Source organism: Balaenoptera musculus, chromosome 21 (assembly GCF_009873245.2).
Source record: "Balaenoptera musculus isolate JJ_BM4_2016_0621 chromosome 21, mBalMus1.pri.v3, whole genome shotgun sequence".
Taxonomy (NCBI): Eukaryota; Metazoa; Chordata; class Mammalia; order Artiodactyla; family Balaenopteridae; genus Balaenoptera; species Balaenoptera musculus.
The window spans coordinates 6,339,886-6,400,833 of record NC_045805.1 but is presented as its reverse complement, the minus strand read 5'-3'; the positions used below and the strand labels follow the sequence as shown (position 1 = coordinate 6,400,833).

At 44.5% G+C, this 60,948-nt stretch overlaps 3 protein-coding genes across 3 annotated transcripts; all 3 read left to right on the top strand.

The window, feature by feature from the left end:
- The first annotated feature begins 5,059 nt into the window (after positions 1-5,059).
- Positions 5,060-8,051, top strand: DEFB104B (defensin beta 104B). Its single transcript, XM_036838713.1, has 2 exons — positions 5,060-5,117; positions 7,544-8,051. The coding sequence occupies exons 1-2, from the start codon at positions 5,060-5,062 to the stop codon at positions 7,693-7,695; spliced, it is 210 nt and encodes a 69-aa protein (XP_036694608.1). The 3' UTR covers positions 7,696-8,051.
- Positions 8,052-11,097: 3,046 nt separating this feature from the next.
- On the top strand, positions 11,098-35,280 carry SPAG11B (sperm associated antigen 11B). The gene is given in 5 exon segments (XM_036838708.1): positions 11,098-11,152; positions 12,214-12,363; positions 17,600-17,832; positions 25,670-25,718; positions 35,125-35,280. Coding segments are annotated over 4 exon segments (444 nt in total). The 3' UTR covers positions 25,676-25,718; positions 35,125-35,280.
- Positions 35,281-47,995: 12,715 nt separating this feature from the next.
- DEFB103B (defensin beta 103B) lies at positions 47,996-49,055 on the top strand. The gene is made up of 2 exons (XM_036838712.1): positions 47,996-48,150; positions 48,814-49,055. Exons 1-2 carry the CDS (start codon positions 48,093-48,095, stop codon positions 48,957-48,959), a joined length of 204 nt encoding a protein of 67 aa, XP_036694607.1. The 5' UTR covers positions 47,996-48,092; the 3' UTR covers positions 48,960-49,055.
- Positions 49,056-60,948: the final 11,893 nt, after the last annotated feature.

The window sequence follows — 60,948 nt, the reverse complement described above, 5'->3', positions numbered from 1 at the left end:
TGTGGGTGAACCACGGTTGTTTAACCATTCACCCAACAAAGAACATCTGGGTTGTTTCCAATTTGGTGCTATTACAAATAAAGCTGTTATAAACATTGATGTTTATAGGTTTGGGGGCAAACATAAGTTTTCATTACTCTGAGATAAATGTCCTGGGGTACAGTTGCTGCATCCTTTAGTAGTTGGAAGTGTCGTTTTTTTAAAAGGAGGCCAAACTGTTTTTCAGAATGGTGGCACCATTCCACATTCCCACCAACAAGGTAAGAGTGATCTAGCTTATCCACATTCTAGCCAGCATTGGCTAAAAGTAGTTGCCACTACTTTTTTATTTTTGCCACTCTGGTAAGAGTGTATTGATAGTTCATTGTGATTTTAATTTGCAACTCTCTAAATGTTAATGATATTTAACATCTTTCTGTGTACTTATTTGCCATCTCTATATCTCCTTCAGTAAAATCTCTCTCATATGCTTATTTTCTAATTGGATTATTTTTGGTTGTTTTTGCTGTTGAGTTTCGAGAGTCCTTGATATATTCTTGATATTAGCTATTCGTTGAATATATGGTTTTCAAATACTTTTTCCCAATCCACAGCTTGTCTTTTCAACCTCTTTTTTTTAAAATTTTTTTTTAAGTGGACCATTTTTAAAGTCTTTATTGAATTTGTTACAATATTGATTCTTTTTTTTTTTTTAATGTTTTGGTTTTTTGGCTGTGAAGCATGTGGGATCTTAGCTCCCGGACCAGGGATCGAACCTGCACCCCTACATTGGAAGGCAAAGTCTTAACCACCGGACCGCCAGGGAAGTCCTTGTCTTTTCAGCCTCTTAGCAGGATCTTTTACACAGCAAATTTTTAAAATTTTGTGAGGTCTAACATATTTTCTATTTAAGGACCTTGTTTTTTGATCAAGTCTAAGAGCTTTTTGAGTAGCCCTACACGCTAAAGATTTTCTCCTGTATTCTTTCCTAAAAGTTTTATAATTTAACATTTACTTTTAAATACATTAACCACTTTGAGTTAATTTTTCTAAAAGTTGTGAGATGGTCAAGGTCTTTTTTTTTTAAACCTATGGATGTTCAATTGCTCCAGCATATTTGTTCAAAAGATTGTCTTTTTTCCATTAAATTATTTTTGCATTTTCCTAAAACATCAGTTTGTAACGTTTTACTCAATTGATTTGAAAATTTATATCCACACAAACTCCTGCACAAAATATCAATAGCAGCTTTATTCATAATCACTTCAAACTGGAAGTAACCAAGATATCCGTCAATAAGTGAGCTGATAACAAATTGTGGTTCACCCATATAATGAAATAGTATTCAGGGATAAAAAGAAATGAGCTATCAAGCCTCAAAAAGACATGTATGGATCTTAAATACATACTGTTCCAGAAAAAAGACAGTCTGAAAATGTCACATACTGTATGTTTCCAATTATATGGCATTCTGGAAAGGAAAAAACTATAGCGATAGTAAAGAGATCACAGGTTGCCAGGGGTTGCCTAGGGGAAGAAGAGGGTGTGCGTTAGGGCAGTGAAACTATTCTGTATAATACTAGGCACTTGTTAAAACCGTTAGAACTTTGCAGCATGAAGATTGAACTAAGGTGCACTATGCAAATGAAAAGAGATAAGTTAGGAAAGTCAGGGCTGCCCCAGGATAGAATGCAGAATGTGACAAAACAAGTCTAACCATATCATAAATGCATAAAACAACTTCACTGAAGGCATTTGTATGGGGGGAGGGAGATACTGACCTAAGTCCCTTTGAAAAGGAGGGCCATCTCTGAGTCTGAAGGCCAAAGGAACCGTGCCAAAGGACCACAGTCCAGTTGATAACGTTGTTTCTCTTGTAATACAAGGTTAGGGTTCAGATACTGCTGTACAGGTACAAGGACATTGAACAATTAAGTGGATGGGAGAGGCTGGGGGCCAGGATTCTTACTGCTGGAGTGGAAGTTTACAGATAAGCAAGGAAGTTAGAATGATCCATGTGGGGATGGATGAGAGTCGGAGACATCAATATGAACTCATATTTAGCTTACTGTAGATACAGACGATTACATAAATATTTATAAGGGTGTGTGTGTACCCATATATATGTATATGTATATATGGGTTTTTATACATGTATTTCCTTGCCCCGTCAGCTGAGATGGCCTAGAAGCAATGATACTCCAGCAGCTAGATCCTGCTTTTTGATATCACTCCCCAATAAAAGGAGCCAAGGATCTTTGGAGAGATGGCTAATTCTAGGGCTGGAGCAGGAGGTATGCGAGATAAACCCAGAGCAGCTTGTAGCACCAGAACATACAGGAGTAGTCAAAGCAAAACAAACAAACAAAAAGATGGCAGGGGAATGTCCAAGGAACACAAAAACCAACTGAAAGAGCTCCCAGTGACCAAACCTGAATTAATTTGAGCAAAGATAAATAAATTAAGTAGTATTGGATCATAATCCAAAGCATAAAATGAAGATCTATGACCATGACTCCATACTAACATAAAAGATGGAATAAAGAACGAAAGAAATGGGGGAGAAGAGACAGCTCTCCCCTGCAGGATAATTCCAAATAATTTAGGCAGATGTTTGGCCCTCAAAGAAATGGGCATAATTCCCCACTCCTTAAGTGTGGACAGTGCATGGGGACGTCCTTCCAAAGAGTACAGTGCAGGGAGTTTCCCTCTCTCTGCTTCCATTATGCATTTTGCACGTTGCCAAATCTTTTTTAGCAAACTAAACATAGTTATTCTAAATTCACAGTCTTAGAATTTGAAATTTTCTGCCATATCTGAGTCTAGTTCTTCAGAATGTTTTTTTTCTTGCCTTTAGCATACTTTGTAATTTTTTACTGAAAGCCAGACATGATGCACGGGGTAATAGGAACTGAAGTGAATCGGTCTCTAGTGTGAGGTTTTGTGTTGATCTGACTGGGAGTTGGGCTGTGTTTACTGTTGACTGTAGCTGTAGGTGTCAGAAGCCTCAGTTTCCTTTGATGTCCTTGTTTTTGTCTCCCCTGGTATCTTTGGGTTTGCTGGAAACAATTCCTTTTTAGGTAGTTTGTATCTGCAGCTCTTTCAGCTGTAACCTGCTGTTCCTATCCTGGAGCCCTGTTGATGGGGGGCTAAAGTGGGCGGAAGGGAAGCAGTTTATAATCTTACAATTAAACCTCAGTCCTTTCCTGCCCTGCGTCTCTGCAATACCACCTTCACAAGGTTTTCTTAGCCTCTCCCACCACCACTCAGGTGAGACAGGAAGGTTGGGTGGGGCTCATGTAGGGGAATCGCCCTTCTCCCGGATGGGACGTGGCTCTAGTAAAGCTCTTCTCCCTGGAGAGTAAGTTCTTGTTACAGAGAATTCTCTGGACACGTGTCACATAATTATTCTTCCTTTCTCCTTGCCAGAGCCAACAGGGGTTCGTTTCTGGTCTCTCACCGTGATAACTTGGTGGGTTTCCTGGAGTTAAAGCCCAGGAAGCAGGGGGTGGGTCTTGGTCTGGGGCGTTCAGTGCCTTCCACCTCTTGTGCTTGCCCACCCTCGGAGTCTATTTGAATTTAGGCTCGTCAGACCTTGAACTTAAGCTGTCTTTTCCCTGAGGCGCATCATCAAAGTTCACTACGCCTAAGCTGGGACAGGCGGGCAGAGCCCGTGCATTATGCCCCTTGGTGCTCAGGTTGGTCCCCTGTGAGGAGGCAACTCCCTGAGGAGGGCACTGTCTTCCAGGGCTGCTTCCAGTCAGAGAATAAGCACAGGGCGGACCCAAAGCTGGGCCGTGTCTGCTGATGCAGGGATCTTCCGAAGGCGGCCGCGCTCTGGGGGTCCCAGCTGCCGAGCTGCACTGCAATCTAAGGCTGTTCCTACTCAGCGCCACCTCACCTTCTCAGGGGTGTCAGGCCCACAACAAGGGCGAAGACGTTCCCTGCCCTGTCCTGCTCCTTCCCCACTTTCGCCTCCACAGGTGCGTCCTGCAACAAATGTCTTTCTCTCCTAACTCCTTTCGATACTTGCTCCTTGGAGATACCTGTTGTCCACACCCCATAGGTTTTTCTGTCCCGGAAATGTGCTGAGATCTCCTCCACCTCCCACGCCGTTGTTCTCTTTCACATTGTGTGCTTATTTATTTCAGAGCGGTCCTGGGAATGATAGACTTTAACCCCATTGGCCTAGGCCGTAATTTCAACAAGAAGCTCCAGGCTGAAATTTACCTGGAGCAATTTAATGCCAGCTGAACTGAAACAGAACCGCAAGTCCTTTCATCTGAATCAAAGAATACCTTAGAGATCCTCTTTCCAATTCTTGTTTCAGACGGGGAAACAAATGAAGTTGCAAACAACTCCTCATAAAGGGTCCTTTCCATACAAGAACCCACCCTCCCCATCCTGAGCACTGGCTCCGTGCCACTAGGGATGTCCCTAACACCTACCTTCTCGCTGCGTCTCATGAGCGCTCCCCTATACATGCTGCTTTTCGAAAGCCTCGGCGATCCAAAGCAGCACCCTGCCCGTAGAAAGAGATGCTCCTCTCCTGCCCCATGGTAATTCTGGCAGACTTGCTTCTGTGTCTCTCCAGCAACCCCTTGCCGACTGAAAAAAAATGCACAACGTGAGAGTTGTGAGTTAAGTTTTATTTGGGGCAAAATGAGGACTATAGCCCGGGAGACAGCATCTCAGATAGCGCTGAGAAACTGCTCCGAAGAGGTAGGAGGGAAGGTCAGTATAGATGTGATTCTGGTGAAGTGACATGCAATCAAGCACATATTTTTTGCAGAAGGTTTCTGCTAGTCACGAGGAGCAGTCATCACCGTGAAGGATTTTAATGCTTTTCTAGATATGACGAGATGCAAGAATCTTGGGCTCATAACATCGGTTCCTGAAAATATCTAACTATCTGAAGACCCGTTCTGCCAGTTTTTTCCAGAGCACAGAGGGCCTCATTCCTACTCTCCACCCAGAACTCCTTTTAGGGGGCGTTGCAGGTCAGCAGCTGCAGTGGCTCATGATTTAATCCTTGTAGAGGTAGATGGCAAGTGCCGATGTGTAGGTGACACCCTGCACCATGAGGGTCCTTGTCCTTCTCTTAACCACTTTTCTTCTGCTCTACCAAGGTCCTCCAGGTAAAAAGAGACTCTTAGCTAGAAATACGTGCAGTTGCAGAGGACAGGATGTGAAGAAAAACCTTGACTAAGAATAAACATCCCACGGGGAGCTTCATCCTTGTTCAATCACAGCCTTTAATCTCTGCCCTGATTGAGACCATGAGGAAAATGCAGTGAAGGGCAGTCCTCGTATACACCTCCTGGCAGTGAGACGTCATAACTCAAAAACGCAGGGACCTTAGGTGTCACGGGGCGGGGGGGGGCGGGGGGGGGATTCACTCACCGTACTTACCGCATTGCAGGACAGCTGCAATTATTCACTGTTGACTGTGTGGAAAGAGATGTCTTCTCCCCTTCCCGTTGATGACCCCCTTCTGCTTCCTGAAAAGCTTTGATCTACACAGAAGGGGATCCCACTCACCCTCCTAAATTTTACAACACCTTTTCATATCATGTCAGAGGATTAGGATTAAGAGGAATCCAGCTGTGCTGGGATTACACCAATTGTTTGACTCATAGCAACTCCCTAATCTTGCTCAAGCCGCTCACTGAATTCCCATGGCTCTGAAGGGTTCCCGGCCTGCCCACCTTTTCTCCTTCTGGGCTGTGTCCCTGCAGTAATCCACATGGGTTATTTCTTTATCCCAAGGGTCCATGTTTAGCTTAACTCTTCCTTCCTTGCTCTTTCTTCCTGGGCCACTTCCCATGGACGCCTCTCTGAAATTCTGCTATCAGCGTATTCCAGGTCTGTCAAAGTATGATAGTAATTTATTTATCAAAAACCAGCTTCCCTTCGACCTGTGATCACAAGACAAAGAACCTGTTGAGATAGGAACCTGGGTCCGGGGTCCCTCCAGGACCACGGGGATGCTCAGGCCGACCTGGTCGCCACTGCCCGCCCTTGGCTGCTGAGGGCTGGGTCGGGTTGGCTGCTACGGTCTAAGCCTGAGAAAGGCCCGCAGGAGGGGCGCGATGTGGGGAGAGCGGGGCAAGGGGAGCGCGAACTGCCGGGACTGCCCGACCGCATCTCTGCTGCTCCTCCTTTTGGTGACTCTGGCTCTTACCTACCTGCAGCCCCTTGCAATGCCCACGAAGCGGGAGGGTGGGTGATTGGTTATGTTAGGGAGACCCAGTATCATTCGGTCTACCGTAGAATGCGTTTATCTGGTCCAAATGCAAGAGGCACCTGTCTGTAGAGCCACCTCAAGCGAAGTTCTCTACAGGGAGGATCCTTCAATCCACCAACCACCTTTCCGCTCCAGGGCTCCACACCTGTGCTTCCAGGGCTCTCCTGGCACCGCTGTGAAATGCTACCAGTTTGGCGTGTGAGGGCTGGTTTAACCAGCTGCTTTCAGCCTCAGAGAGCACACATGGAGACTGAGTAAGGAGACCCACATCTCCCGCTTCTGTTCTAGGCCGAGGGCCAAAGGATCAGGATTCGATCTCGTTTCCCGCATCCGGATCTCCCCTACTCGTTCCAGTCTGGTCTCTCCAGGCAGGTGCCCAGCAGGTCCTCGTTGAGCACAAGTTGTGCATGTGTACGGGGTGTGTGAGCGTGGGACATGGACATCTTCCACTCAGGGAACTTGGACTTCAACTGAGAAGACCAAAGTACTAAAAAAGAAAAAAGAAGGAACTACAGTTTGGGATACATGTTACGAAGGAATAAAAATAATTGCATCAGAAAGACAATAGTTCTGGGGCACTTAACCCCATGAAGAGGATGGGGCAGATCTCCCCGACATTGACATTTAGGTTGAGAGCTAAAGATTCAGAGAGGTCGCTCATGGGAAGAGGAGAAAAGTATTCCAGGCAGAGGGCACAGCGCAAGGGAGGGCACACAGACAGCCAAGAGCTGGTGTGCAGGAGTCACAGGGACGCCAGGGGGGCTCTGGCGGGAGAGCAGGAGCCGCTGGGGAACAGCACAAGTCTGGAGAGGAGACCCAGGCTCAGATCGCCATCGCTTTGTAGACCACGCTAATGGGCTTGGTTGGATTTAATCACAAAGTAATAGCAAATTTTTGCAGGGATTTTAAAAAGAAGTGTGACATGAACCAATGAACATGAAACCAAAAAGTCCACCATCTATCATCCACACTCCCTTTAATTGGCTGAATGAAGGTGGCCACGTAAAATATTTTCTTGCTAAAAATTTTCAACATTGTTATAATTCTGATTAAAATGATGGTATTAAAGGCCTCTGGGTTAAAACACACACACACGCAAAAGTCATGCTGGAAGCAAATCAGACGGTGAAGCCAATCAGCTAGGAAAGCGGAGGAGGTGGGGTTGTCAGGGCAGCTGTCGTCCTGTGTCAGTCCCACCGCTACTCCTCCCCGCATTCTCCAGTCAGTTTCCGTCATTCCCCCCAAACACCTGCTGCCAAAGCCTCGCCTCTCGGTCCTCGGTTACAATTAATCACACTGACTTACTCTGCTATTTAGTGAGAAGTGACCTCCATGCAGACAGGATATGCGGCTACGGGACTTCTCGCTGCCGGAGGAATTGTAAAAGACCAGAATTCAGAACTGGAAAATGCCCCAACACCTCTCCGTGCTGTTTGAAAAAGTGGACCGTCAACTCATTGATCCAGTGAAAGACAGAAATCCAGTGGAGCCTGGTCCCTGGAATTGCCGACAGCTAGGCCTCTGAGTCTTCTTCTCCAGGCCTTCCAGCTGGAACATCCCCGGTGGAACCACTGAGTGAGGACTTGCTGAGAGCTTTCACCCCGTGCAGAGCCAGTACAGGAGATGCAGAGAACACAAGGCCTCCACCTGATGAGGGGGGACAGCAATGCAGGTTACGTGAGAGTCTCAATACTGGAAAAGATGAACCAAACAACATATCCAATCAGCCACAAGCCTAAGTGAACATCATTTTATTTTTTGCCTGAATTATATTGATTGATCTTGATAATATTGGGTTTCTTTTCTGATCAGAAGTTCTGCTCAACAGTTTTACATGTCTTTTATTAATTAAAATGGAATAAATCAATATTAGGTGCAGTTTGTTTGGCATACACTGTAATTCGAACCATAGACCTCCAGGGAGACAAAGCAAAGAGATGCTCTGTGAGAAGGGTTGACCCCAGTGGATGGCTATGGAGGGCCCCATCCAGCAGGTGGCAGCAGAGAGTGGCTCTGGCACTGGGCAGGGTTTGGATAGGTGCCCTCAGACTTCTTAACGTGAAAACCAGCAAAGTAAGGGGAGTAATAAAGCATTTGACCTGACTTTCCTGCCCAAACTGTATTTCAGACAGTAGTCCAGCTAATAAAGGAAGGAAGGGTGATAGAATGAGGAAAGCACTATTTTGCAAACACCTTTATACATTTTGTATTACCTGAAGTTGAGAGAGCGAGACAGAGGTGGGGAGAGAAAGAGAGAGAAGGTTGGAAGATTAACGGAACAAACATCTGGGTGAGCAGATCTGCCATCCAAGTTCTTAATGGAAAAAGGAAACATGCAGGGGGTGAGATTTTCAGCCCTGGAACATCCTCTTTCTTGCCTCCTGAGTGGCACCGCATTAAATCCTGGAAAATGTGAATGTGGGGTAAGCAGGGATTATTGCAGATTATCTTCTTAGGCAAAGCAGCCTCTACCATTTTACTTTAGCTCACCTACTTGGTTCAGATGAATCAAGATCTCACATACTAAGCGGCTTCAAAAAACAAACAAAGAAAAATACTAGTTATTAGTTGCATGGACAAAAAACAAGAGTTAGAACTAGTGATTAGAATGTTCTGAAATGGGTTCTTCTCCCCCTCAGGATGGATGTGGCTTTTAGCAGGTAAATTGCTCTATGGTTTTTTTAGAACACAGAATTCTGGAAGAGGACTCAGAACTTTGTTCTGTTAGGACCAATGTGACACCAACTGCTTTTATAACGACTTTGCCAACATTTGTCTATCAAAAAGCAGGACGAGCTTTTCACTTCTTCCTCCTGCTCAAGAATTGCTCTTTTCAGAAGCATTGGAGAAGGATTACTTTATCTTAAGACCTAGACAGAGGAAGTGAGACGTGACTGTTTGGGGCTCGATTTCTTCATCTAATTTGATCAGATGATTTGAATGAATTAGAGCCTTCCTTTAGCTGAGCGGTGGTTATCAAAATACTGTTCTTTTTTCTTTTTTAGCATCTTTATTGGAGTATAATTGCTTTACAATGTTGTGTTAGTTTCTCCTGTATAACAAAGTGAATCAGCTATACATATACCTATATCCCCATATCTCCTCCCTCTAGCATCTCCCTCCCACCCTCCCTATCCCACCCCTCTAGGTGGTCACAAAGCACCGAGCTGATCTCCCTGTGCTACGCAGCTGCTTCCCACTAGCTATCTGTTTTACATTTGGTAATGTTCAAAATACTTTTCTAGGTTGATCCGTGACTCATCACTATTAACCTCTGAATATTAGAATGGACTTTCTTTACTTTTTTTTTTAATAGGGAAAACAAACATCTGTAGAAATAAGTTGCTTATATACTGCAAAATTTGCATTATCTTTATAAAAGATCCTAATTCTACACTTAAGTACATATAAGTACAACTATAAGACATAGCTGCTGGACTGGAAAATAAAGAGAGCATGGGGTGAAGGAATAAGAAATCTCCATTTAGAGTTGAGGTAACCACAGCTTTTCACTTCCTTTCTTGACCATCTACTTTCTTCAGACGTCCAGTTGTCAGAATCTGGTGACCTCGGTGACTAATGACCCTTATCTTGGGCCAGTTGTCTCCCACCCCTGCCAGAGTCCCCAATGTCCTCCTGAACTGGAAGATTTCCTAATGCCTAAAAATAAAAGGATGTGTTTGATCTTAATGCTACCTCTGCCTAGAACCTCTGCGCGCCCAAGACCCGAAGCGGTGATTGCTCGGTCGAGATGCTGGGGCAAGTCCGTGAGCATCGGTTCAGAGCTGCAATCCTCCTCTGCTTCCTTGTTGCTTCCGCGGATGCCAAGTGTCCGTGGTACCTGCTGCCCCCTTCTCCAACCACTTCTACCTTCCTCTGGGGAGAACAGATGCATTTTCATTTACACAAGTAATCAAAGACATTTTTCTCTGGACCAAAATGTGCATGCACATAAGACACATGGGATAAACACTGCCCTTTCCAGAGTCACTGACGTTATATTGGACGTTAGATGGTTATAACGTCTGGTTGAGTCCAGGACACCCTGCCTGGGTTGCGCAAGCCTGTGATAAAGCAGCAAAATGAAATCTCGTGCCTGCTAAGAAGACGATGAAGACGCGCCTTTGGCTTAATTATCGCTAGAAGAGAAAACCCAGACTCAGTTACAGAACTTGTTTTCAAAACAGTGTTGAATTGGACCCAATGGCATCAATAGTCAGGCATCTGGGGGAAAGAGGAGAATAGAAAGGGGAGAAAACTGAAAAAGAGCCAGAAAAAATTACAAAGGGTGGAGGGTAAAAAGAGATGAGGGAGAGCTTCGGGAGGAAGAACAGGAAGGGCTATTTGGAGTGGCTTTGGAACTACCTCTGCAAGCTCAGGCAATGACAGCCTTGAAAGTCAGGTCATACCTGAAACGCTTTGTGTTTTTCTGCATGATTTTTTATGCTAAAATAAATATGTTCAGAAGAGAGGGTAGGAGCACAGTGGCAGCTTTATTTATGTCACCATTTTAACGAATAGCCGTGCTTTAACCGTCAGCACTTGAAATTGGCGATTTTGTGTTAATGACATTTCTCTCCCCTCTTCCTTCTCCTCCTCTCTTCGCCTTACCTGTCTTATTCACCAAATCCGCCCAAGGCACTCAGGCATATTATTTACTTCCTGAGAAAAATGGCTCAATGTTTGTTTGTTCCACTAGCAGTGGGAAAGTAATGCATCTACCCGTGTCCTGTGAAAGCAGGAAGTTATTCAGGACGCATCCCATCCTGGGCCACAGGCCCACTCGCCCAGCCCAGCTATAAAGGAAGCCCTGCTGCGGCCCGCCCGCCTGCGGCCACCCTGGGCATCCCAGCTGCCGTCCCCTCGGCGACATGAGGCAGTTCCTCTCTCCAACCACCCTTCTCCTCGTGGTTCTTCTCTTCCCAGGTAAATTGGAAGTGTGACCTGGGCCTGGGGGCCAGGGTCTCTCCACAGTGGTCATTTCCAGGATAGGAGTCCAGGCTGGGCCTTGAGAAACTCAGCCGTGGGAACCCATCTCCTGGTGGGTTTTTCAGTAGGAGCCTCTGCCTGGGTTTGTGAATGACACTCTTTGTTTTTCTTTTGGCCGATCCCCGACCAGGGATCAAACCCATACCCCCTGCATCGGAAGCACAGAGTCTTAACCCCTGGCTGGCCAGGGAAGTCCCGTGAGTGACACTCTGAATGTGCTGCTGGCATAGCTTCGCAGGAGGGAGGGTCCCAACGCTGACTCCACTTGCTTATCCTTTTAACGTCCCCTTCCCCTTACAGAGAAGGACAGTGTGTGTCAGGGAGGACCTTGACATTTAGGGGGTCTCAACGACCACCTTGGTGACAGCCTAGGGGTGGTCAGCTTGGCTTCCACGGGGCACTCAGGCTCCACCACTTACCATTTCAGATCGTTCATCTCTCTCTGACTCTGTCTCTCTGTCTCTGTCTCTGTCTCTCTCTCACACACACACACACACACACACACACACACACACGTCACATTTGCCCCTCTTTCAGCCTACTCCGTCCATCCTCCGCTCTCTGTTTTTGCACTTTAATGACGTATGGTTATTACACGGGGCATGGCACCTGCTTACTGTGTACAGTGTGATGCGTGTGGAGATATGCAAACACCTGTGCTTCCATCCCCCCAGCCGAGGGGACGGATGCCCCAACTCCTCCCAGAGTTTCCGTGGCCCTTTCTTCGTGCTGTTGCTTTCCTGTGGTAACAACACCTAACGTGAGATCTGCCCACCTAGCAAATTTCGAAGCACACAAGGCCGTGTTGTTACCTAAGCTGGACAGCAGGTCTGGGCCGTGCCCGTCCTGCGCGACCGGAACTGTAAACTTGGGCGACAATCCCCCTGCCCCTCCCGCCTCCACTGTCACTCGAGCCGCGGAATGTAAGCCCCTCGTCCTCCTGGCTCTGTGAATGGCGAGCTCTGAGCGTCCTCTGCTGTGTGTTTACTCTGAGACAGGATTGTCCAGGGTCACGAATGCTAACCAGCAGGACACCGAGGGTCCCAGGGGACCAGAGGAAGGCTCCCCGGGACGTGGCACCGAAGGGTCTCACCCGTCACGCCACCAAGTAGAACGCCACCTCTTACCTCGCACGCCCCCCTTCCCGGGTAAGTGATGGGTACGTCGAGGGCAGAGCCTTTACAGGAAGGCTAGATGCGGGGTGACCGGGCCGGGGTGGCAGCTGAGCTGTGCTGGGGACGCAGAGACACTACGTGGACGGCTTGGGCTGCTCTGCCCGTCGGAAAGGACGTGGGAGTCTCACAGACCCCCAGGGCGGGACCCCTGGAGGTCTTGTGAAACGTGGGAGCGTCGAGCAGACAAGAGGCCGCTGCTCGGACTTCACCCAAAGCTGGTGGCCGGAGGGGATGGTGTCGGTCAGCCGTGCCCCCGTGCGTGGGTGCAGAGGTGGGCAGTTCTATAGAAGGGGGTGACCGAACCCCGAGAGGCGAGTCTGAGATCCTCCCCCTGTCAAGGCCCTTAAACAGAGAAGGGGAAACTGAGATGAGTTTGGGAAGAAGCTTCTGGAAAGGGCCACTGGTGACTTGAGAGGCTCATGCTTTTCCTCAGGGAAAGGGCCTGGGCCCTGTTCCCACCCCGAGACACCGGAGATGGGCTTCAGGAGAGGCCCTTGGAGACCTGAGTCTCTCCTGACACAGGAAGCCACGCTGGCCTGACGCCTCTTCGGCGGCCAAAGTCTAACGGGTGGCAGCTTGCTCTGCTGCGCTTCCCTGGTGCAGGTGCGAAGGAGGGGTGGACGCCGCCTGGGAATGGGCCCGCCTTCCTATGTATTCGGTGGGCAGAACACGTATTTGTTTTCCGTGGTCCAGATTTGGGCCTCACACAGGGGTCAGCTTTGGTCCTCTGGAAGAGGGTGTCTGTTGAGGACCTGAGGGGTCAGTGAGAACGTGCCTTAGATGCCACCAGACACTGAGGGCCTGCGAAAGAGTCAGCCGCGAGCTGGAGTAAGGCTGCCTCCTCCGACCGGCTGGCTGCCAGGGCACAAGGTCAGCGCGTCACAGGACAAATCAGTGAGAAACTCGGATCTGCCTCCTCCTCGTCCACCTCGTGGCTGCAAGCCTCAGAGACCTCAGTAACTCAGCTGGCGGAAGAGAGTAGGATCTCTAAAGAAAAGAGCTCATCGCTGACCACACCTTGTGCCCTGCCTGCAGCAGGGTGAACTTCAGGGAAGCTGCGTGGGCTTCCTGGGCCTCTGTCGCTGTGTCTTTACAACCTCAGGGTCAACCAGCACTAGGAATGCAACTTCTGTCTAAGGAGGAGTGATTGGATTGTTTGCATGCATGTCTGTCTGTCCACGTGGGTGTTTGTGAGGGGAGGTCTGTTGGCAGGGATGTTTCTTGGAGCAGAAGGGAGAAGGCTGGTGCTAGAGAAGGATGCTGTTGGCAAAAGCACCAAGAACAGAGAAGGGAGCACGTGAGCCACTAGGAGAAGCGCGACACAGCTGGCTTGGGGACTGATGAGGAATGCTCTCAAGACGGTCCATTGACTGTGATCCACCTGTTGGAGATTCTGGACCACGTGACTTCTGTGTCCCCTATATGCTCTGCCTGTGTCTCCAAAGTCACATGAAGACTAGTGGGAAATGTAAACCTCACCAGAGAATAAGAGATCAACTGCCACATTCACTGTGCAAAGCCCAACACCCAGAACAGGACTTAGCACATTATAAGTTCTCAGTAATGATCTCTTTTTTATTTTAACATCTTTATTGGAGTATAATTGCTTTACAATGGTGTGTTAGTTTCTCCTTTATAACAAAGTGAATCAGTTGTACATATACATATGTCCCCATATCCCCTCCCTCTTGAGCCTCCCTCCCACCCTCCCTATCCCACCCCTCTAGGTGGACACACAGCACCCAGCTGATCTCCCTGTGCTATGCGGCTGCTTCCCACTAGCTATCTATTTTACAAGTAATGATTTCTTGAGTGAATACTCGGGTAAATGGGCTTTGCTTCATGACAAAAATGCTTAGTGGACAAAATGTTGTTATGAACTTGTCTTTATTGTACACGAGATTCATAACATTAGATCATTTTGTCTTATAAGTTACTGTGGCAATCCACAAGACGTTATCATGAGTAATAATAATAATAGTAACAATAATATTTATATACTGCTCACTTTGTGCTGGTCTGTTCCAACTGCTTGCCATAAGTTCATTTAATCTTCACAAGAGCCTTAGGAGATAAGTACTATTATTATCCCCACGTTGCAAATGAGTAAACTGAGAAGAACAAGGCCCATGGCCTTTCCCCACGTGATGTCAGAGCTGTTAGCAGCGGGGCCAGCCAAATGGTCTCCAAAGACTGTGCCATCCGTCCTCTTGTTGCTCTTACTGACTGGCACAAGATTCCAGGGCTAGAGGCTTCTAGGGCCAAAGTATGTCCCAAACAATTTAATTAATGTAATAATGATTTAAGTATAATAAGCATCTACTGTGTGCCAGGTACTTTGCTAGAACTCATACAAACTTAGAGGATAGGTTTATCACCTCCTTTTGATGGTCAAGGAAATCTCAACTCCTTGAAGAGTGGCTTTCTCAAAAGCACACACCATCTAAGTAGCAGAAAAGTTGTGTGAATTCAGAACTATCTTCCTCTAGAACCTACGATACTATCCTCTCTTGTTTCAATTCAGGGTACTAGTTTTATTAATTTTTTTTTTTTTTTTTTAAGAATTTTCTTTTTCTTTTTATTTATTTATTTATTTATTTATTTATTTATTTATGGCTGTGTTGGGTCTTCGTTTCTGTGCCAGGGCTTTCTCCAGTTGTGGCGAGCGGGGGCCACTCTTCATCGCGGTGCGCGGGCCTCTCACTATCGCGGCCTCTCTTGTCGCGGAGCACAGGCTCCAGATGCGCAGGCTCAGTAATTGTGGCTCACGGGCCCAGTCGCTCCGCGGCATGTGGGATCTTCCCAGACCAGGACTCGAACCCGTGTCCCATGCATTGGCAGGCAGACTCTCAACCACTGCGCCACCAGGGAAGCCCTATTAATTTTTTAGAATTCATTTTGGTGACCAGAGATGCAGGTTGAAGAGGGGCTGGAGGGCGAATGCTGGTCTGGACTGTGTGTAGGTGCAGTAAGAATGAGCTCCTCTGATTGGTGAGAGGTCTGTGTCCCCTTCTGTTTCCCACTGGAGGGGCCTAGAGAGGACAGCCAGAAGGTACAAACACCTACCTCACAAATAACCTGAAAACAAGTGACATAGGTCAACATGAGACTAGGATACTTGGAGGGATACAATAACTCCCTTCAGACAGGATTATTCTGAGTAGATCAGAAGACTAAAGAGAGCCATGGAGTGAACATTATAGACAAGGAGTTTTATTTTTATTTTATTTTTTTAACATTTTTATTGGAGTATAGTTGCTTTACAATGGTGTGTTAGTTTCTCCTGTATAACAAAGTGAATCAGCTATACATATACATATATCCCCATATCCCCTCCCTCTAGCTCTCCCTCCCACTCTCCCTATCCCACCCCTCTAGGTGGTCACAAAGCACTGAGCTGATCTCCCTGTGCTATGCGGCTGCTTCCCACTAGCTATCTATTTTACATTTGGTAGTGTATATATGTCCATATATACACTACCGCTCTCTCACTTAGACAAGGAGTTTTAAATCCCCAAAAGAAAGGGGTTCCTAATGATGACTGTTCTGCAGCTGTGGCACAGGATGACCTAGAAAAACGTGACATTTCTCAGCAGCGCTGAGACGATTCTAGAGTCCTCTGCCATTGATGCCATAATGAAAATAACCTTTGGATTTTGTTGGGGCTTAACTAGATGAATGATAGGTCTGAGGAGGTAAATCTCTCTCTTGGAAGAAGCAGAGCTATATACCTGGAGTTGATTTTATAGTTTTAAACTCACTACTATGAACCATATGGGGTATTTAAAATAATCAAAGGTAGAGGAGTAGACAATAGAATGGTGTTTCCAGAGGAAGGGGGTAGAGAAATAGATGGAGCTGTTGTTCAATAGGGTAAAGTTTCAGTTATGCTGAGTGAATAGATCCTGGAGGTGTGCTGTACATCACAGAGCCTATAGTTAATGCTGCAGGTCGTGCATTTAAAAAGTTAAGAGGGGTAGGTCTTATGTTCTTACCACAAGAGAAACAAAAACTAAACAAAACAAAAACAAAGGGACACAAGGACACTTTTGGAGGCGAGGAATATGTTTATGACCTTGATTATGGTGATGGTATCAGGGTGTTTTTTTTGGCCGTGCTGAGTGGCTTGCAGGATCTTAGTTCCCCAACTAGGGATTGAACCCGGGGCCCCGGAAATGAAAGCGCCAAGTCCTAACCACTGGACTGCCAGGGAATTCTCTATGTGCAGGTTTTTATGGATAAAAATTATTGATCTGAAAATGAAGTGATAAGAAAATAATTTAATTGATTGACCAATTGATTCATTGATCTAACGAAATAATTGTAAGGCATACGATGAAAGAAATTAGGACAGGAAGAGGGTAACATCTCTTCACAGTTAATCAGTCTGAAGGTCAAATCTCAAATCGGTGGCAGCGCCTGTGATAATCGGAGCACCCTGATCTCCATCAGAAGCCTTCCCCAGCCAGACACCTATTGCTAATTCTCTGATATTGTGCCTCTGCTTTCATTGTGTTCATCAGTTTTTTCTTTTTTTAACACTTGCCCCTCACCCTTTTCCATCACTGTCATCATAATATATTACTTAAGAGAAAAATTAATGTTTAACAATTTTAGTGCTTGAACTATAATAGAGTGAGACATCAATTTCATATTAACTCAAGTAACTTGACTCATGTTTAAGGTAGCAGGTCCAGGCATTCATAAGGTAGCGAGGGGGAGAAAATACATCTTTCAGTTCTTTAAAATTCTACCCTCTGCCACCCCTGCTCGCCTGGCCTGGCCTAGATGTCTCATCTCCCTTACAGGGACGGCTCTGCCCACTTTCCTCAGGGACCGTTGCACTTAGTACATGTCTGATGGGGCCATGTCACTTCACAGTTTACCTCAGAGGGTCCTTATTTGTCCCCCTACACAACGTTCTAAATTATTTAAAGTACAACATTTGTACTGTAATGCATCCCTCACCATTTCTCTACCCAACTGCCTCTGAATTTGCAGGGAGAGTGAAGGTGACTTTTAAGCCGGAATCAAGAATCTGAGTTCGATGCTATCAGAATGGTTGCATGGCAATACGATAGACCATGTACAAAAGAAATCCGTTTCCTATCCCCTGCCGTCCTCCACCATATCCCTTTGGGCTAAGATAACCAGTGTTTGATTCTTGAGATTATCTTAAGAGGCTAACGTTGGCTATTTCTTTATACAGACGTTGAACCAGATTTCAAAGTTGTCAACTGCAAGAGAGGCGATGGCAGATGTCAAAAATATTGTAATTATATGGAACTACAACTAGGCTATTGCTCTAAAAAGAAAGATGCGTGCTGTTTACCTCAAAACTGAGGTTGTTGTCATAAAAGCCAAAGCTTTGTCCACTCCCTGTTCTCCTGGGCCATCAATCCAGATGCGGGTGTTTTGGAGAAGGAGCTGAGCAGAGAGGAGGTGAGGCTTGGTCATCTGCGCCTGACAGTCTAAACATCCTACTGCAGCAAAAGAAAAGTCAAAAACTGCTATACGTGATCTTTTGGTGTGATCTTAGAGAAAGTGACTTAGCTTGAGATGTACAATACCTTCCAAATCACACAATGTTTACTGGTAGATATGGATGTAATAAACATTTATAGGAAAGCATTCAAGTCATTTGTTCTTTTATTTTAAAAATATTTTTTGAGTACCTACTTTTGTTCTAGACACTGAGAAATGTAATGAATTGAAACTGTGGATATATGAGGAGAAGAACATCTCAATACATAAAAACAACAAAATGCTGCATATTTTTAAATGTGAGTATATCCAAAATGTGGGAAGGACGAATATGAGAGAATTAAGAAAGGATTCCTGGGGATATTTAAGCAGGATTTTAGAGGATGATTAGGAGTTTCTTAAGTGAAAGAGAGAAGCAGAGATTTTTCAGGCAAAGAGTACAGTTTGTAGGAAGTCATGGAAACTTGAAAGAATGATTTGCTAAGAAAACGGGGAGAAGCTCAGCATAACCGCAAAGGAGAGGGACTAATTACAAGGACCAAAAGAGGAGGGTGCAGGAAAATGGTGTGAAGTTGTCAGAAAACAAATATTACGCTAAAGACCTCGGAGGGCTAAACAAGAGAAGGTTACCAGGTGCGCCAGGGGAGTGAACGTAATCATACTTGAGTGTTAGGATGTTCATTCTAACAAAAGAATTGGGGATGGACTGACAATGTGTGAGACCAGAGGCAGGAAGGTAAGAGGTGACTGGGACAGTGAAGGCTAAGGATGTGGTCAGTGGCTGAGATGGTGACAGAGGCTCTGAAGAGGGAACAATTAAGGGGCTTCTGCAGAGGCTGAGGTTACAGGTCTGGTGACGGAGGAGAAGGAAAGGCACGGGGTGGGGGAGAGTCCTGGGGACCAGGCGATGCCCGGAACGTGGGGAGGAGGGGGAGCACGGTGGGGGGCTAGACCGGTCTGGGGAACATCGGATTAGAAGCCGGCGGCGTTCACCATGTCCAGCTGGGACCTGGATGGACTTGCACAAGTTCCGGGAGAGAGGAGGAGACAAGAAATAAAAGAGTCAAAGTCAGCCATAAAAAAGAACGAAATAATGCCATTTGCAGCAACATGGATGGACCTAGAGATTGTCAGACAGAGAAAGACAAATATCGTGATATCGCTTATATGTGCCATCTAAAATAATGGTACAAATGAACCTATTTACAAAACAGAAATAAAGTCACAGATGTAGAAGACAAACTTATGGTTACCAAGGGGAAAAGGGGTCAGGGGAGGGATAAATTGGGAGATTGGGATTGACACATACACACTGCTCTATATAAAATAGATAACAAATAAGGACCTACTGTATAGCACAAGGAACTCTACTTAATACTCTGTAATAACCTATATGGGGAAAGAATCTAAAAAAGAGTGGATATATGTATATGGATAACTGATTCACTTTGCTGTAGAGCAGAAACTAACACAACATTGTAAATCAACTATACTCCAATAAAAATTGGTTAAAAAATGAAAAAAAAGAGTCAAAGTCATTCACTTGTAGGCAGAAACTGCCTTCTTATAACCCATCACCCAGGGACAGATTTCAGAGGGACGCACTGAAGAATGCTGACGTTTCCATGAGGCACAGGAAAATGAGGAGTCCCCAAGGGAGATGAAGAGAGACCTATGACAGGAAGGAGAAAGCGGTCCAGGAAAGAGCGCATTGCTGAGACAGCATGCAGAGATGCTGGGACAGCAGGCAGAGGAGCTGGGACAGCAGGCAGAGGTGCTGGGACAGCAGGCAGAGGTGCTGGGACAGCAGGCAGAGATGCTGGGAGAAAGTGAAGGATGCCACTGTCTCCATGGTTCCTCAGCCGCACCTAGCTGAGGGACCAGGCATCAGACACCTGGGTCTTGGCTGGAGTTCCGTTAGCAATAGAGCCTTGGGTATTAAGCCTTAGGATGTCAGTGTCTCCCTCTAAGTGGCGAGAACAAAAATGTATTCAAGGCAGCTTTTTGTTTTTGTTTTTTGGATTTTTTTTTCTTGTGTGTGTGTGTAAGAGTTAAAATAATGATTAAGTATGAGAGCTAAGGTACGTGTGTGTGTGGCAAAGTCTGTAAAGGAAGCATAAAGTTGAGATGACTGAGAAGGAGATGGAGAAAACAAGAGCCCTCCCTGCAAAAAACACATCTACATATGTCACCATTCTCTTTAAATCTCTCTAATGATTTCCCTGTTCTCATTCACTCACTCACTCATTCATTCAACAAATATCTAGGAAGCATCCACAATGCCCCAGGTAGTGTTCTAGATACAGGAGATCCAGTAACAAACAAAATCTCCCACCTCTGGTCGCTCATCTATATCCTAATTGGAGAGACCGATAAGCAAGGTGTATAAATAAAACATCTATTAGAAAGTGATAAATGATACGGAAAAAGAAAAAGCAGGGGAGGGGATACAAAGTGTCAGGCAGAGGGTGGCATTTGGATGCAGGAGATAGAGAAGTCCTCTCCAAGAAGGTAGATTCTGAGACCTGAAGGTGAGGAGTGAGCCCTTGGTATCTGGTGGGCAGTGGGCACTCCAAGGAGGGGAAACAAACGCCAGCGCCCCTAGAAGGGCCGAGCCTGGTGCATTTGAGGAACAGCCAGTGGAGGCTAGCAAAGAGAACTCAGAGGTCAGAGTAAGATTCAGGCTTTCACTCTGAGGAAGATAGGAAGCCACTTGGAGTTTTTGTTTCTCTGTTTTCCTGTATTTACAAGAAGCCCTTTATTAATACTGTCAGGAGTAAAGTGTCAACACCAGACCAGACCTTCCTGGGGAAATGCCCTGAGATGAAACCACAGCACAGGCCGGAGCCTCTGACCCTTTAGGCCAAGTGAAAACCTCACTAGATAAAGGCCTTTTGTGTCACATGACCCCGATGACCAGTGGGAGCCTGTGATACTGCTGGTGACTTAGAGGTACATTTATTGTGATAATTTGAAATGTGAGCACCGGTCAGCAAGTCCCCCACCCATCTCTTTACGCTTAGTCCCTGGCTGGAATTCCACGTGAGTATTTCTAATCATCTCCTGACAAGGACAACTGAACTTCAACAGCCAACAGCCCCACCCTCAGCTGTGTCTGCTCCCGGGGTTCCTGGGTGTCGTTAACGTCCCAGGGTCCACCCAATCGCACAAGTGCCCCTCTCAGTTCAGACCTTGCTCTCCCTTGGAGGGAAATGCAGTCCCCCTAAAACTGAGTTCCCTTACTGAGTTTATGACTAACCTCTCTATTCAAAACTTTGCTTCCTTTCTTGTCCGCCCCTGTTCCCCTCAGAATTGAGGAGTATCAAAGAAAAAGGGGGATTGAAACCGAGTAAGACCCTGCAGGGCCTCCCTGGGTACAAAAGCCCCTCCGTCTCCCCCATTTCTTGTTTGTAGAAAAAAAGGACCCTCCTAGACCTTCCCCGAGTTCCAAAGAGATCAGAACAACAGAGTCACAGGACCCCTAGGTCCTCCTGAAGAGAGAGAGAACAATCTGATGCACGTCTTTGTGCTGTTCTGCAGACACTAAGAGCTCCCCCGGCCAGGTGGTGGACGGTGGTTACATGCTGACCTCCAGCATGTAGACCCCAGACTGGTCAGAACCAGAAGGTCGATGATTGAGATTCTGGAAACATGGCCTGGTTCTTCACCACCAACCGGTTAGAAGAAGGTCCAGGAGCACGTTTCCTATGACCCTCTCCCCTAACACTGTCTTTAAAAACCCTTGCCTGAAAGCCGACGGTGTGAGAGCAGGAGATGACCCACTCCCCGGAGAAAGCCCATATCCTCCACCTAACACGCTCTGACGCTCCTCTCCTCCTGACTCTCAGAGTCCCAGGCGAGACGGCCTTTCCTTCCTCAAGGGCCACACGAGCCTCTCCAGGTCTTCCTTTGCACGAACTGACCTTTTGCTTCCACGCTGCCTCGACACCTTCTTTTGATCTACTCACCTTCAGAGAGAGAGTAAATGTCCTCGAATCCGGAAGAGTCCCGCGCCGGGTCCCCCACCCCCAAGAGCGGGCAGGCCCTGTCTTTGCTCTCCTGGTCCAGGAAGGTAAAGGCAGGATGGTCAAACACCTAACTCTACGCTACGAGGCGCCCTTCCTGAGCAGGGAGCACATCTGTACCTTCGTTGCCAAACTGCAGAGCTCAGCACGTCTTAACGCATTGTCTTTGTTCAGTAAGTATTTGTGAGTGAATGAAGGAACAAAGGTGGAAGAAGCCTGGGGGGGCGGGTGGAGACTTGAGGAGGGGCCTCCATGCCATTTCCTCTCCTTCCTCCCCCCTCCTCTGCTGCATTGTTTAACCTCCCTACCCGCCAAGAGCCCTTGGGGAAGTGCCTGCAGGCTAGTGAAGACTTGCCCCTCTCTCTGCCCATAGGCTGGGCTGGGGGTGGTCCTAACCTAGTCCCGACTGAGGGAATTTTTATCCACCGAGAGAAGGTTAGTTGCCATAGTAACATCTCCCCCCACTTCCAAACCTCAGTGCCGACCAGCGCCTTTGTGTTTCTGATGCAACCCTGAGCAGGACCGAAGTGGGAGCACTTTGTGTGACATGAAGGAAAGATCCGGAGGGCTGTCGTAACCACCCCAAGGATGTTAGGAGTGAAAACACAGATGGAGTCACACTTTGTAATAAGGGGCAACTTCCCCCATTTATCCTGTAGCTACTAATCCTATGGTCTACCCCCCAAATTTTACTCAGATCTTGAAGGACAGGGAAGATCCCCATCACTATCTGCTTTTCAAAGGTAACCCACCAACAAAAATAAATCTAAGTAAGCAGGCCCTGGGTCCTCCTGTTGGTCTGTAGAGCATTGTAAGTTATGAGGCAATGGGAAGATGGCCTCCATATGCAAATGGAGATATATACTCCAATAAAGCAATATCTTAGCAAACTATGTTAGATCTATTGGGCTGGCCAAAAGGAACATTTTGGCCAACCCAATACTTAAAGGGATATTCCATATCCCTTAGGTATAATAAACATAAAAGCAAATAAAAACCATAAAAATGCATAAAATAAAATTTTCTTTCTTAGAAGTTGCAGGATACAATTTTTATATATTTGATGTAAAATTAATTGTGAAAAATATGTCCAAAATCAAAAAAAGAAAAAAAAAAAGATTTTAGTTTCCAGTGTTAAGATTATTGGTGATTTTAAATTATTTTATCTTTAAAAATACTGTTATTGTATTACTCTTAATTTTAAATATACATTTAAAAAGACAAAATTGATGTGCCTAAGGATAAATATGTATGTACCTATAAACAAAGACTACTTTGATCCTAGGCAGAGATAATCTATAGTAGACTTAAATGGCCTCCAGAAAGTCATAAATTTAACGTAAAAAAGAACTTCCTGGGCATTAAGATTATACAATATTAAAGCATGTTATCCAGAGGGGTTTTTGGAACCTGCTTGGGGATTCATAAGAAACTGGTAAAAGCTGATCTTTTCTACCGCTCTGGGTCATTTTTGCAGCTCTGCCTGGGGACAAGGGAGCTAGCATCCTGGCTCCTCAGGGTCAGTTCTGAGCGAGCAGCTCTATTAGTCACACGGTGGTGGTCTTTTTCCGGAAGCCCGCTGAGTGCAGGGCCCCGAGGCCTGACCAGGCGTTATGGACACCGGCTGTACCCCTGGTGGGAAGAGATCCTTTAGGCACCAGGATGCAGAGCCGGTTGGAACACACCTGACTGCCTTGCTGTCTGCTCCCCTCGCCCACCATCCATACACAGTGTGCTGCTCGCCCACTGTACCCCAAGAAGCCTTGCCGGGGCGTTGATCCCTCAGACTCATCCATGCCCCAGAGCTGACCTGTCATCAGGAAGTCTGCTTCTTCCGCAGTGCCAAGGTCTGCAGGCAAGGAGATAGGGAGGACGGGCTCAGTCAATCTCATCCCCACTGGGCTTCCGGTGATTAATAACGACCACACCGAATCTTTCCTTCCGGTCCACACATGCAGTGGTCACCACAGCTACCTGCAGGCTTGGCCTGCTCTGAGCTGGCCTGCTCTTATCTCTTGGGTCATAGGACATGACCTTACTGGACCCAGGGAGTCTCTTAGCAATAAGAACAAAAATTAAAATTAGTATGTCCAAATGAAGGGAAACTGAGTGCATTAACACAGCCTCTTTCTTGATGGACCAGAAAAGTTTCCTGGAGTCAGACAAGCAACAGCAGTATTACCAATGAGGACAGCAGGGATGGGAAAGACCCTAGCTGCAGGGAAACAATGTCAAGCCCCACTATGGGGCAGAGGGTGCTTCCCTAGGGGGTCTGATTAAATGGCTCTGTTAGGTCTACATGCACCAGCGGGCACTGCGGTGAAGCACATGGCCAGTCCTTTTACACTTTCGGGAGAACAGGAAAGCCCCAGAGAATCTGTTCTTCTCTCGTTTCCATCTGCTTCCTCTGGGCTCCTTCTCTGATTTGTCTCCACCCTGTTTCTCCTTTCTCTGAGCTCTGAGAGCTCCCCTAGAGAAAGCTGGTCACTACTTCCTGCCTGTCTATCCAAGGTTCCTGCAACGGGTCAGTTATCATGTCTGTTTCATTGCTGGAAAAATTAAGGCAGAGTTAAATGATGCAACCTAGATCAGATGGAGATCAGGGACCTGCCTAGGACCCTAACCCAGCTCACTTTGAGCCAGAAGACTCAACGTGTGGGTGTGGGCTTTTCTGCTGTTCCTAAGACAACACACATTTCTTTCTCAGGATGTTCCCCGACAGCACTGGCTAGGACAAGCTTCTCAACAAACACTGGAGATCGGTGCTTTCCCTGCAGGAGGGCATATGGCTCTGTGAGCTGCGGATGACTGCGTATGTGAGTGAGTGAGTAGAAGTGACACTTACTGGGAATGCCAGGTACTTGGGTTCTAGTCTCAACTCTAATAATAATTGTGTTGATGCTTTGGGTAACTCCTGATGAGCACAGTGGGCAAAAGTGCCCTAAACCCAATGAGTTGTGTTTGTATGAATGAGTAGTTCATCCTAGGAAACCAATAGCATGACCACAGCTGGTGAAGACAATTAAACAGAGGTGTGTCTGGGATACCTACTTCCATAAGTTATGAGAGTACCTCAGTAGACAAAGGAAATATGGTTGCAGGAGCTTGGCGTGCTCTCCTGTGATGAATTATGGTAAACCTGGAAGAGAAAAAAGACCTGCGAGACAAATGAGAAAAGAATTTGGTGTAGGACTTTAAGAAAATGAAAAATAATTGCCCCAACCTTCTTCCTGGCTTACCCAAGGATCCGGTGAATGATTGTTAGCTGTACAGCGGGGTGTAATATGGAGGATTATAGGAAGTAACTAAAGAACTGAGTTAAGATAGTGAAAAGAAAGCCCCAAAGGAGTTTCCAGGGTTAGGAGGAAAGGAGGCTGGTATTGCTGACTAGTCATTTTGATCTTTAATAGAAGCTACAGGAATAAACACAAAAGAAAGACACACCAGAAGGATTCTAGGATGAGAGGAAGTCAGTGGGAAGATCATTTCAAGCGGCTATTGTGGTAAGAATCCTCAGCCAAAAATAAGAACAACTGCCCCAGCCAGAGTCAGGTGGTGGGGACCCAGTTTATTATTTCACCTGGTCTAAACCCAAGGGCTGTGTTGATGTAATTCATGCAGCTGGGAACCAAGGACTTGATGGAAGCCTCTGATGAATAGAGAAATTAGTCTTATTATAGATAATCAAGACACTGCCCTATGGCTTTTAGGGGAGTGTGAGATAATTCCATTGCGGTAGTGAAGGCTGAAAATTCTGTTTATTTCTACAGGGATAAAAAGGGGATCATGAAACACTATATGTGCTGAAATAGACATATGGTAAGTAGGAAATGCTTCAGGAAAAGTGAAGAGCCAGTTTGGACAGAGGAACTGTAAATATGAACCTAAGTATGACTTTGAGAGGGAAAAGACAAATTTAGCCAACCACTAAATGCTTTTCACTAGTAGCTGTTACTTCAGGAACCAACAGAATGGCAAAGCCACAGAGTTTTAACATTGAAGGACACAGTCATGCTTTCTGCCCTTTGTTCAAGGACACATGAAAATGGATTGGAACATGGCAAATCTGAAGGCAGAAAATAGCATCTGGTATTCCTTTTCTCAAAAAAAAAAAAAAAAAGAGATGCAATGTAGTATAGAAACAAATATAAATTTTATAATATTTTCAAGAATAGCATTTGGATGAAATATTTTCTGATTCCTTGAATATTTCAGAATGATTTTCTTTTTTTACCCATGAGAGATAATCAGTCATGGAACCAAATCCTTGCAACACAATTTTCCTCTTAAAATCTCAAAGGCGCCCTTCCTCAGGCAGCATCTAGTGTAGTGGAAGAAATAGGTAAGGTAGGTCTGCTTTTGTTCTCTTATGGGATTCCTGATTTTGGTAGGCTCTTATTTCTTTTTGTTTTTGCCTTAAACATTTCATTAAGGCACATTTAACTGCAATTCTCATTTAATTGGTTTCATCTGAAGATTGGGAAGGCCTATAAACTGGCTTATTTCAGTAATTTTCCACTTCACAAACTCTTTTTATTTTATTTTATTTTTTTTTTTATTTTTTAAATTTATTTAATTTATTTATTTTATTTTTTATTTTTGGCTGTGTTGGGTCTTCGTTGCTGTACGCGGGCTTTCTCTAGTTGCGGCAAGCGGGGGGCTACTCTTCGTTGTGGTGCATGGGCTTCTTATTGCTAGTGGCTTCTCTTGTTGCGGAGCACGAGCTCTAGGCATGTGGGCTTCAGTAGTTTTGGTGCACGGGCTTCAGTAGTTGTGGCGCGCAGGCTCTAGAGTGCTGGCTCAGTAGTTGTGGCTCACTGGCTTAGTTGCTCCGCGGCATGTGGGATCCTCCCGGACCAGGGCTTGAACCCGTGTCCCCTGCATTGGCAGGCGGATTCTTAACCACTGCGCCACCAGGGAAGCCCCACAAACTCTTTTTAAATAGTATTTTAACATTATTTCTTTTTTAAAAAGATGTAATTTTATTGTGATAAAAACACAGCGTGATATCTATCATAACAAATGTTAGGTGTACAATGCATGTACAGGCACAGCATTGCACAGCACATCTTTAGAGCTTACTCATCTTACGAAACTGAAACTTCACACCTGTTGATTAATAATTCCCCACTTCCCCTCCCTCCAGCCCCCGGTAACCGCCATTCACATTATATCTCCTCTGAAAATTTTCTGTTTTCTTCTCAGGAATACCGTAGCCTTTAGGTTGACTTGTCTTCCTCTGACTTTTGTGTCTCACCATCTGTAGTAGTTTTCGTGTCTGTGTCTTTTTCCTACTGTGTCTGGAATGCCACCTCAAGTGTGATCTTCACATCATTAGTTCAGCTTCCAAAGTATGGACTTTTCCTTAGTACCACAAACTTTACTCTTCCATTTCATTTTCTAAAAATCTTGCCTACTATTTTATCCCACCTTGTTTTGTCCTTGTAGACAGTTGCCTATAAATGGTAGATACTGTTTTTTTTATATAAATTTATTTATTTTTATTTATTTATTTTTGGCTGTGTTGGGTCTTCACTGCGGTGCACGGGCTTCTCGTTGCGGTGGCTTCTCTTGTTGCGGAGCACAGGCTCTAGGCACACGGGCTTCAGTAGTTGCAGCATACGGGCTCAGTAGTTGTGGCTCGCGGGCTCTAGAGCGCAGGCTCAGTAGTTGTGGCACGTGGGCTCAGTAGTTGTGGCGCACGGGCCTATATGCTCCGCGGCATGTGGTATCTTCCCGGGCCAGGGCTCGAACCCGTGTCCCCTGCATTGGCAGGCAGATTCTTAACTACTGTGCCACTAGGGAAGTCCTATATGCTGTTTTTTGTTTGTTTGTTTTTTAAAAACTTGAGACAGAATTGTCTTCTTATTCCTGCAGTGGATCTTTTTCACAGGATGGGTCTTTTGCTGAGTCTTCCCAATACTATTCCCTTACCTTTATTTTGTAGTGTTTCTTTACATATGCTCTGTATTGATTTGAATTTTATCTCTGGTGAACATGAAGGTATTCAACAGTTAGGTATTATATGATAAGCACCGTTCTAGGTGCCAAAGGTATAATAAAGAACCAAACGCACAAAACTCCTGCCTGCATGGAGCTTACATTTTAGGGGGATAAACAAATGAGTGGGAAAGGGTAAATGGCTTCACTCGCCATTAATCTGAGAGCAGTAGAACGCTATCTCAGAATCACCTGAGTGGCAGGTGGGTGGAATTCCCAGCCCAGTTCTCACTGTATCCAATCGCACATTTAATGAAATGGTTAGACTGAAATTGGAAGTAAAAACTCTATAAAACATTGGGCAGCAACGATACAGCCTTGGGATCCTTCCAGCAGACCCTAATGGAAAAGGGGAAAGGCATTCTCCCTCCTTGTGCCACAGAACACAGCACCTTGGGTACCTGGAGGCTCCAGTGCCTTGGCGTCCATGCCAGTCAGAAGAATAACGGCCTCTTCTTTCTGGAGGCTGCAGTGGAGAGCCAGTCCACCAGTCTGCCTCCAGCGGATGGCTGTGTTTTGCCAAATACGCCTTATTGCAAACATCGTTCTTGGAATTTTACTTGTCTTATTTATAGTCCCCAAATAACTCCTTGAGGAAACTCTTATTGTTTCCCTCACTCAGATACAGAAACCAAGGTGATAGGCAATGGCCAAATTAATGCTTGGTTTCTTAATGAATGAGAATTCTTACAGGTTCCAAGGTAATAGAAAGAGGACAGGATTAAGCTTGTTAAAAATGGGACAGTGCGGAGGGCTGTCCTTCTGTAGCGTCTTATAGTGATTATGCGTCACATCTTTGATGTACAGAATATTTATATCAACCAACTAATGATATAGCTTCTCCTGTCAAGGAATTCCCGGATGCTTGGCTACTGTTATTAATGGTCTGTGAGTTACGTGACAACTTAAGGTAACAAAGGTACAACAATGCATAATTAACACACGAGGAAGGTCATTTATCTTCCCTAGGAATGGTATGCCTGATTCTCCAAACTATTTATGAAATTCTTCCCTAGTGGTTGCATTCCAAGTATGTGACTTGGGAATAGATTCAAGTGCAGAGGAAAAGGTGGGTGATAAATCCTGATACTATTAATTTATTTCTCCCCCAAATGAGCCAATTTTCCAACATAGCTCATAAAATTTCCAAACCCTTCAGGCCTTGGCTGACACGACACCTGCTGGGACACGGCCCAGCGCCCCCCAAGTGACCTGGGGCCCCTGCTGCACTGCCCGAGGACACCTGGGGCGAACGTCACCCCCGCCGGCAGCCACGCTCCTCTGCTTGCCTGATGCGCCCTTGGAAGCCCAGGGCCTGAGGCCTGTCCACCATTTGTCTTGAGCTTGTAGCTCAAGTCCAGTGCATTTCAGAGGCAGAAGAAGAAGGAGAAAAGACGAAAAGAAAGACAGGAAGTTAAGAGAAAGCTCAGCAGATGGCGTCTGGCAAGGCGGCCCCCAAAATGTGGGGGGCTGTCAAGGGACTCCTACAGCCGCCCCCTGTTTCCCTCCCTGACAAACAGGGCCTAGAAGCCGCTGAACGTTCAGAGTCCCCAGCAGCGTGTGCTCTCTCCCTGAAGAGAGGCAGGGCGTACAACCCTTCACCAGAGGAAGCAGTGAACCTCTCACAGGGAAGAAGGGAGGCATGCAGCCTTTCACCTCACACAGTTCTGTCTGTCTGTCTGTCTGTCTGAAAAGGGGAGCTGTCTTTCCTCCTCAGAGCCCTTTCTCCCTGTCTGAGAAGCAAGGCCGGCCATTCGGGGTTTCTCCTCATAAAGGGCCCTCTCCTCTTCTGAGGCAGAGCGCCGCCAACCTGGCCTTTCTCCTCAGGGCGCGGTCTCGCTCTGAGGTGGAGAGCCAGCCAGCGCACTTCCCCTCGGAGAGACCTGCCCCTCCTTCTGAAACTCTCAGCTGCCATCCCCGCTGAGCTTCTCCTCGAGGAGCGCCCTCTCTGACTGAGGGGAGCCCGGCCCCCCCGCCTCTCTCCTCGGGGAGCTCTCTTCCCTGTCCATTGGGCGCCTCTCCTCCTAGAGGGCTGTCGAAGGAAAATGGCCCATCCTCTGGCGTTTCTTTTTTTTTTTTTTTTTTTAATTAATTAATTAATTTATTTATTTTTGGCTGCTTTGGGTCTTCGTTGCTGCGTGCCAGCTTTCTCTAGTTGCGGCGAGCGGGGGCTACTCTTCGTTGTGGTGCGCGTGCTTCTCATCGCGGTGGCTTCTCTTGTTGCGGAGCACAGGCTGTAGGTGCACGGGCTTCAGTAGTTGTGGCATGTGGTAGTTGTAGTTGTAGTGTAGTGTAGTTGTAGCACACAGGCTCAGTAGTTGTGGCTCGCAGACTCTAGAGCACAGGCTCAGTAGTTGTGGCACACGGGTTTAGTGGCTCCGCGGCATGTGGGATCTTCCCGGACCAGGGCTTGAACCCGTGTCCCCTGCATTGGCAGGCGGATTCTTAACCACCGCGCCACCAGGGAAGCCCTGGTGTTTCTTTTTATTGTGACCCCTGTCTGTCTGAGAACAAGAGCAGGCCACCAGGCCTTGTCTTCAAAGAGAGCTGCTGACCTCTCTGAGGTCAAGGCCCAGGATCCCACGTTTCTCCTCAGGGAATGCTCTCTCTGTCTGAAACGGGGTGTCGCCCACCTGGCGTCTCTCCTCGTACAGCACTATCTTTCTGGGTACAAACGCGGGCCCCCGAGTGAGGTTTGCCCTCTAGAATACGTCTCCCTCTCTGACGTGAAGTGCATCATATGACATGTCTCCTCCGAGAGCGCTGTCTGTCTCTGAGGAGGAGGGCTAGCCTTCCTTCTCACAGATTGTTAGTGGGTTAGTGGGATCATGTGGTGAAATGACCAGCGTTCACTGCAGATCCTCTCTGTCTGCCACTCCTTCGGAGCCTTACTTAGTGGGGGGATGTGGTGATGGCCAGCGTCATGTTACTGCAGGGAAAAGACAGTGAAGCTGCTGGACAGGATGCAACGGAACCACGATTCTCTACCTGAGGCCATGGTTCTCAGCTCTGGATGCACAATAGCTACGCTCAGGTCCCTTTACAGAATTAGCTAAGGATCCACCCGACTCAATCAGTCAGATCCTTACAGGTGGTGCCTTGGGCGCCATATGTAATTCTTAAATGCTGCCAAGATGGCACTGAGAACCACAGGGCTAAAGGAGACAGTTTCTGAAGGGTGAAGACACTCATCTGGCTTCGAGACACAAGCTTGGGCTGGTAGCTGCCCCGTCTCTGCTTCCTCAGCTCCCTCCCTGGAACAACACAGTGACAACAATAAAGTGAAATGTGCAGCTTTTCCAGTTTTTCATGGTGCTCGCCTGGAACTGCACCACACCTAGCATCAAACATCACAGCTGAACATCCTGTTCCGTGAATCACCACGGCTCCGCCAACAGCTGGTCGGGCAAAGGTGAAGCCAGAGAGCCCCAGGCTGGTTCACTGAGAGACTTCACACCCCTGGTGCCTGGCTCGTCCTTCCCCTTTCCTCCCCGTGATTCTGGCATCTGCTCATGTGGAGGGAAGACACCATGAGTCTTGGGAAAGGAATTTGCTGGAGAGGCAGCTCTTCATGAAAAGAAAGATGAAGAAGCACCATGATGACAGAAAGCTTTGTTCCAGGATCTCCCACTCCAGCAATTTTCCTCTCCGGGTGCCAGCGCCCACCCTGACCACCCCATGGAGGGCAAGGGTCTCGTGGGTACCCGGTCCTCCCTTCCCTTCACTGCCCGCTTCCTGGTGGCATAGTGATTCACGCCTCTACAGGCCCCCAACCCCTGCTCTGGGAGCAGCTTTTCAGCGCTCCATCCAACCAACTGCCGAAGCACCATTTGAGAAAAGGGTATAAGCTCTGCTTTTTGACTAGAAACTTTCTGTCGACGTCTTCATTTAAGACTAAAAAAAAATCATCATCAAAATTTGAATACTGTGTGTCACTGTCCTTGAAAAAAGTCCAAGTTAAACACTCTTCTAAGAATTGCGTCATTAACGATGTTCTTGATATGGAAACTTAATTTTTTCACTTATATAAAAGCACAAAATATAATAAATGATTATGTCTAAATAAGTTTCAAAGAGCTCATTCAATAAACATAAAGTTAAAATGCCATGTGATAAAAATACATTGTTCATAATTTAACATTTTTTTATTAATGCATTTAAAAATGGTGCATTTTACATTTGATGACATCCGTGGAAGCAAGAAGAGTGACAGCAGAGATTTGTGTCTAATGGAAAATGCCAGCTTAGGAACTGTCTCCCAAGAAATACTCCCTCTACCTCTACCAGATAATTAGTCCCCTGCTAATAGGGGGACGTTGACTAAATGTTAGTAGTTCGGGTCCGAACGTGAACCCACACCAATTTGCTCAAATGTTCTTTCCTGCCTGCCAGGAAGTTTGAAATCCTCTTCCTGTAGACTTCCCAAGACTCCAGAAACCCTAATTACTGGCTTGAGTCTCCAGTCTCCTCAAGAAGATGTCAGGGAAACAATATAGGGCTTTAATCTGGATGCAAAATAACTATTCTGCTGGAGGTGAAAATTCTTGGAGAAAGAAAGGAGCCCAGCGTGCCCAATCTCACTTCTCCCCAGAATCACCACAGTCTGAGCCGCTGGGCATGTGTCACTACCACCCTAGCTAAAGTTGAAATGTGTGTTCAAGGTTAGAGAGAAAGAAAGGAAAAAAGGAAGAAGGTTCTCACACACAGAAAAAAAGAAGATAAAGGTGTGAGGTGTTGAATGTGTTGATTAACTAGACGGGGGAGAAGTCCTTTCAAAGGGTGCACATGCTTTGAATCATCACAATGTACACATCATGACCTTACAATTTCATTTGTCAATTATAACTCAAATTTAAAAATCAAGAAGTCAAAAATAAAATAAAAAGGACATGGTCTAATTAATTTAAAAGAGAAAGAAAACAAGAAGGGAAGAAAGGAAGAAAGAGGGAAGGGAGGGAAGTTTTTGAGAACCAGGAATCCAGACAGGAACAATGAGACAAGTTTTAAGGAAGCGTAGTTTGACTCAATAAGGAGAAAAGTAAAACAATAGGCATAGCAGCTGAAAATAAAGTGGGATCCTTTTGGGAACAGTGAGTTCACCAACATTAGAAGTGTTCAAAAAGAGGCAGGATTCAACCACCACGTGAGGCATTTTATGACATGACCTTGAAGATCCCTTTAAATCTTGAGATTTTGTTGCTGATAATAACAAAGCAAGGAAACAGTCACTTTTAAAAAGTGAGTAAACTCCCCTAGAAGCATGGCTTTGACCATTTCAGCTTGGTTATAGTTCCTCATATGGAGAGAAGGCACACTCACCGCCCTATGCCTACCTCATGGGGATTTGAGAATGGTTAGTCCTAGATAAGATTTGAAGCCCTCCCCCCTTGAGCTCTTCTCCCCACAGAAAATGAGGGTTGATTCTTATCTCTGTTACCTCATTCCCCATGAACCTTCAAAGGACGAGTCATTACCAGAAATCTGGATTTTTCTGCAGAATCTCTAATCCTTTCATTACCGGGCTTGGTGGCAAGGTTTATTAGCAGAAGCAGGACTGTGTGTTTGGTCATGTTCCCCCAGAATAGTCTGGAGGCACCTGCATGGCCAGAGGATGGAGGTTCCCAGTCAGGAGATCCCCTTGGCTGGCTGGGGAAGGTGGTCCCAAGAGCTGGAAGCACTGCAGCCTGCCAGGAAGAGAGTTCTGATGTGGAGAGACCCAGAGACCGTGACATTCCCCTCAAGAGCAGAAGTAGAGAGAGAGACACACACACACACACACACACACACACACACACACACTCACACAGTGATAGACAGGAGGAGGTAGGAGACAGACAATGACAGACACAAGAACACAGAGACAGAAGAATAAGGCAGAGAGAAAGCAAGAGCCAGACAGAGAGAAGAGGTGAATGTGATGCATAAAACAGGGTAAAAGATTGGAAGAAGACACAGGTGTTGGGGGGCGGTAACAGAAGAAGACAGATCGCTCAAGGGAGACTGAAATGAAGAAAAAATATTTGGGTACACGTTATGTTTTCCTTTTTTGAGTAAACAGGTGCAGTTTTGCAGAGGGTCTCCAGGCGGATATCTGGAGCTTCTACGTGTCCCCAGGGAAGAGGCAGATATGAAAAGAGTCCGTGAAGTGAGACTTAAATAGAAACTTCGGGCAGCTGAGCAGGGCAGCCTGTGACACCGAGCACCATTGTCTCGAGCAAAATCTAGTTCCGAAGAGGCTACAGAGAACCCATGGGACGAGGCAAATCTGACCCTTTGGAAAGCAGTGGGTCCCACCCTAGCCATCCCAGAGGTCTTTTGCTCAGTGTGCCATGACGTTCACAACAATATATGACAGTCTGGTGACTCAAAATACCAACCCCCAGGAGAATAAAGTCCAGGCCATTATCAGTAATTTTCCTAAAATGTGTACTGTGCTTGAAAACATCTAGATATTTTGTTGATTTTTTCCCCCCCGTTTTTGTCAGTTTTGTAGAGTTCCTTAGCTGGGTGTGGAGTTCTGGACAGGTGTTGTAAGCTGTGCGTACGTGTACATAACTACAGAGCTAAAGCTGAGATTTGGCCCTGGGCCAGAGTGTTTCCTAAAACAGATATGACTTGTGAAATGCTTATTACAAAACACAAAAGATCCTCAAAATGAAACAAATTTTAAGTCACAGTAATTTAAGTTTGTATGTACATATATACATATATTATATAGACTGTATTTTTTCTGAGCTGAGACCTAGTGCTCAAAAGAATGAGAAGACAAATGCAAATAACATAGATAAATAGAAAAATGTGTATGTGACTGTCAAGTTGGGGGAGGTGAGAAGGAAGGAGGTGGAAGGAAAAAGAATGGGAGAGAGAAAAGGAAAGAGAAATCAAGGATTCACGGAGATTGTTAGAGGATAAATGACATCAGGTAGAGGGGCAGTGAAGACCTGCAGGAGGTGGAAAAAGGGGAAGTTTTTCAGGCTCTTATGTATCAGGGGCAGAGGGAATATAAGATGGGTGTTGGTTCCATCTGAGCTAGAGAGAATTCTGTAATTCTGTGTGTGTGTTTGTGTGCGCACCTGAGCGTGCATCTCCCCATAAAGGCTGTGGGAGGGATGAGAGGTCTTCTAGATCTGTGGCAGAGAGAGCAGAGAATGTTAACAACTGTGGCAAACTGGACGCACGCCCTGCCTGGGTTCTCAGCTGGATCTCCCTGGGGTCTGCGCCGCAGGACCCGTGGATGCTGATCTTGTGACACAGCTGGATTTCACAAAGGGCAGATGGAGCCATCAGGTGGTCAATATCCTGGACTCAAGACATAATCAGAAGGTAAGAGAACACCCTTGCTCTGTTTCAGAGAAGATCTCAGTGCAAGATCGCACATAATTTAAGTGGCTCCCTAAAGCCCCTCAGAGACAAGCATTATGAAGAAGTGAGACAGGCCCATGAAAAATAATGCATGGGGGTCCTGCACTGCATGGGGGGGGGGTCTCATTCTGTGTAAAGGGGGAGAGATCTTTGGATACTCCTTGATGTTACAGTATGAGAATATGGGTTGAATCATCGAATTTTCCTGAAGGTGCCAGAAATCTGGATTTTTCTGCAGAATCTCTAGTCCTTTCAACGTGGGCAATTGTATCAAAATAAGTTGGTGGGCTGTATTTTACCTATGGGTTGCCAGTTCACAACTCTCATTCCGAGGCAGGAATCGGTTTGACTCAATTAAATGAAATATGAAGATTTAGACCTGTAATAACCTCAGAAATGCATTATCCCTGTTCTTTTGGCAGGCGGAGAGGAAATGGAAGGCCCAGACTGGATTAGCAGCTAACCTAAACTCACACAGTAAATTTGTCAAAAACCTTGAGACCGAAAATCTCAGGTCTCCCAATCTCATATAGAGTATTGTTTGTACCACACCTCACCATAGTAGTTAACCATTGCTGCATAACAAATGACCCCAAAACTTATTTTAAATTTAATTTAATTTAGTTTTTTATACAGCAGGTTCTTATTAGTTATCTATTTTATACGTATCAGTGTACACATGTCAATCCCAATCTCCCAGTTCATCCCACCACCACCCCACCACTTTCCCCCCTTGGTGTCCATACGTTTGTTCTCTACATCCGTAACTGACCCCAAAACTTAATGGCTGAAAACATCAGACATTGTCTCACAATTTCTGTGCATTGTGAAATGCTTAGCTGGGCGCTTCCGGATCAAGGTACTCATGACGTTGCAGACAGGCTGTCAGCCAGTCTGCAGTCCCATTGGAAAGCTCCCTTCTCTAAGCTCACTCGGGGGCTTGTTGGCAGGAGCTGGTGCCTCGCAGGCTGTTAGACTAAGGGTCTCAGTTCCCCACTGGCTGTTGACCAAAAGTCTTCCTCGGCTCCTCGACACATGGGCCTCTCTGTAGGGCAGCTCAAAACACAGCACCTGGCTTCCCTCGGCATCAGCAAGTAAGAGAGCAAGTGGGAACCCAAAACTGAGCCCACACTCTTTTTATAGCCTAATCTCAGGAGTGGCGTCCATCACTTCTGCCACATTCTGTTTGTTAGAAGTGAGTCAGTGAGGCCAGCCCACAAGCAAAAAGAGAGAGTTACACAGGCACATGAACTCTAGTAAGGTAGGTGTCATCTGAGGTCACCTTAGAGGCTGCCTACACACTCGTTATCTTACAAATACATGCCAGGGGCCAGCAAGCCATGGCCCACTGGCTAAATCCAGCTGTTACCTGTTTTCATAAATAAAGTTTTATGGAACAAAGCCACGCCCATGTGTTTATGTATTATTTATGACTACTTTTGCACTTACACCTACAGAGTTGTGTGGTTGCAACAGAAAGCATATGACCAGCAAAGCCTAAAAGTATGTATTGTCTAGTCTTTTACAGAAAATGTTTTCTGGTTTCTGATGTATGCAATCATAAGACATTTTTTTTTTAAAGATGGAAGATTGAGGGCTTCCCTGGTGGCGCAGTGGTTAAGAATCCGCCTGCCAATGCAGGGGACACGGGTTCAAGCCCTGGTCCAGGAAGATCCCACATGCCGCGGAGCAACTAAGCCCGTGCGCCACAACTACTGAGCCTGCACTCTAGAGCCTGCGAGCCACAACTACTGAGCCCACGAGCCACAACTACTGAAGCCTGCATGCCTAGAGCCCGTGCTCTGCAACAAGAGAAGCCACTGCAGTGAGAAGCCCGCGCACCGCAACGAAGAGTAGCCCCCGCTCGCCACAACTAGAGAAAGCCCTCGGGCAGCAACAAAGATCCAACCCAGCCAAAAATAAATAAATAAATAAATTAATTAAAAAAAAAAAAAAAGATGGAAGATTGAGGTGGAGATGCCAAATTCATCACTTGATTGAATTTCTCTTGGTGCTCTGGCATTGTAAATGTCACGGTGGTAGTTCCATAGGACAGTTATCTGGGAAATCTCAAAACAGCTCTGTGGTCTGGGTTGAGTGGGTAAGATATAGCTTCAATTCCCCAAATCCTCTTCTGTTCATTCTGCACCACATATGGTCATTCACCTTTCCACTGGGAAACACCACTCTAAAAACCTTTGATGAAAAGACGGATACAAAACATAGTTATAATGACCTCAAGTAGTGGAGTAAATATTTAGCATTATCTGTGAGCTTCATGGACCTGGACTCCAAACTTGAATTTTCCCAACTTATTTCATTTCTCTTAGCCTCAATTTCCTTATCCTTAAAATCCAGATTGTAATACTGACTTCATACTTTTGGTCACAAAAAAATGCTTTACAGCACCAGTTACAGGGCTAGGTACATAACAGTTCAGGAGATGCCAGTCATTACGTGTAAAGCATTTGATGGTTTCCCATTGCTTATTTCAGCAACAGCCAATAGGTTCATTTCAAGTATCAGTTCTGATTATATAACAGTGCCAGAAGTCCTACATTTTCAAAAATTTTCCCTGGGGTCCTCTTGCCTTTGGATACATTACTTCCTCCACCCCAGCCCCTGGCCCATTGATGAGTTTACTACATGTCTGTTTCCTAAGAGCCACCTATGCCCTAAAATTCCTGCTCAGAGAAGCAGTCAGCAGACCGTGTAGGCTAGCATCAAGAGCTGCTGTCTGGTGAGCTTTCATTGGGGCTGAGCGTGAAATGCAGTCAAAGAATCTGATTGAAGTGTAGAAGTATAAACAGAAAGTAAAGTGTCATGCACACTTCATTCTTCTTGGGATGAAAACATTGCTGTCAGATAGGTAGGAGGTCTTTAGGGTGACCTTATATGAATTTTTGATGTAACAGCCTTGATTTTGCCCTCAGGAGTCAAGAGATCAGCCCCACTTGTTGGGTGTGATTTTAGACTCTGGGAAAATGCACACAGCATCACATTACCACTAAGGCTTCAAATTCATCAAATAGTTTGAGCTTGTTAGAAGGTGTCACATCCTCAGCCTGGCTCTCTCTCCAGAGCATGTCTCCCTTCATGCCTGCCGGGGGTCACCACCTTGATTGTCTCTCCCCATTCATGATACCACCATCTACCTGTCCCCTGAACAGAACACTGGCGGTCTTCCTAGCCTGCTTCCTCTCACTCTTAATTCCTTCTCTCACGCTCAATCGTACCAACTTTGGATTCTACCTTCTGGCTGGTTCTCGCTCTCAAGTCTGTCTCTTTATCCCATTGTTTTTGGGAACTAAAGAGCCCTCACTTCAGCTCTTGGTCTCCTGACCTTTAGCCTCATAATCCTCTAACCCACCCTCCAAATTATATTTGCTGTAAATTTTTTGCTAAATTATAAATTCATTCAGATTGTTGTCCTTTGTAAGTCCTTTGTTGACTTTGCATTGCCTGCTGAGGTTCTCTATTTCCTAACTCTTCTGGTATTATTTCTCCTTTATGATATATTTTTTCTAAGTTTCCTAGTTTGAAAATACCTCCAATTATTCAAAGGATGAAAGCAATGTAGGACATGAATATCTACTTTCTCATTAACACAAGGACACAAGTAAAAAGACACCATCTATTAAAGGTGATAAGAAATGTTCACAAATAGTGATAGTATATGACATTTACTAAGGAGTTTGGCAATAGCTCCAAGTGTAGTACAAAATATGCCCTGCATACACGCAGAGTAGAGAGCAATCACTTTCAGCCAGGGTGGTCGGCATTGTGAGGAGTTGGTATTTGAGCGGGGCTCTGTAGATGGTGCAAACAGTTGTGTGGAATGAATTGACTGGACACACTGATTGAACTTGAGTAATTAGGAAAAGAGAAGAATCAGAAAGAATTAAATATATAAAGATGATGGGATACCTTATCTAGCTTCTCTAAGTCTTGGCTTCCTCCACTGTGAAATGCAGATAATTATATTAACCTTATTGAATTATTGCACAATTCAGGTAAAATAAATGCGTATAGATTGCTCAGCATGGTGTCTGCATGTAGTCTGTGTTCAATAAATGTCCACTATCATGATGATGATCATCATTATTATCATTGCTATGATAATATTAAATTCTTGAAGATGTTCCCTTTTATGGCCTTGGAGAACAGAAAGAGGAAAAATTCCATAATAAACCAAAGATAGCAATCAAATGATAGGAGGAAATTGGAAAGTGTATGTCTTTTATATAATGTGTTACCATGTCAAATGCCTGTGTCTTTCCACCATTAGTGAAGGGCACAGAGCCCAGAGACTAAATATTGTTTATCTATGTATCTGTCAAGGCACCAGGTCCAAAGGTCCTAATATAGAGCAACTATCCACAAAGTTTTTTGGATGTTGAGTTGAAGTAGAAGGACAGGTTTCAAGATTGAAAGTAGCCCCACAAGTCACATGTCGCAAAGAGATCAAATCAAATGATTACTGGCAAAGAAGCCATTGGATTGGAGATGTCAAAGTCATTGTTGAACTTGGAGAGAGTGCCTTTGATGTATTTCTTGAGACAGATGCCAGGAAGCAATAAATTGAGGACCAATGGGTTGAGGGAATATATACTGGTATAGACCACTCTTGAGAAATTTGATAATAAATGAGCAAAGAGAGTGAAGTAATGGTTTGAGGGGAAAAAAGGGTTAAGGAGAGGTTATTTTTAAGTAGAGAATTAAGTGTGATTGTGGGCCATAACAAAGGAGCTGGTAGAGAAAGAGAGGGTAAGAAAGTGGCGTGAGAGAGAAAGAGGATAAATAATGGTGTATGGTTAAAAGAGGTGGATTCTAAAGGTATAGAGAGAAGAGCCTAGGAAAAGAGAAATACTCCCTCTAAAACAGAAAGAAAGAAGCAAGAACAGTAAAAATATACAAATTTGAGGGAGAGCCTCGAACATGGAGATTCACTGGGGAGAGTTGGCTCCTGTATCCTCCATTCCCGTAAGTTAAAAATACCTAGTGAGAGAAAGAATTAATTTTTAGAGCCCTGCATATGTCTTTTACATCTTTGCTTAATTTGTGTACTCTAAACCATCAGGGTGTCTTCTTCCTCAAAAAAAGATATCATCAGGTGTCTAAGCTACAAAGAGAAATATAGGGAATAGCCAAAAAAAATTTTTTTTTTAAATATTTTATTTATTTATTTATGTATTTATGGCTGTGTTGGGTCTTCGTTTCTGTGTGAGGGCTTTCTCCAGTTGCAGCAAGTGGGGGCCATTCTTCATCGCAGTGCGCGGGCCTCTCACTATCGCGGCCTCTCTTGTTGTGGAGCACAGGCTCCAGACGCGCAGGCTCAGTAATTGTGGCTCACGGGCCCAGTCGCTCCGCGGCATGTGGGATCTTCCCAGACCAGGGCTCGAACCCGTGTCCCCTGCATTGGCAGGCAGATTCTCAACCACTGCGCCACCAGGGAAGCCCCCCAAAAATTTTTAAGCTGTATTAATTCAGGAGACATTTCTCCCCCTGGCAGGAGTCAACCTGGGTGTGTCCAGAAATGAAGAGTCTACCCTTTAAGCTCCAGCCTGAGTATAATATGAACGTTCATTCAGTGAACCCAAGGTCTTTTCTGCAGTGAACTCTTCCCTTCCCTTCCAGCAGACACAAAGTAGACACTTTCCAAGGGTTCACCATTGAAGACAATACAAGCTTCTTCCTCTTCCCTCCTGAGAGGTTCTGTTCCCCATGCAGTGGCTCTCATTTTTTTTTCTTGTTCTTCTTGTAATATTCTTAGGCAACATCAAGTAAGCATGGTCCTCACTTGAAGCAAAGTCAGGGAGGGTAATTTGAGAGGACTTGGACTTGTGACCCAAGTAGCACCTGAGAGGAGTGCTCTATGCAGAGTTGGTGCAGAATATGGACACAGAATCACTTTGCCAGTGTATTCGCCCTTTACCAAAGCTAAGAAGTATCTCTGTGTCTGCTGGACCCATGAGTAAAATCCTGAGGGATAGTCCATCATCAAGGCAATGGTGAGGCATCAATGGATCTGGCTGGCTTAGAGTGGTCCACGTTCAGAGGAGTGGGAAATGGCTGTATGAAGGTAAGACATGGTGGGTGCGGAGAACCTTGAAAAGAAACCTTAGTGATGTAGCCAAAGAGGATCTTAAGCATCACCTCTTCAACTTAATTTATTTTTCATATAAAGAAATGAGGACTAGAAATGGCAATGTAGGGTGATTTTAGTATTTGGACAATACAGAGTCTTAGTGACTCTCAGTGAGAGACCACTGAGAAGAAATGCCCATGGCCTTCCTCAACAGTCTTTGAATCTTAATTCAAAGCTCCTGGGTGGAGAAAACAGGCACACTGCCTCCACTGAGAGCTATTCCCTCTGGACTATGTCTAGTTGCGCTGAGAACCACTTTGCTGCTGAGGTGTGGAGGAATAGGACAGAGTGGCTGAGATCCAGCCAAGGTCCCTGGCATCAGTGGCCTATCTCACAATGGCCACGCTCCCGGAGTCATTGATAGACACCACTTGGAGGTGGATTATGTAAATGGTCTTTAAAACACAAAGATTTTTGGAAGAGTTACCACCAGGCTCATTGGCCCAATTGTAAGCATGGCTTTCTCGGCCCTTCTCCTCGGTCTTTATGGAAGGAGATGTTGGAGAGGTCAGCATTTTATTTATTTATTTTATTTTTAACATTTATTTATTTATTTATTTCTGGCAGCATTGGGTCTTTGTTGCTGCAAGCGGGCTTTCTCTAGTTGCAGTGAGCGGGGGCTACTCTTCCTTGCGGAGCACGGGCTCTAGGGGCGTGGGCTTCAGTAGTTGTGGCACGTGGGCTTCAGTAGTTGTGGCACATGGGCTTTAGTAGTTGTGGCACGTGGGCTTTAGTAGTTGTGGCTCACGGGCTCTAGAGCACAGGCTCGGTAGTTGTGGCACACGGGATTTGTTGCTCCGCGGAATGTGGGATCTTCCCAGACCAGGACTCAAACCTGTGTCCCCTGCATTGGTAGGCGGATTCTTAACCACTGCACCACCAGGGAAGTCCAAGTTCAGCATTTTAGATCATTTAAATCTTAGATCTACAACTTGGTGCTTTGTGACCACCTAGAGGGGTGGGATAGGGAGGATGGGAGGGAGACGCAAGAGAGAGGAGATATGGGGAAATATGCATATGTTTCACTTTGTTATAAAGCAGAAACTAACACACCATTGTAAAGCAATTATACTCCAATAAAGATGTTAAAAAAAAATCTTAGATCTAATTTTTCATGAATTCTTGTCATCACCCCCACTACCAAATCAATGCAGACTTGTCCCCATGCTTGTCCGCTTGGCTAGACTAGATGGTTCACTGTTCCCTAACTTGCCCTGTTTCCCCACCATGTGCTCTGGCTCCTGGGGTGAACAGTTGTGTCTCTGACTCTGTTCCACCTGATCAACCAGATCATGAGTCCGTGACTCATGGTGAGCCAGGCATCCCTCACGCCCACACTTGTCTGTTCTTTGCACTTCCTCCCTTCACCTCTCTATTGATATTTCCTCTATTTTTTTTGCACAGTGGATGGAGCAAAATGTCAAATAAAATGTTCACAATTCAAGAGTATTTTCAGGAAGCTAAAGGGTCAACAATGTTTGCTCATGCCTGGGAGATGCAAAAATGCCAAGAATACTTGCTGCCTGAAGATGATATAAAGTATTAGTCCACACCCAGGGGGTTTGGTGGAGACAGCTCAGTCACCTAGTGTGAAATACAGCCTTTGCTTTCCTGGCCCAAGTCCCCATGTTGAAATGTAGCTTTCTGACTTGGGTTTGAAGGGAAGACCGTATCTTTTAAAGCAGGAATAAAGGCTCAGATGCCTACAGGAAATATGCAAATATATTCATGTATGAAGCAGGGGAATAAGACTAAGTGGTAAGCTGATTTTTAAGCCTCCATGGAGACAAAACAAAATACCTCCATAGATGGCCCCAAACTAAAAGCCTACAGTTTGCCACCCTTCCAGAAGAAAAGGCAGTCTATGGTTACATAGTTAAGGAAAGGTTTTGTCTCTCTTGTTTTCTTGCTTACATTCTTCTGGAGAAAAATAATTAAGCTAAAATAACAGTGATAACTTGGAATTCTAGAAGTTGCCTCACCTACAATGGGAAGCACACAATTGTGAGAATGTGTAAACAAAGGGCCACAATTAGTTGGTAGCAACCAGCAACTCTACACCATCGTCTCAAAGCTCCCACTTTATGCTAAATCTTAAGATGCTGCTAAAGTAGACAGGAGGGCAGTGTGTAGCAAAGTATCATTCTAGCTGCTGACAACGTAGTATTGGCACCAGAAGGGGAAGAACGAACAGAACTTTAATAGTGTTATGATTTACAGCATGGACTTGGAAGACGGTCAAAATCCAACAAGGGAAATTGAAGTAAATATAAGAATCTCAAATGGGAGGAGTTTAATATGGACAACTGGTTATAGAGGTGATAGGAGAGCTGAGAAATCAAAGCTATGGTGAGCCACCTCAGCATTTGCAACAGCAGAAAGGCACTACTATCCCTGGGGCTAGAGGAACAAAGACAGGAAGGAGGTAACCTTCCCAAAGCCTGGGATATGGACTGCACAGCAGAAGCTGGGGTCGTGGTGGACCTGCCTGTGGAAGCCAGGCCCATGGATGAAGTAGCTTTCTGGTCGAAATTGAAAGCACAGAGGAGATGCCTTCTGAAGTTCATGAAGATAAATATCTCGACTTCTCACCAATTCCTGCCTTCTCATCTTCTACCAGTGCATCCCTTTGGCAAATCTACATGGTGCCTGGAGGGCAGGAGTGGCTGGGAAATGTACACAGTTCCCTACAGCTCAAGGCACTGCCATTTACTAGCTGGCTGGCCTAGGGAATGTCACTCAGCCTCTCTGAGCCTCAGTTTCCTCATCTGTAAAATGGGATAATGCATATCCTTGCCTATATAACTTAAATAACGGTGGTCATGACAAGATTAAAATGGCTGCAAAGGAGAGCGGCTGAGTCACACTTAGACTCTGTGAAGATAAAGAAGAGTGGAAATCCTGCAAGGGAACCCATGCCACAACCTTTGCGCTACCTTGTTATTGCTAACCAGACCTCATTGGTTATTCTTCCCCAGACCACATGGGTGATCCATGGTAATTTGCAGCTTACAAGTCAACTTTATATCATTAACTCAGGGCTTTCACTGTGGACTAAACAGGACATTGCTTACTCTCTGTGCTTTACTGCTGAGGTACAGATGCTCAAAGAGCTTAAGGAATTTATTCAGGTAAACCCAAATAATAAATCGTAGAGCTGAGAGTTAAATGGGAACGTCTCACTCCAACCTGGAGCTCTGCCCCCTGCATAGTACTGCCCCTGGACCAAAAACTTCGATCAACCAAATCTCTGCTCCATATTTTAAAACCAGAGTTTAAAAAATAAATAAAGGATTAGAGGAGATGAGAGGAAAGTCTGAGAGGAGTGAAAATAGTTGAATTACTCAAGTCTCTCCTCTCTCCACCTAATCAACATAGAAAAATGCTGACTCACAGCAGGGAGAAAGCCCAGCACATTCAGTCAGCAGGGTCTGCACCTCCAAGCCCTGTGAGTCAAGGCCCTCTCCGCCTGGGGAGTCTCTCCTGCTCTTGTCAATGTCAGACTCATGGGCGTGTGTGAATTATTCAACGGTAAACGTGTAACTGCTATTGCTTGAGAGGCCAAAAGTATTGGTGACATAAAAAAAGCTATAATAAGTCAAAAAGAAGGCAAATCAGAGTTACCAGTGGCTGCCCAGGGCAGAGAAGTGAAGAAGAGTCTCACTCTCCTATTGTTGGAATTTTTACCACAAATAAGCGTAACTTTTATAAACATCTTAAAATACAGAAATGTTCCTCAAACTTTATTTTGCGAGTGGGGTGAGTACCACTGCCATGGCCCACTCTGCAGTCCCCAGCTTCCAAATTAGCTGACAAGAAAAAGAGGCTTGGGGGCTTCCCTGGTGGCGCAGTGGTTGAGAATCTGCCTGCCAATGCAGGGGACACGGGTTCGAACCCTGGTCCGGGAAGATCTCACATGCCGCGGAGCAGCTGGGCCCGTGCACCACAACTACTGAGCCTGCACGTCTGGAGCCTGTGCTCCGCAGCAAGAGAGGCCGCGATAGTGAGAGGCCCGCGCACCGCGACGAAGAGTGGCCCCCGCTCGCCGCAACTAGAGAAAGCCCTCGCACAGAAAACGAAGACCCAACACAGCCAAAAAAATTAATTAATTAATTAATTAATTTTTTAAAAACAGGCAGATGCTTGCTTTAAAAAAAAAAGAAAAAAGAAAAAGTGGCTTTCACTCCCAAAGAACCTCTTATGAAATAGTGGTGTTGCCTTAGAAAGCCCTCCCTGCTTTGAAGGGACAGGTTAGACCCTGGGTTCACTGTGGAGGTCTGCTCTCCAAGTGGAAAAGTAAGTCCTCACCGGTAACCAGAGCTCTGAGGACTCCAGCCCCGCGCCTGGGCGGAGAGCTGGTCCTAATTCTCTATGGCACCCCAGCAGCCATCACTTTTACCCCCTGTGAGGCCAAGTGAGACTCTTTACCCAGTCAGCACCTGCCGCCCAGAATTAATCTCCTTCCCCAGTGAAACATGTCTGCATTGGGGAATCAAATTAGTGCAGCCACTGTGGAAAATGGTATGGAGGTTTCTCAAAAAAACTAAAAATAGAACTACCATATGACCCGGCAATTCCATTCCTGGGTATATATTCAAAAAAAACGAAAACCACTAATTTGAGAAGATACATACACCCCAGTGTTCATAGCAGCATTATTTACAATTGCCAAGACTTGGAAGCAACCTAAGTGTCCATCAACAGATGAATGGACAAGGAAGATGTGGTATATGTATATAATGGAATACTACTCAGTCATGAAAAGAACAAAATAATGCCATTTGCAGCTACATGGATGGACTTGGAGGATATTATGCTAAGTGAAATAAGTCAGACAGAGAAAGACAAATACTGTACAATATTGCTTATTTGTGGAATCTAAAAAATACAACAAACTAGTGAATATAACAGAAAAGAAGCAGACTCACAGATATAAAGAACAAACTAGTAGTTACCAGTGGGGAGAGGGAAGGGGGAGGGGCAATATAGGGAGAGGGGAGTAAGAGGTACAAACTATTATGTATAAAATAAGCTACAAGGATATATTGTACAAGATGGGGAATATAGCCAATATTTTATATTAACAACATTATAATACAGGGAATATAGCCAGTATTTATTTTTTTAAAGTGTGACTCACTATACTATATACCTGTAACATATAATATTGTACATCAACTATACTTCAACTAATTAACTAATTAAAATTAAAAAGTCTACTTTGTCTCAAATCCTGAACTGATGAGGGAAGTTAGATTTTAAAAATATGAAGTGTCTACAACTCCAAACTCTTCTTAAATCTGCTATCCAAACTTGCCTTTCAGCATGAATTACCTTTCTTCTACATTTCTACAGCCTTGTGCTTGAACCCTTATTATGGCCCTTATTAAAATCCATTCTCTACGGTTTATTTGACACTATGCCCGTCTACATGGGAGTTCCCTGAGAGAAAGCCCCAGAACTGGCCCCTCTTTGTATTTTACCCCTTCTATCCCCTCACCTACCCCAAGCACATGGTACTTTAACTATAGTGGGAGTTCAGAATTTGCTTACAGAATCCGATAGGTACAACAGGATCCTGAACCCACAGTCCTAGATCTAAGACACCCCAGAACCCTGGCGGGCCCGTTACAGTTGCTTTCACACAAAGCAACAGCCAACCAACACCATGATGATTTCAGCTTCCAAGGAAATAATCTATCAAGTATAACCCACTGATTGGATTTCTTAACAGTTAAGCCTAATAATTTTTTTAAAAAGCAGTTGGCCCCCTAAATATTGAATCTCTATCCAGTGGAAATCACCTGACCCCTGGACTTCCTTGAATGCTCATGACACAGGAGTAACCAGAGGTCGTAAATGTATCTTCCGAAGCCCCTCATTTGTATAGGAGTGTCACCAATGAGGAGGAGATGTCAGTCCATCAAATGTATCACCTCAACATCCGCTTTCTCTGATAAAGGAAAATGAGACACCTTCTTGACTCATGATTTGGTAGTTTTCAGACAACAATGAAGTATAAGCTGTGTTTCACCCAAGGTGCAACACCCCGTCACAGGCCAAGGGGCATAAGGGCAGGGTCTCTGGAATGCAGCCCACTTTTCCTCCCTTCCCACACTACTTAAAAGCTGATCCTGTTTCAGAGCAATTTCAGGCGTATCCGTGCAGGCTCAGGGCGTGGCCTAGCCCCAGTTTACACCTAGATTCTGAATATACCAGTCTTGGACTGGACTGATGTGCTTCCCAGTGGCCCTCGGGCTCTCCCAGGACTTTAGGAAGAGGGAAAAGCTTAGAAGGACCACGGTGGAGACAGGTGAGCTCCCAGCTGCATGCCCTAGGACCCCGTGCAGGAGCAGGCAGGTGTTTCCCACCTGTGCTGACAGCCAGATCTGAGCCAGACCTACACAAGCACCCAGAGCTTACAAGCATCAGGACAGCCCTGTGCCCACATAAAGCTCTGTGTCCCCCTTAGGTTTGTAATTAAGTCCTGGGAGGAATGGGCGTGGTCTGCTTTGTAAGATACGTTGGCATGAAGCATCAGGAAATACGTCATATTGTCATAGCTGTAATATTACAGGAATTGCAGCTTTTGAATGCTTCTCCCTGTGGCTGTGGACCTGGAGCCTTTATAAAGCGAACCGGTGCTCCCTCCTGCCCAGTCGCAGCTGCGAAGCCGGCCAGCCATGAGGGTCTACTACCTTCTCTTTGCATTGGTCTTCTTGTTCTTGCTGCCTCTTCCAGGTAAGAGGGGCTGGGAAATGAGAGGGCTGAAAGGATTGAGAATATATAATTCAGAGTCAGCAACCCCCCATTCTTCTGGGAATTTTAGACCAAATAGATTTATTGTCTGGGAACTAGACATAACCAATTTTTTTCTTCCTGACAAAGACCATTAAGAACCTTAAAGTAAGGGTCTCGATCTCTTCTGATTTACTCTTAAGAGAAAAACCAGCTCACAAAAGCCACCCCTTCTATGTAAGGCTGTTATACCTGCTAATGAGACAGGAAGAAAGTGATGTAAAATTTTAATACCAAGAGGAAAAATTGACAATCTGAGAACAGAAGCACAGACTTCTCTTTTATTAGCTTAGTGGTTGGTGGTAGAGTCTTTTGGCCTCTAGAGAGTCCCGGGGGACCACCATGGCCCCGGCCTCCCAGGTGTCAGTTCACGAGGGGGCTGCCCGTGGTCATGCCACTTTCTCAGCACCTCGGCGGTTTATGGCTGAGCTGAACCTGTGGACACATTGTTAGTTGCTTAGTCCCACCTTCTACTTTACTCCTGATGGTATAGAAAAAGGAAAAAGAAATAAAAGAAAGGCCACAGATCAGTTATTTGAGGAATTCCAAAAGCCTAGGTCTTGCACTTCCTAAAACCTTCCCATGCTTTCCGTTTCTTCATTGCAGGCAGTGGAGGAATCATAAATATATTACAGAGGTATTATTGCAAAATAAGGGGTGGCCGGTGTGCTCTGTTTGGCTGCCTTCCATGGGAGACACCCTCAGGCCGTTGTTCCCAGAGTGGTCGAAACTGCTGCCTAAGGAGAAAATGAAAAATCCAGAAGCACGATGAGAATATTGCCAAGTGTGAAAATGCTCCCTCGAAGTCTATAGAAGCCAAATCAAATTAAAGATTTTTTACAAAAAAATTAGAAGCCTGTTTTTTTTTTTCTTTTAAGTTCTGGTTATTGTGTTAGTTGTTACCAAACAGGCGACTTAGAAAGTGCTGGTGACTCACCTTTAATTCAAATAAAGTATAATCTCTAGAGCAATCCACAAGGGGATCTAAACTAGTGTTCCAAGGGTTATCAGATTTTATTCCTCTTTTGCAAATTTTGCACCCCAGTGACACAGGACTCCTTGTTCTTCCTGAAATATTTTCTTCACTTTCTCGTCACCCATTTTGAGCTTTCCAGTTCATCTATATGCCATAGCCTCTCCCCTTCAAATCTATGTCTAATTTTTTGCTGATGGCCATTCTGACTGGTGTGAGGTGATATCTCATTGTGCTTTTGATTTGCATTTCTCTAATGATTAGTGATGTTGAGCATCCTTTCATGTGTTTGTTGGCAATCTGTATATCTTCTTTGGAGAAATGTCTATCTAGGTCTTCTGCCCATTTTTGGATTGGCTTGTTTGTTTTCTTGATATTGAGTTGCATGAGCTGCTTGTATATTTTGTAGATTAATCCTTTGGCAGTTGCTTCATTTGCAAATATTTTCTCCCATTCTGAGGGTTGTCTTTTCATCTTGCTTATGACTTCCTTTGCTGTGCAAAAGCTTTTTTTTTTTTTTTTTTTATAAATTTATTTATTTATTTATTTATTTATTTTTGGCTGTGTTGGGTCTCCGTTTCTGTGCAAGGGCTTTCTCTAGTTGTGGCAAGCGGGGGCCACTCTTCATCGCGGTGCGCGGGCCTCTCACTGTCACGGCCTCTCTTGTTGCGGAGCACAGGCTCCAGACGCGCAGGCTCAGTACTTGTGGCTCACTGGCTTAGTTGCTCCGCGGCATGTGGGATCTTCCCAGACCAGGGCTCGAACCCGTGTCCCCTGCATTGGCAGGCAGATTCTCAACCACTGCGCCACCAGGGAAGCCCTGCGCAAAAGCTTTTAAGTTGCATTAGGTGCCATTTGTTTTTTTGTTTGTTTGTTTTTATTTCCATTTCTTTAGGGGGTGGGTCAAAAAGGATCTTGCTGTGATTTATGTCATAGAGTGTTCTGCCTATGTTTTCCTCTAAGAGTTTTATAGTGTCTGGCCTTACATTTAGGTCTTTAATCCGTTTTGAGTTTATTTTTGTGTATGGTGTTAGGGAGTCTTCTAATTTCATTCTTTTACATGTAGCTGTCCAGTTTTCCCAGCACCACTTATTGAAGAGGCTGTCTTTTCTCCATTATATATTCTTGCCTCCTTTATCAAAGATAAGAGGGTGTGGAGAAAAGGGGACACTCTTGCACTGTTGGTGGGAATGTAAATTGATATAGCCACTATGGAGAACAGTATGGAGGTTCCTTAAAAAACTAAAAATAGAACTACCATATGACCCAGCAATTCCACTACTGGGCATATACCCTGAGAAAACCATAATTCAAAAAGAGACATGTACCACAATGTTCATTGCAGCTCTATTTGCAATAGCCAGGACATGGAAGCAACCTAAGTGTCCATTGACAGATGAATGGATAAAGAAGACGTGGCACATATATACAATGGAATATTACTCAGCCATAAAAAGAAACGAAATTGAGTTATTTGTAGTGAGGTGGATGGACCTAGAGTCTGTCATACAGAGTGAAGTAAGTCAGAAAGAGAAAAACAAATACCGTATGCTAACACATATATATGGAATCTAAAAAAAAAATGGTTCTGATGAACCTAGGGGCAGGACAGGAATAAAGATGCAGACATAGAGAACAGACTTGAGGACACGGGGAGGGGGAAGGGTAAGCTGGGACGAAGTGAGAGAGTGGCATGGACATATATACGCTACCAAATGTAAAATAGATAGCTAGTGGGAAGCAGCCGCATAGCACAGGGAGATCAGCTCGGTGCTTTGTGGCCACCTAGAGGGGTCGGATAAGGAGGGTGGGAGGGAGACGCAAGAGGGAGGAGATATGGGGATATATGTATACATATAGCTGATTCACTTTGTTATACAGCACAAACTAACGCAACATTGTAAAGCAATTATACTCCAATAAAGATGTTAAAAAAAAAATCTACCTCTGAAACTTCAATGCATCACTCAGGGTTTTTCCCAGGTCCTTCTGAACACTTTACACCTCAGAGAAGTGGGAAGCCTGGCTCTTCCTCGACCGTTCCATTGGTTTTCCTCTCATCCTTGCCTCTGTTCTGGCTGACCTCATGTCTGGCATATAATGTCTCCCCTAGCTTTGTCTCCAAACTTTAACCCACCTCTCAGGGGCCATCTCAAATTCTACCCCCTTCTGGAAAACACAGCTGATTTCCCAAACAAATACAATCTTTCCTCTGACTCACCACAGGGTTCTGACTTAATTGCTCCATCTGAGTCTTGCTTAATTTTTGCATTGTATACATTTGCATATTTCCAATCTCCATATTTGGTTGAAGGATTTTGAAGAGCAAGGACCTTGTCTTAATCACTTCTGGCCTAAGTGTCTTGACATAAAAGCTGCTCAACAAGTGTTTAGTGAGTTGAAGTACATTCCAAGGCCTTGGAGCCATTGCTCCAACTAACTATTTAGTGGTCTCTAGAGGTTGATATGGAATGATTCCAGCCAATGGAGTGGGAGGCTCATTGCCTCCCATTCTAACCCCCAGTCAAGGCACTGGGCTCGTAGGAAGAGGGGAGCTGACACTCAAGGACAAGAGCTTGGACCCCACGATTCATTAAAAAAAGAACTGCTGCAGGAACCGCCCTCTTACAGTATACAGCTAAGGAACCAGACAAAATGTGTCACACCACTGTTTCAGACACTGGACACAAGCAGTGCAGGACCATGATTGAGGAGAGATGAAAACAAATGAGGTGAAACTTATAAAGTCTCCAGCCTCTACAGGAGACAGATTTCCAGGCTAAAGCACAGAGAGGAAGAACCCAAACAGACCAGCAATTCTTCTGAGTCGAAGAGACTGGGGTCAATGTTCAAACAGCACAGGACATCCTCATTTCCAGGACAGAAAACCAGCAAGGGGCATCAGGATGGGGGTGGAGCTCCTGAGAGTATATGGGAAACCTCTGTATGTTTCATTCAGTTCTAAAACTGCTGTCAAAAATGAAGTCTATTATTTTCAAATAAGGTAAAAACTTTAAAAATAATAACAACAACAAAATGCTAAGAAAATTCCTGAGCAGCAAACTTGTTCTATATTAAAAAAAAAAAATTATTCAGGCAGAAGGAAAATGATACCAGATGGAAATTTGGCTCTACACGATGGAATAAAGTGTGATGCTAAGGGCTTCCCCGGTGGCGCAGTGGTTGAGAATCTGCCTGCCAATGCAGGGGACACAGGTTCGAGCCCTGGTCTGGGAAGATCCCACATGCCGCAGAGCAACTAGGCCCGTGAGCCACGATTACTGAGCCTGCGCGTCTGGAGCCTGTGCTCCGCAACAAGAGAGGCCCGCGCACCGCGATGAAGAGTGGCCCCCACTTGCTGCAACTAGAAAAAGCCCTCGCACAGAAACGAAGACCCAACACAGCCATAAAAAAAAAAAAAAAAAAAAAAAAAGTGTGATGCTAAGATTCTAGACACTATCTTAAGAAGAGAGATGGTCATTTTGTTAGGGGAACCACTGACTGAAACTGCCCGCCTTGGCCAGGCAGGATAGTAGCCACTTGCATGAGTTATCTTACAACAGGAGGTCCTGATAAGGAACACAGAACTAACAAGCTACCACCAACAGGAAGAATTCGGGAAAGGTCAAAATGAGAGAGGACACACCAGTCCATATGTCCTACCAACCCCCAGAATCTTTCTCGTTGGAATCCATCTTGGCCGAATGATGCGAGCGCCACGAGGATGGACCCTGAGGCAGAGTGATTGGCCAGAGACAACCTGGAAGCAAACCTCATTACATAAAACCCAAGACTGCGAGCCCTGTGGCAGAGCAGTTCTCCTGGATCCCCTTACCCTGCTGCTCTCCCCCCGGGCATCCCTTCCCAATAAAGCCTCCTGCTTTGTCAGCAAATGTGTCTCCTCGGACAATGCACTCCTGAGTGTTAGACAAGAGCCCACCCTCAGGCCCTGGAAGGGGTCCCCCTGATCCTATCTGACTGAGTGTTCTAAACCTTTTTGATATTTTTTTGACAAAACTTCCCAAATCAAATTGTAATGAAGTTTCTTTGACCTCTAGCTAACTTTGGGATGCTTCAAAGGGCCCCTGAAACATCCCAAAGAGAGATATTAAACTAATTAGGTTCATTTGGTATGTTAAATTAGATAGGAGGTGTTGTCAAATGAGTAATAAATCTTTTTAGGTTGTATTGTATGCTAAATGTTACTAATATAGATATTCTAGAAATTATATGGGATTCCTAAAAATGTGATATGTCCTGATAAAATGTTATCAGTCATAATTCTAGTTATTATCTTAAAGTGTTATATGTCACGACAGTAATCAAGTTTCTTTGTCAGTTGCATTGTAATCAGATTTTAAACGTACCTTCTTATAATTCTTTTGTCATTTTCTTTAGTTATGGTTTTATTCTGATGCCTTTGCAAAAATGCTTCCTCTTCAAGAGGATTTATAGAAAGGACTTTTGGATAAATATAAGTTTCTGACTTTCAGACCATAAAGCTGAACTGGGTAAGAAATTGAAAAATTCTAATGGGAAACCTGATGACTTCATAAAGCTGTTAATAAAAAGGATTAGTTACATAGGAATGAGTGAACTGGTGAATATGGTTATAAACTTTATGGTTTCTAACTGAAAAATTACTGGTTTAAATCTGTGTTTTCCAGGTGGAAGGAAAACCTTCCCCTCAAACTAATTATGACTTACAGTAATTTGGTAAATTATACGTTTGTAAGCAGAACTGAAACATTTATCTTTTCTCTCTATCTGCTTTCTCCAGACATTGGAAACTCTTAGGTTCCCATCAGCTTTATCAGATAAATTAGGAAGGCCACTCACTAACAGGTACAGAAATCTCAAGGTATTTTGGTGACCTTGAAAAGGGATGAATTCACCTAGATCTGTTAAGCAAAATCTGTGATAAGCCCTTGGCTTGACTTTCCTAGCCTGGAGAGGTCTTTTAAAAGTTCAGCCTGAGACTTCTTATAAAAGATTCAGCAAAAAAAAGAAAAAATAAGTCTGTATGATCAATTACAGTTATATAAATCATCAGGCCAAGTTTATTGAGATCAGACCTATTCTGCAAACAAACTAGTCTTAATTTCGTTATATTTGGTAAAAAATGAGGGTAATTTTAGAGAGAAAAAGATTGTTTCAGTGAGTATTAAATTCCAGTTTTGTTAATGGAGGTCTGAATTTACAAAGACTCACCTCCCACATAGTTCCTTGCTGTTATGTTATATTAGTGTAAAGTCTAATTGAATTATTTATTTATTTGTTTATTTATTTATTATTTATGGCTGTGTTGGGTCTGCGTTTCTGTGCGAGGGCTTTCTCTAGTTGCGGCAAGCGGGGGCCACTCTTCATCGCGGTGCGCGGGCCTCTCACTATCGCGGCCTCTCTTGTTGCGGAGCACAGGCTCCAGACGCGCAGGCTCAGTAATTGTGGCTCACGGGCCCAGTTGCTCCGCGGCATGTGGGATCCTCCCAGACCAGGGCTCGAACCTGTGTCCCCTGCATTGGCAGGCAGACCCCCCCAACCACCGCGCCACCAGGGAAGCCCTCTAATTGAATTATTAAAAGGACACTCTAAGTCTGTTTCTGAAGCTTATCTCAGTAATCTGTCTTTGGATGAAGATCAGATGCCCCACGACCTGCAACCAGGGAATTTTGCATACTGGAAAAGACATAATTTAAAGAACTATCTCCAACCTAGATGGAAGGACCCTTATCAGGTACTCTTACATAGCCCATGCACAGTGAAACTGAAGGGAATTGACTCTTGGATTAATTTCCACTCACAAAGGGCCCCTGCACTGGACAGACCTATAGAGGGGATGGCTGACCTCAAAATCACCTTAAAACCATGCTCAAACCGAGGCGAAACTACACTGACAACAGGTTGAGAAGAAGACAACATCAGAGGTAGACAGCTTGCCCAAGATCCTGGACCTGACTCATATGATCATTTATAATGTTTTCTTGACTTCTTGGATGCTTGCATATGAATCAAATGTTTTTCTATCATAGGCATGATCCTATGCTAGTTTTAAAAATCGTTCCAATTGTTGGTTTTGTGGCCAGTTGCCTGTGTCTAGTACTTCTGGGTTACCTTGGTGGATTTCTTCATTCCAAGGCTCTAATTGGTTAGCCCTTAGGAAATTTATTTTAAAGAAAAAATTATAGTCTTGTTCAAGCCACTGTTGATATTACTAGGTGGGATTCCCTCACGTAGCCAATTAATAATACCTGCTCTGACCCTGGCCATAAATATAAATTTTTCTCTATTACTCCAGCTGAATCAGAGCAACAAGCAAAATTTCATATCAGTGATTGTGATAGTGTAACTCTAGATATGGGAAGAAGCAACAAGCAAAATTTCATATCAGTGATTGTGATAGTGTAACTCTAGATATGGGGAGAAGCAACAAGAAGGAATACTTTCCTGGACCAAAATAGACTACTAAGACAGGTGGTCCAAAGACTTTTGTCTACTAGTAAGGCCTAGTCCAGTAATAGCACACTGAGTAGCCTATCAACGAAATCTTCACCAGACCTGGGAATGAGCATTCCTGGCACCGTGGGATGAAATGGTCATGAAATGCCTCCCAAAGCATGGTCAAATTTATGACCATGAGGATGTCCTGTCACCTACAAATTGGCACTTGCCATTGGCACTTGCCATCTACCTCTACAAGGATTAAATCATGACCTGCTGCAACTGCTGACCTTCAACACCTCCTGAAAGTAGTTCAGGGTGGAGATCAGGAATTAAGCACTCTGTGCTCTGGAAAAACTAGCAGAACAGGCCTTCAGATAGTTAGATACTGTCAGAAGAAGATTTTTATGAGCCCAAATTCTTGCATCTTCTCATATCTAGAAAAGCACTAAAATCATTAACGTTGACATCCACTTTGGCCATTAAGGAGAGAAATGCAACTGAAAGTCAAAATGGAGTAGCTGTGGTTCAGACATCCAATGTGGTTCAGGCATTATGGACGTGATTTCAGACAAGTTCTTGCTAAGAACTAAGAAGAATACTTAGTGAATATTGCTAAGAACTTGAGTTTTCTGAGCTGTGTCAGACTTGGGATGCCACCAGCCATTCTCAAAACAATGCCTGCTGGCAGCTGGTAGCTGCAGCCTCATGGTTTCAAGGTATCCTCTTGTAACTATTAAATTTTTAGACGATGAAGTTGTTTTAGATCAGATATTAATAAAATAAATAAATAAAAGAAGATGTTTGGTGGCCAATAGCTCCTGTTATGCAGAAGTTAACACCACATCAGAAGTTAAAACCTACTTAGATAAAAGTAAACAACTGGCTACCTGGCTACAAGTCTCCCCAAGGTGCAAGGTATAGACTGGGTTTCAGGCTTATTCTTCTGATTTCCTCAGGGAATAAGATTTATTTTGTCTATTAAAATTCCAGTTGTCACTCCTCCAACTACTTCTAATTGGGTCTGTTACACCAAAATGGCAGACCAAGGGATTGAGATTTTAATCATACAAGACTCACATCCAGGACTTGGAACTCAGAAATTGTTCCAGTTCAGTGTCTATTCTCCAAACTGAGGCAGGACTACGCCCCATTTTAGCAGGAAGTGACCAGAGCCGTTGTCCCCCAGTTCCCTGAATTGAAACTGCGCAGGACTCTGTGGGGCTCCAGAGTATAAAGCCTTTCCGTGTCCCCTGTTTCTTGTTTGTAGGCTATAGGCTTCATTCAGCCTACTTGACCTTCTCTGAGTTCCAAAGGGCAGATTCAAACAGTTGCTAATCAGGAAAGGGAGTGGATGCAGAAACAGGGGAGGAGCGATCAGGGGTGGTGCAGCCTTAGGGCACGGTCCTGGTTCCTCTTCAAGGAGTATACATAACATTTTTGAGTCCTTCTGCAGAAAAGGGACCCCCGCCCAGGTGGGGGATGGTAACTTCAGGCTGAGCCCAACATTCCTGAAGCACCACCCTGTCACCTTGCCACCAACTATCAGAAGACAGTCACAGCCTGCAGCCCTCACCCCAAATTTTGCCTTCCTTTTCTGGGCCTGGCGATGACCACCCTGGTAGGCTTCCTGTTTGGCCCCTGTCTGTTTCAACTGTTTACCAGGTTAATCTCTGACAGAGTCCAACAGTTTAAGGCTAAATGGTTGCTACTACAAGGGTAAATGCCGGTTTGGGGCACAGAATATGTCGATTTAGATCAGGTGGAGAGAGACTTCAACTCTACGAGGCAGGACTACACCCACTCTCAGCAGGAAATAGTTACAGAAGAAAGACCTCTGCCTCAATTTCCAAGAAGTATCTTGAGTATGAAGTCTCTCAGGGGGAAGTTGTTAGGGGAACCACCCTAACAACTGAAACCGCCTGCCCTGGTCAGCCAAGATAGCAACCACTTGCATGAGTTATCCTACGACAGGAGGTCCTGGTAAGGAACGCAGAACTAACAAGCTACCACCATCTGGAAGAATTCAGGAAAGGTCAAAAGAAGAGAGGAGTTGCCAGAACATATGTCCTACCAACCTCCCAGAATCTTTCTCATTGGAATCCATCTTGGCTGAGCAATGTGTATGCCACCAGGAAGAGGCCAGAGGCAACCTAGAAACTAACTCCATTACCATAAAACCTGAGACTGCAAGCCACATGGTGGAGCAGTTCTCCTGGGTTCCCTTACCCTGCTGCTCTCCTCCAGGGAGTCCCTTCCCAATAAAGTCTCTTGCTTTGTCAGCATGTGTGTCTTCTCAGACAATTCATTTCTGAGTGTTAGACAAGAGCCCACTCTCGGGCCCTGGAAGGGGTCCCCTTTCCTGCAACAACTTCAGTAAAAATATAAGACCCAGACATATGCTATCTATTAAAAACACACTTGAGAAACCAAATATAAAGGCAAAGATAGATTAGAAGTGAAAGGATGGAAACAGATATGCTACAGAAACATTAATCTAAAGAAAACAGAGTAGGCTATTTGGTTAATTGACTATAAATCAAGTAGCTTTAAGGACAAGGAGTATGACCAGAGATAAAGAGGGGTATTTTTCCTAATGATAAAGTGTTTAATTCATCAAGAAGACATTTTAAGGGACTTCCCTGGCAGTCCAGTGGTTAAGACTTCGCCTTCCAATGCAGGGGGTGTGGGCTCGATCCCTGGTCAGGGAGCTGAGATCCCACATGCTTCGGGGCCAAGAAACCAAAACATAAAACAGAAGCAATATTGTAACAAATTCAATAAAGACTTTAAAAATGGTCCACATCAAAAAAATCTTTAAAAAAAAGAACACGTATTAATATTGAATCAGAATGTACCTAGCAACAGAATTTTAAAATTCTTAAAGAAAAACTTATAGAAATAAGAGGAGAAACAGACAAATTAACAATTACAATTGGGTATTTCAGCACTTCTCTGCTTGTCATGAAAAGAAAAAGCAGACAAAGTATCAGATATAGAAGAGTTGAACAACAGTAGAAAAAGTTTTTTAAAAAGCTGATACTTTGAGAGGATCAACACAATTGTTAGAGCTCTCACTAGGTTCATTAAGGGGGGGAAAAGAAAATTACAAGATGCCTCAGGTGTATGCCCACCCTCCAAGCAAGTAGGAAAATGAGAACAGTTCTGCATCTCAGCATTATGTAAACAAGGAGTTGCCACAGGTGGCAGTAATCTACACCCACATTCATTACCTCCTACAAGGTCAAGCTCTTATTATTTTTTTTTTAAATTTAAGGTGTACTACCAAAAGCCACTACAGATACAATGCAATCTCTATCCAAATTCCAATGACCATTTGTAGGTCTTTTTTAGAAAAATGTCTATTCATTTCCTTTGCCCATTTTTTAATCAGGTGGTTGTTTTGCTATTGAGTTGTATGAGTTTCTTGTACATTTTGTATATTAACCCCTTGTTAGACATATGATTTGCAAGTATTTTCTCCCATTCTGTAGGTTGCCTTTTCATTTTGTTAATTGTTTCATTTTATCGATTGTTTCTTTTCCTGCCATAGCCAACAGGTTTAGAAAAAGATGCTCAATGTCACTAATCATCAGGGAAATGCAAGTCAAAACCACAGTATCACCTCACATCTGTAAGGTTGGCTACTAGCAAAAAAAATAAAAGATGAAAGATATTGGCAAGAATGTGGAGAAAAGGGAACCCTTGTACACTTCTGATAGGAATGTAAATTGATCCAACCATTACGGAAAACAGTATGGAGGTTTCCTAAAAAAACTAAAAATTGAGCTACCATGTGATCCAGCAAAATCCCACTTCTGAGTATATACCCAAAAGAAATAAAATCAGAATCTCAAAGAGATATCTGTACCCTCATCTTCATTGCAGCATTATTCACAATAGCCAAGATATGGAAACAACCTAAATGCCCATTAATAGATGAATGGATAAGGAAAATGTGAATATATATATTGGATATAATAATAATATATAATATATTCCAATAAATGTGGAATATATTATATTCCAATATAATATAATGGAATATTATTCAGCCATAAAAAGAAGAAAATTCTGCCATTTGTGACGACACAGATGAACCTGGAGGACATTATGCTAAGCAAAATAAATCAAACACAAAAAGAAACAAAAAACATGTTTACTAGGTGAGAAGAAGATGTATTAATTGTAGCTTAACTGCAGTAATTATCTCACTATGTGTATGTATATTCAATTATCATTTTGTATGCCTCAAATATATACAATTTTTATTTTAAAAATTTAAAAAGAATAGATTGAGAACTATGAAGTGGTGTTAGTAAATGTGGATTTCCAAGTTACTGAAAAGTATGTTCTGAAGAATTAAGGAGTGCTTTTATGATCAAATTAATATTCAGTTTTATTTCTAACTCTATCAAGTGAATGTTAATGAGGAATTTAGTTGGCTCCAACAAAGTTATTATTCCTTTTCCTATGAAAAAATATGAATTAAACTTAAAATAATAGTCTATAAAAGTGTAAGGGCATTTTTCTCGGATATAGAAAAAAATCCTAAAATGTGTATGGAAACTTGAAAGATCCTGAATAGCTAATGCAATCTTGAGCAAGAAGAACAAAGCTGAATATCACACTTCCCCCTTTCAAATTATATTACAAAGCTACAGTAATGAAAACAATAAGGTATTGGCACAAAAACAGACACAGAGATCAATGGAACAGAATCGAAACCCAGAAATAAACCTTTATATAGGTTTATTAAATAAAACACATATATGGGCAAATGATCTTTGACAAGACTACCAAGAATACACGAATGGGGAAAGGACAGTCTCTTTAATAAATGATGTTGGGAAAACTGGACCACCGCGTATGAAAGAATGAAATTGGACCCTTCTCTTACATCATACACAAAAATCAACCCAAAATGAATTAAAGATTTAAACATAAAGCCTGAAACCACAAAACTCGTAAAAGAAAACTTAGGAGAAAAGCTCTTAGACATGGATCTTGACAAGAATGATTTGGGGTTTGACACCAAAAGCACAAGCAACAAAAGCAAAGGTAAATAGTGGGATACATCAAACTGAAAAGCTTCTGCACAGCAAAGGAAAGAATGAACAAACTGAAAAGACCATGCACTTTTAAAGTTCCAGTGATCTCTGAGGCTGGAGAAGATGACAGTAGCACCACAGAAGGCTGGCATTTGACAGAGGTTATAGGAGAATGTCTTGGCAAAGTTCTCAGAACACCATGGTGACTGTATGGGGTAGTTAGGAATATCTGAAGAGAGGTTGATTTTGTTCCAAGTTACATCTCTGCCACTTAGTAGC

Coding starts and splice junctions, on each gene's coding strand:
- DEFB104B (XM_036838713.1), top strand. CDS start 5,060: ATGAGGGTCCTTGTCCTTCTCTTAACCACTTTTCTTCTGCTCTACCAA. Junction 5,118..7,543: donor GCTCTACCAAGGTCCTCCAG/GTAAAAAGAGAC, acceptor TCTGCTATTTAG/TGAGAAGTGACCTCCATGCA.
- DEFB103B (XM_036838712.1), top strand. CDS start 48,093: ATGAGGGTCTACTACCTTCTCTTTGCATTGGTCTTCTTGTTCTTGCTG. Junction 48,151..48,813: donor GTTCTTGCTGCCTCTTCCAG/GTAAGAGGGGCT, acceptor TCTTCATTGCAG/GCAGTGGAGGAATCATAAAT.